Source organism: Ostrea edulis, chromosome 5 (assembly GCF_947568905.1).
Source record: "Ostrea edulis chromosome 5, xbOstEdul1.1, whole genome shotgun sequence".
In the NCBI taxonomy this organism is placed as follows: domain Eukaryota; kingdom Metazoa; phylum Mollusca; class Bivalvia; order Ostreida; family Ostreidae; genus Ostrea; species Ostrea edulis.
In genome coordinates, this window is record NC_079168.1 from 62,923,116 (window position 1) to 62,995,204 (window position 72,089).

At 35.1% G+C, this 72,089-nt stretch overlaps 1 protein-coding gene across 4 annotated transcripts; it reads right to left on the reverse strand.

Annotated features, from left to right (window-relative positions):
• Positions 1-11,633: 11,633 nt before the first annotated feature.
• Positions 11,634-44,711, reverse strand: LOC125652017 (probable G-protein coupled receptor 139). Of its 4 annotated transcripts, XM_048880890.2 has the most exons (3): positions 44,454-44,711; positions 32,308-32,375; positions 11,634-13,130 (listed from the first exon to the last, which is right to left on the reverse strand). In XM_048880890.2, exon 3 carries the CDS (start codon positions 13,128-13,130, stop codon positions 11,916-11,918), a length of 1,215 nt encoding a protein of 404 aa, XP_048736847.1. In that variant the 5' UTR covers positions 32,308-32,375; positions 44,454-44,711; the 3' UTR covers positions 11,634-11,915. The 4 variants fall into 4 exon arrangements, with proteins under 4 accessions (XP_048736847.1, XP_048736843.1, XP_048736844.1 ...); XM_048880886.2 differs by lacking the exons at positions 32,308-32,375; positions 44,454-44,711 and adding an exon at positions 25,341-25,445; XM_048880887.2 differs by lacking the exons at positions 32,308-32,375; positions 44,454-44,711 and adding an exon at positions 17,742-18,940.
• Between the last annotated feature and the right edge of the window lie 27,378 nt (positions 44,712-72,089).

A 72,089-nucleotide genomic window follows, 5' to 3' on the forward strand; every position in this document is an offset into this window, starting at 1 on the left:
TTGCTATGAACATTTGTGGGAAAAGAGTACCAATTCATTTCCCATAGACCTCAATGTTAACCTTTGGCCCTCTCACTAATTAACTATATCGATTTTAAACAAATGACCGCAAACATTTCAAAGTTCATTCCAAGTGTTGATAAAAAATGACAAAAAATATATAGGGTCCCGTGCCTTTTATAGGCCATATTTGTACGTTTTTACAACACATAGCAATCTGCAGTAAATTACACCCCTACCATGGTAATTTCATCAGTCATTTCTCGATTTTGTGCGATAATTTTTCATCCTGACAATTAATTTGAACCTCTATAATATTTCTTTCAATTCCAAATAATTTCACTCTTGATATTAGCCAATCACGCAACACCTAAACATTTATACCTCCGCTCAATCTTGGGTAAACTCCGTCCGGGTTACGCATACGGGGGTTTGGTACTCTCATTCCGTGTACACACCTCGTGTGCAATCTCTCACCAGAGGGCGTTACGCTACGCTCCACAACACCTCTGTTATCGTTTAATTTACAAGAATTTTGTAAAACAGAGCGTCTTTGAAAATAAAATAAATCTGCATCATTTTCATTAAAAAAAACCCATATATTTATGAGTTAAAAACACATTGGTAGGTATCGAAACGCTGTATTACGTTAGTGCAACCTTCATATTTATGGAACTATTTTGTCTTGTCAAATATATTATTTCACTTTCACTTCGTAACTATGGACTCTACATTAAAAAAAACTAGCGAGATTATAATGATGAAAATCTGACATTGCACAAAGAACAGAAACGTGCCTTTCTGTTGGAGTCAAAGACGTCATTTTGTCCGCGCGAGATGATGTGGTTAGCCGAACTATTTATCAGACGATAACAGAGGTGAAAGTGAAGCTTGCGTAGCGCGCCCTCTGGTGAGAGAATGACCTCGTGTGCACGGAAATTCATTTTGTGTCTTACCGTCCGTAAGAGTTCAACAAAGGGAAACAACTATTGGACAACTCGGAAATTTGCTTACTTGTCACAAGTGTTAATATTAGCGCAGTAAGTTTTTTATATATTTTGGCGCTGACCATAAACCTAGCGCACTTGCAATTGCGCCAAAATATGATTTCCACTAAAAGGACTACATCAAATGCACTTCTTTGATTCTCGTTTACACAGAGCACTCTATCGAAAATAAATCACGGGGTCAAACCATGGTTAGATCAAGTGCAGAGACCTTGGTTACGAGATTGGGATATTTGGGCAATTAACCTGCTGTGTATCATTGTCTTATATTGATATGTAGAGCAAATAATTTTCGCGTCATGAAAAAAAATTGTCGGAAAGTCGTAGAAAAGGTTGAACCATAAAGGCTTTTATACCATTATATATCTTAATTGGACGCCAACAGAGATTCTACAAGACCAAAGTGCATTTTTCAGATTTTTTTTTTTCTGAAATGTTTTTGTGAAGATCTCAGTTTCATAGTTCCCAAGCTTTCTTGTGCATTAGTAATACTTTTGGAAATGATGCGCAATATTTTCAAAGGTTTCATCACCTGAAAAATGGGATTTTTCTCCTTATCATGTACAGTTTGCACTCTGGTGCTCCCGGCTTCTGCAACATTTAGATATTAAAACTATAATATAGGCGATACAGTACTGGTAGTCGTTAACTCGAATCAATCACCTCTTAAGTGAACATTTTTGCTAATCAGACATGACGTTTACTAATGATGTACGGAAAATGAGGTCAAACTGAACAGGTGAATATATCACTTCCTGTACTGAGACGAGGCGACCCAGGGTCAAGAAGTTCAATTTCCAGAAGGAAAAGGAATTATTAACTAATCGGATTATGAGAGTAATCAGTGGGTATTGCACGGTGTTTAATTAATGATAAAATGACGCATATGATGATTTGATTTATTTTTGCGCTTGTCGATGAATAAAGATAATATAAACAAAAATACCTTTTGACATATACACATTTTTGTACTAAATCTAAATTTCAAATTAAAATGTAAACAAAGGAGAAGACGTAGTTCGCGTGAGATTTTGGAATCAAATGGAACAAAAAAGTTTTATTTTGGTCAGCAACGTTACAATACATAAACACATCAGTTATTGTCTTTGAGAAAAGAAGAAGCGGAAGTTTAAAAAAAAAAATTCCACACCTTGGAATTATTTTCCAAATGATTTTCAAAGGTTTCATTCATAAACAAAACTCGTAAATAAAGCAATGACGGATCGGAGTTCCGATAATAGAAACATTATCTTCATATCAATCTGATCGAAGGCGATACCTATGAATAATTAACTAACTATACTTAATCATCAACGACTCTTTACATGCCTTCGGTAAAGGATAGTACATTCATTCTCACCTTGAACCTGATTTGAAAATAATTGTGTTATATCTAATCTAATCACGAAATACAACTATTCATTGATCTCCGTGACTCACAAGTGTTAATCATGTTGGTGGATGTCATATTCATAAAGTTATCTAATTGAGATGGAAATTATACGGAATTTCCCTTTAATTTCCCAATACCAGTTGCAACAATACATTGCCCTTCCCTAGTCTACTAGACCAGAAAAAAGTTGCAGAGAACAGTCAATTTCATCTGTAACCATAGGTTTTCACGGAGTGGAATTAGAACACTTTTACCAACTCCTCATCAGTCTCGCTTCTGACATCTGTCTCAGTTCTTGAAATGGATTAAGTTCTATTTCTTTTGACATGTCATGAAATAACAAATTATACTGGGAAGACAGGGAACATGCGTATTATGAGTTAGATTTCGCGGGAATGGACTCTACAATTTAATTTAATTTTCTGAAGCTCTCGCTTCTCGTCAATCAATTCCGCAAAATTACAGCAACAAAAAAATATTTTTAAAGACTGTGGCTTTCTGAATCGGTGTTGCGTACAAATGAGACATACCATTTCAAATCTGGTACGTCGTGTATCATTTTAGGGTAAAACAAAATAATGGCAAAGGCTTTTACTGTTTATCCAGATAGTTTAGCATTTTTTTTTACCGTGAGATCTCTGGTCTCTTTATACGTTAGAATAAATTTTTGTGGGTGTTTGTTATGGTGCATGTACCTATCAAACATACGAGTACTTTAAAAAACAACATTAAAACGTTCGTGAAATAATAGCGAAAATTAAAGCCTCGGGAATATAAGGACGGAATACTGGTATACCTGCCGCACGTTGTTGACCAAAATAGAATACACTCAGTCCTTTTAGGAAACAAATGCATTAATCGTTTTAAAAATAGAATTGAATAGGTATATGGACGCTTAGAAATAGGGCTATCTGGATATTGGTTAGCCAGTCGAATGTATTGTCAGGATCCATAAAAGACCCACCTTCAAGACTTCCGGTTACCAGACAGGCAATTTGAATGACGGTACATTCATTGTCTCACATTTCCCCATCTCCTATGTGTGGCTGTATAAAGTAGTCAGGACGTCTATTGGGTATCGTTAATATTTCTAGGTGATTTTGTTTTATATATCATCATAACATCAGGTGTTCGATACCTGTCTTTAAATTCGTTGAAACCTAATCTGTTCCTATACAGAAAAGCAAATATTAAAACAGTTCAAAACACTAACAGCGATAAAAATAAATTCGGAGACTTCCATTGTACGAATAAACACTATATGTATCAGGCTTATTGTAAAGATTTGAAAGGATTCCCGTTGGATTCGATTAATGATGTAATTCATAATGATATTCACGTATGTTACTTATTATATTAGATGCGTGGATATCATTTTTCCCCACAAGAAATAGTCTTTATTGATGAGAAGATTTTTAGCAAATTTTTCAAAGCTAAATTCATTGCCCTACCATTTGATCCATGGAGAGGACCTCGTGCGTGGAACGGGGAGGGGACAGTGTTTGAACAGGTTGAATTAGACATATACATTAAATGGGAAGAGGCATGCTACATGTCCGTGTTACCCACATTGTAGCAGACTGTACCAGCGTGGTTTTTCAGAGGATTTTAAAAATAGATTTCGCTATTTATTCTCAAGTATCTTTTGAAGTTTACCGTTAGCTCGACCCTGTCATGGCCCTGGGATTATGATGTGAATTTTGAATACTTACAAATTAATTCCATAAAGGGCGACCTTGTGGTTCTTCTGAAGGTTCTTAAATGAATGTATATGATTCCCTGTACGTCCTAAATATCTCCTCACGTGGGACCATCCTGTAACACATTTTAAAAATTGTCTTACGGCTTAAGACCGAAAGTACTTCTTACAATTCATTCAATGTTGTACTTTTTTAAAGTGTAAATTCATGGCATATCTAAAGAACAGCAGACGATAAGTGAATAAAACCATATTTTCACAAATTGTACATGGAAATGAAAATATTTTAGACGTATTATAATACTGGCCGGTTTTTTTTTTAAATTGGCCCCTGACCCTTGGTAATTGATTGTACACTTTGGAATCTACACTGCATGAGGATGTTTGTATATTGTACTGGCATACTGTACCCTCTGGGTTTATTGTGAAGACGAGTTTGAGGAGAGTGTTTCTATGAATTTATACGTTCTACCTTTTAAAAATACCCTGCTGTTACCAACTCTGGATGTCATGGTTTGAAAAGGTGTTCGAGTAATACAATTTGTACTGTAGGTTCTTATATGAAGATTTTCAAAGATATTGTACTAGGTATATTTATATATGTATGTAAGACTTTAAGCCACTGTTGAGGCCACGGGGTCAACTCATGCGTTGTCCACGATACACGAGGATTCTGCACATCAGAATGACAAGTTGTACCCCTGTTGTTCTTAAGAACAATCGCAGTACAATCAAACAAAGTTACAGTGAACACACTCATAATGAATTCACACTTACAGTAAAACACAGTTACAGTGAACACAATTATAATTAATACATGCCTACAGTCAAACATAGTTACAGTGAACACATTTATAACGAATTCACACTTACAGTAAAACAAAGTTACAGTGAACACACTTATAACGAATTCACACTTACAGTAAAACAAAATTACAGTGAACACACTTATAATGAATTCACACTTACAGTAAAACACAGATACAGTGAACACACTTATAACGAATTCACACTTACAGTAAACCACAGTTACAGTGAACACGCTTATAATAAATTCACACCTACAGTAAAACACAGATACAGTGAACACACTTATAACGAATTCACACTTACAGTAAACCACAGTTACAGAGAACACTCTTATAATGAATTCACACTTACAGTAAAACAAACTTACAGTGAACACACTTATAACGAATTCACTCTTACAGTAAAACAAACTTACAGTGAACACGCTTATAATGAATTCACACTTACATTAAACCACAGTTACAATGAACACGCTTATAATGAATTCACGCTTACAGTAAAACAAAGTTACATTGAACACACTTATTAATGAATTCTCGCTTACAGTGATATAGTTTTAAAACATATGATGAACTTATTAGATATAATGAATTACATCTAGAACAAATCAAATCGTTCATCCCTAGTACTTCGCTGTTAGCGTGTTGTACTGTATAAGAGAGCTTCTTTTTATATTTCTGTGTGGTTTTTTTATTTAATTTCTTTTTTTAAAAATTCTATCCTATTTCCTTATCATCTCCCTCTAGAAGGGGGCATGATCCTTCACTCACACAAACGACATCAAAGGGAGCTTGAAGCCAAGATCAGTTAAAATTGTCTGTAGATCAAACTGTGCCCATAAAAATAACCAAATTTGCATTTTAAAAAAATAATATCAGAAAAAGTATTATATCGAAAAAGTGCGTGGGGTGGGCTGGGGACAGCCCCCTGCTGCTACGTATCTGGTAATTATTTGTGTGTACATTCGAGCAACTGCATAGCAAGTCGAGTTGTGGAAGGAAAGTTGATATACAAAATTTAATGAACAATAGATTGAATTACGAGAGGAAATAAGATTTCCACAGAAATATTATGTAAACGTTAGAGATACGGAATCGATATAATCATCATCTTCTGTTCGTTGACACTTACTATACGTGTTTTTGTCCACAGTGTGAAATATACGTGCAAGCGTTTGTTGCACATGTACTTTCTAGCATCTAAGTGTCATTGAAAATATTCAATAGAATTAATAATGAAGAATTGCTCATATGCTAAAGACATCCTGATCATGATCTAAAGAAGTCGAAGACTAATGATGACATGCTTTATTACATTATGATCATACAAGAAACACGTTATTTATATTATAATCATTGTCTTAAATCATTCTTTTTTGGTCATTATCCTTAATTCTTAGAGAGAGAAAATCCTTAACTGGCGCTTAATTCCGACTAGATATAGTAAATGCTATCTATTCCTTATAATGACGCTATGAATATGACCCTGTGGAGTCACAGCCAAAGCAAGAAAACTTATTGACGCAAGCGTCAAATTCGGCTGCAACTATTTGATAACTGAAAACTTGTTGAAGCCTTATGTCCCAACGGGGACGAAGAGGATAAGTAAGTATTTGATAACTACCAAAAACTATGTAAAGTGAAAAATTGAAGTAAATCTCATGAATACCATTAAGGAATACGGAATTGAGAGTAGGACAAATACGGACTCAGAGGGCACGTGTAATTGGGAAGACTCGGGTAACTCTAGAGTGATGCATGTACAGAGGCTAGACTCCTTGACTGTGAATAAAACAACTGATGTTCTAGTGTTGTTTTGAAAAATGGCATTCGATATGAAAATCGAATCAATGACAATTTATTTATATGTGGTGTTTCATTTTGTACCGAGCAGTATTTAATTCCTATTGCAAAAATATACATGTACATACAATACTAATATAAGGTAAATATCAACAAAATTAACCAAAAGTAGACCGTATTTAACCCCAAAATTAACTTTATTTACAATATATTGAAATCAAAACATGATTGCAAATATTAATATCAATTATTAAAAAGCAAAATAAGTTTATTAAACTTTAATTAATATTATTTTTTTTCATGCCAATTTTGCATTATATTCCAAAAACTTTTTAATTTCGCATGTCGAACTCAATATCATACTTCATTCTCCGTCAAGTTGAACACTTAATGATCCCACTAAAGTCAAGAGTAAACTTTTCCAACCCGTGTTCAACACTAGGCTCATGAAATACACGTTTTATTTACAACTCCAGCAACGCGCGTAAATCGAGTTGTTCAATTAAACGTGCCCTGAAAATACAAGAGCTGGGATCAAGCGCCTGGGAGTAAGCATCCCCTTTTAACTATCAAAACTTTGTAAAACAAACATTTAGAAATCATAATGTTTTATATTGAAGTGTTGTTGGGTTGTTTTTTCTGTTGTTGTTGTTGTTTTGGGAGTTGTTTGTTTGTTTTTGTTTTTTTGTTATTTGCATGAGTCCTTCTGACGTGCTAGGGATATTGCTCACATTTTAGATAATAACACTCTGCATTATATAATATTCCATTGTATTAAGTAGCTTTCTTTCTTATGAAATAAACATACTTAAAAGTACATGTAGAATGTACTTAGCTATGAAAATAGTTGGGTTTTTTCTTCAATTTTTAAAATAATCTGTGCATATAGAAAAAAGTTAATAAAACAAACAAAAAGAGAGTGAATACTGCAAACCCCGACTACGTGAAATAAAACCATAATGTTAAATTGTCTCGTTCAATGCGAAAATAAATAGTACGAGTTAACAAAATCCGTATACCGAAATTTATCAAAATAATTATTAGATATCTGCAAATAAGATAATTCATTTCAATAAAATGATCAAATAATGATGATGGCTTTGGATATATATGATTAAGATCATCGTTTTATAATGTAATCCCTCGGTAAATCACGATCATTTTTCTAAAACCATAGCATAAAATCGGCCGCTTCCTGACGGCCAATAAAAAAACCACATCACCTACAAAATAACCCGAGGTTCTTGAAAATCATTACCAGTGCCGGATTTAAGGGGGGTGTAGCCCCCCCCCCCCCTAAAATTTTCAAATTTAAGGTAAATCGTGGTATCTTGTTTAGTAAAATGTACTAAACAATAAAAGAAGCAATCATTTCTTCCACTCCCGGAGAAATAAATGACAAAATATTTTGATTTCTTGAATTACTTTACTAGGAGAAATTAATTTTTTTCCAAAAACTCTTAAAATTTGCGTCGTTTTCACATAGAAAATAGTACAGATGACTTAAATAGGAGACATGTCAAGCCTAATAAGATAAGTAAAATCCAGGAGCTTTCGGGGGATTTGCCCCCTGTGTCCCTACCAGGGCTTCGCCCTGGACCCACTAGGGACCTCAAGGCGACCCCCATTCTAATAAAGTGGCGCCCCCGTAACCGCAGTCCTGGATCCACCCCTCATCCACCCCTGATTACCTCATCCAAACACATTAAACTGGGCTATAGTGATTGCATGTAGGAAAGGGAAAATATTCAAATGTCAGAAAAGAAAGAAGTTTTTCCGATACGTTACATATCTAATTTTGAAAGACCAATACTAAAATGCGTTTGACATAAATTTATTGACCAAGGAATGTCTTTGAATACTCTCATTTCCTGACTCCAAATGTTTCTAAAATAATCTTTCCTCTACCGTAAGTACATGTTTATGCTACAACATATAAATTTATTTTAAAAATCTGCGTTTTATTTTCAATTCAATTCTATTCTCATATTGCACAAAACAACATAGAGAAGATATACACATATACACAATGTTAAACAAAGAATTCAGTTGATGCAATGCATGAAAGAGTGTACAGTTTATAATTTTTAACCTGGAAGGGTAACTCTCTTGTGAATTATATTTATGAATTTGGAAAGATTCACTCCGTACCTATGACGTACAACACAAACAATTATCGAACTCCAAGTGACTTTACATGAGTAAGGGACAGGTGCGTTGTTTGCTCTCCACCCACGGAAATGGCGTACGATAAACATCATTGTCCATCAAATCATTAATTTATCAGGGCAACATCGGGTTTCACAAGTACGGAGAGTTAAGTATGCCCGATCTAACTGGAAAATCTTCATTAAATACAATGTACATGTACATTTAATCAAGAGAAGGATACCGTTCATAAGAAAAGGTACGACATTATAAATGTACGACTTTTCCAGAAGTTTGGAACTATTGGTGAAAAGACATATGTTAGTACCATTTTCCTTTCTTATTGTTGCTACATATGTGTCTCTCAAAGTAGGTCAACGGAAGAAAACTGAATCATGCAACAAGCACTACAGAAAAAACGACAGATGATCAAATATACTTCATTTTCTGTAAGAAAAGGACGTAAAATGAGTTATAGATACACGCATTACCATATCTACTGTGTTTTGCAAACAAGAAATGAAGTTTGAAAATGAGATTGCGTATGAATTTTAGAAACATATTTCTGGACCAAATTAGATTCTTGTTACACATAGTTCTTTGACGTGTAGTTTTAGAGAAGAGGAATTTTGAATTGAAAAATGTGATGATGACATAAATGTACCTGGACCTACTGGTCAGGTGAGCTAAAAAGCAGATGTGCAAGTCAGAGCATTTTGTGAGCAATATGAATAATTATTTCCCACTTAGACTAAATTGTTTGTAAAGCAAAAAGGCGATGTCCTGCTGGGATTGATGATAGCTTAATCCTAATGAATAGAATATAGTTTCTGAAACCTTTATTGTGAGTTCAAATGAACAATGAGCGGACAAGCATATGTACCTGAGGTGTAATAAGTTCGCCTTTTGTTGTGCCTGTTCGATCTGTTTAGGTTGACCGATTCACCTACAACACTGTACAAACGACAAACAATGGCCCTGCATCGTACAATGATCGTTTTATCGTCTAAAACTTATTAACGTTCTGATCATTTTGTGCTCTCCTGCAAAACTCGTCACATAGATAATATAAGATAGTCTTGTTTTTCTTCTTCAGACGAATTCTCCCGAGAGTTGACGTTATAGCGTTACGAAATGTTATTCCCTCTAATGACCGAAGTTTCTCGTCCCCACACATCTATAATCATGCAACATATAAAACTGGTCACACCAAGTTTCCTCAGAGAATACCGCTCCAAGTCAATTTTCATTCGAATTAATGAAAACAATTTTCTGAGGACAATCTTTCAATTATACAACAGCGATGACTGTGAGACTCAGTGGTAGATGTCACTTATTTGAAATAAAAACAGTGGTAGATGTCACTTATTTGAAATAAGAAAGACATGCTTGAAATATATTAATCATATCCATACATGTATTCCGGGTAAAGAAGTTTTTAAAAATTCTTCATTACACGTCGAAAATGAAATCGATGGATTTATTTTGGCAAGTCATGATTGAAAAACCAAATCTAACAAAGGGAAGAATCCAAAACGTCGTAAAATTTCGGACCGATCAACACAAGCATCTAAACTTAAATCTTAAAATCCACAGGAACATTATATCCGAGATTAATGTAAATGATTGATAATGATCAAAGTGTGCAGAGGGGTCATGAATAGTTTCTATTAAGCTCAAGTAGACTACAGGATGATAGTTTTGTGAAATCTATAGTAAACACTATCTTGGCTGTTTCTGTCTATCTTCTGGGGACAATCAATAGACTTTTGAGTTTTTGACGACTTTTCATTTCCTTTGCTATAAGAGGCTTGCTTATAACCGTAAAAGACATGTCGGGTTTTATCAGGCGTTACAACAACACAGTACCGTAGGGCATCTTAAGAGGCTTTTGACTTCGGAATTTAGCGATCATCTAATCTAATATGTGCTTCATGAAACGACATGTTTTCTTAGAAATTTGCTCTAGGTATATACAATTAAAGATGTCTGCATATGGCTTTCATTAGTAGTCAACAACCATCTCATTGTCGCAGCCATCAAACGGAAAATATTTCCACATTGACGGTTATGTCCAGTGACGCGTTCCAGCCGGTTTCCTATCTGTGTAGATACCTAATGCAAGAGTCGTGTCGCGAATGCATTAACGGATACTTCTGTGGTCTCAAACGGCCTGTGCATGGTTTACAACCTGTCCAGCACCGTCATTTCTTCAAATTACGTTGTCGTAAGAACACGTTTACGATTTCTAATTTTAATGATAAATCTCACTGAAAGTCTTTGACTTCTGGATAATAAAAGAAACCATAACGATAGGCAAAAGTCATTCCCGATATATCACTCTGATCACTTTCAAATCTAGTATATACATACGTCATGTATATATGAGCTATTGTGTCAATTTACACCTCAAAGTAAGAATCTTTCCAATTTTCTCTCAAATTCAAAATCATACTAGAAAAAAGTTGTGCTTGTGAAATAGCATGTCCATGACAAGTTTTGTTGTGGAAAATTTGACCTGGTAATTTAACCTTTCATATGATCTTGACCTTAAACCTCACCAAGTAATCCACAGTCATGACCTAATTAAAGTCCCGGGCGGACAGATCAAAAGCAATATTCATCCGGGTTTTGACCTTGACCTTTTAGTTCAAGTGTGAATGATTAGGAGCAACAGACAGACCCGCTATAACGATAAACAACTCTGATCCTTCGTTGCGGAGGCATAAAACATCTGCGTGCATTCACTAAAATCAGAAAACTGTGAACAGCAATTTTGAATTTATTTCTTTATTGTAAATTCAAACGCATTCGATATTGCTTTGAACACAAATGCATTTCTAACAAATATCACGTTCATTAATTTCAAAGCATAAATTTGTGTCACTGCTGATACAAAATAACAAGACGTTTCATATAAATATTATTTACAAATTTAAATAAATACAGTGGTACAAACAACAAACAGATACTGTTTGGCCCACTCAGATTAATCTGCACACGCATATGCATGCATTCACGTCAGTATACCTCACATAATCAATATCACAATTACGTTACAGTTGCGTTTCCGAGGAGTTCAGAACTGGTTCACTCTCGGTAGAGTCAATGGGGTGACCATTGGCATTCCCATTACACATGCGCACTGTAAGTTCCCTTTTATGCTTAACACTTCCGGTTCGGACAGTTGAATATTCGGTCATTGAAGTATTAGTAAGTTTTACCTTCAATCCACCAATCAATGGCCGCATAAGTTTTTTGAACTCCTGTCTGAAAATTTTGCCAGTTAGCATGTAAATGTAGAAGTTCCCCGCATAATGAGTCAAACCTATTTCCTCGATTATCGTTTTTGCCCAGTAATACTGGAAATGGGCCTTCCATGCATCGGTAATTGTGGGCAAATCGTTTAACTGACCCGGAGGAAAGGTATAATATAAGGTCACAACGATTGTCACCGGAAGTGTTGTGAATATTTGGTAAAATGAAACGGCCAATAACATAACTGTCGTGGCAGAATTTCGATGAGTACGTGTATGTAACGTGCACTGTTCAAACTTTGAAAGTCTTCTTGCTTCCACAATTACATGAATATTGAAATACAGAATGGACAACGGCACTAACAGAAACACAAACGCCTCCACACACCATGTCCATATTGCCCAGAAGGATTGGGTTCCATTTTCAATCACCTTTCCTCGAAGAAGGCATGTTTTGTTCTCCGAGTCGTAAGACCAAAAGTAGCCTTGAATGCTGTTTATGCATAAACAACCAAATGTTGTACCGATGATCACTAATTTAGCTCTTGTCGTTGTGCACCAGGTCTCTCTTTTAAATGGGTGACAGATACTTATGTATCGCTCGACGGTAAAAGACAAGACAAGGAGAGGGGACAGATACTGAGACGTCAAAAATACGATGGGGTAAAATTCACAAACGAAAGGTAAATCCAGGCACTTCACTTCCCATTTCTCATTGAGTTCGTATATCACTTGCAGTGACAAAAACACTAGGTCCACAAGGGCCAGGGCAGCAAGGTAATATCCAGAGGAATTCCGCATGCGCCGCTGGAGCCATATAATCAGAGAGAAAATGTTTCCGGGAAACCCAATGACGTACGTGTATGGGGTAACGTATTTGTCAACAGCTACTGCTTCGGGACAAAACGTGCGGTACAAATTGTTATTGGTGTAGTTAAAGGATAAAGGGGTGGATTCAGTATAAAGAGGCGTGGTTAGGTTGCCGTCAGTAGACGCATTCAGTGACATTGTCATCTGCAAAAAAGAAAGAGAGAAAGAAATGAAGACAAATGCTTTGAAATTGATCACTTTTATACCAATAGCGAACTTATATTAGCATATATATTGTTCAACAAATTTTATCACTGCTGATAATACAGAAACTGTCTGAGAGGTTAGGATGAGATAAAATTCTACAAGACTTGGAATAAATTAAATTAACATCACTAATGGGTCGTGAACGAATACAATATATAGTTTAGAATAATACTGTCTTGGAATAGACGATTTGAAAATCAGATAAAGTAGGCCGAAGATAACAGCAACATCCTAGTAATCATAATATTCACATCCAAATTTAACATACAAAGTAACACTTCGTATAAATCCAAGCGTGCAATGCGTTGCACAATACTCGGATTTTGCACTTGTTAAGACCACACGTTGTGTTTACAATGGTATCAGCGCTTCGATTAGCTAGACATGAATTAACGTTTTGAAAGCGTTTTATTTATATTTCAATTCAAGTTCAAGAATTCTCGCTCTCTTCTAATAATATTTTGTAGTCTAAACAAATCGTTATCTACAGTTCAGAACCAAATTCTATAACAGTCAGAGGAACGTGCAAGTTTATTTATTGATTTCAAAATCTTTCCCCCAATTTTCCCTTTAGATGTTTTGTAAACTTTAAGGACTCGTCTCATATAATTTTTTTATTCAATGTAAATAACACTCCGTTAGTCTTGAATAATTCCAACGTAAATGCACATGCCACCGTTGGATATTGAACAATATGTTTGAATGGACAGGTCTAACTAATGAGGAGTCGTTATGTTATAAATAATTCATTTGCGTGATTATGGCTTGGTCATAGATACCTTACCATGTCCGTACCAGAAAACCGTCTGTGTTCAGGTATATACAATATAGATTAATGAAAAGTAAACAAAATTAGCCCATAAATTGTAAAGCACAAGCTTCCAGTCGTTCTATTTTTATTTTTTATTATATTTTTTTCACGAAAATTGTCGATCGTGTGTATAAATTTCTTTTTAACATAATTATTCCAAAAACATTGCCTGGAAACGTGGCAATGATATGCTCTCAGCCAGAATTCATTGATATTCAAACAGCTGAACTATAGGAGACGAGCCCGTCATTAATCCCAAGGAATCTTTTTGTCCAGAAACGACACTATTGGTCATGTTTCATTAATCATAAAAGCTATCAAATTCTTCAACTAACGAGCTACACCGCTGATTTTTACCAAATTGACTTGTAAATATTTGCTAATTAATGAAAAATAAAATCCCTGCAGAATGTATACTCCTTTTGAATTGGCGCTTCTGGCAGTTCGTTTTTATTACAATAAATGGCAATACGCAGTGTGGCTTTTATCACAACAAAATATTTCGTCTTTCTTAGATTTCAGACGAAAATTCCCCAATTACTGGCAAGTTTAACTACAAATATGAAGATATTAAAGTAAAACGATCTAACAGGCCATCAACGGACTTTGAACATTATTGATTAAGACAAAAAGAATATAAATTGATTAAACTGTCTCGGGGTTGCATAAGGCATTTAGCATGGGAAATGTACCACACGACGTTACAATGCTCGGGTTCGTGTTATTCGGATTTTACAACTTCTTGGTATGCGAGTACATTTCCCAGGTAATTGTCTGTCATTAGTAGCAGGTCTAGGGGGCTTCTTCCTCGGTTTTTTTCTTAGACTGATGAACAAACTTAGGAGATATCAATTAACTAAACAATATAAATAGCATATAGTATTACGCATGATCTTGCTTCGTGCGCCTAACCCAGTGAGTACACTTAAATACCCTTCATACTCCCAATACATGGTTGAAAGAAATTTCAAGTTTTGAAGACACTGTAGTACCTTTTCTTATAAATTTACTATAATGAATAGTATTTCATCATTAGATATCATTAGTTATGATCATCTGTATCTTTGTCTTCTACGTTAAATTTTTCGTGGTAAATTTGATTAAGTACTAACATCCTGAAGACTACATCAAATGTACCGTTCCGTTTTCGACTAGAATCCTTCAGTTCCCACACTAAACTGGTTCCATTTAAACCGTTCAGCGTTCCGTTCTCAGACCAAAGTGTTCCATTCACATCTAAATCCGTTCGTTCCCTCAGATCATTCTTTCCTGTATGGCCATTCGGAACTAAACTAGCTTAAGCTTTATCGAGTTTGTGTAAATCAACACTATCGCTTTTGATTCAGCACAGTTCCTTAAGGTTTTACAAGTGAAATTTAGTATACTGTAAACTTAGATCAACATACTTGGAGGAAAATGAGGAAAAGGTTTACATTTTGAACTGAAAATAATTTTGCTGATGAAAAGAACAAAACAATTCGTGTAGTAAGGATTTTTTCCGGATGAACCAAAAGGGTTTGGAAACGAGCGAAAATTTCAAATGATGTGTCTAGTTTAAGTGCGTTTAACGCATAGATTGATATAAATTTTACATTTGTTTTGGTGAAACTGTTGGAAAATTAAAATGGATTATCTACATTTCTTATAATCTTCAGCTGTTGTCGCCTTCAGGTACAGCTGTGAAGCGAGGAAGTATGAGTTGCTACAGCAACGGTGTACTCCTCTACGGACGCCCACCTTTGGTCTTCGCCTCAGGTGAACTTGGATACTTTGATACCTCTCCTTCTCTGCATTTACGCTCTAAGCTTCTTTTTCAAAGACTATTGGGAATGTAATGTTTATTTTCTTTTAAAAAACTATCTTGATAAATAGTCAATCGTCGTTTGCATGATACACGGATCCATTGAATATTAACTACTTTTTACTCGGGACTTTTTAGAAGAAAGAAGTTTGGGAAACATTTTTCAGAAATACGACGATATTTACAGAACAAGCAATAACGACTACAGGGAGGGGGACATAATAACTTCTTTTCGATTGTCTGTAACTGACTTAAAACACTTGTACACACAATCCAGCATTTGAAATAAAATAAAGCGTCAATCCCAATTAGTTCCATTCACTTCCACAGTTCTGCTACAGTATAATTGTACTTAAATGTTAGAAACTTTTTCATTTTAAGAAATACATGTATATGATACAAGGTCAATGAATGCTTTTGTAGAGTTTAACGAGCGAAATAGCATACTTACGAGCCATCAATTAAGGTTTCCAAGAAATATTACAATGTACATGTGCAAACTGAGCTTTTTTTTTTTTTTTATATCTATACAGTAACTGAACTGGACTTATCTAAAAATTATATCAAGAAACTACTGATATTCCTGGGTTTAATGGTGAAAACATTGTTACAATTGAACCTAATATACATATATAAACCGATTTGTATGAATTACCGTGCATAGGTATACGTATTTTCGTGTGATCTTTAAGTCAAATACACGTAAATGAATATGTCTTAATGTATTTTCATCCCCATACCCTCCTTTTTAAAATGGTAACATTTTCAAACAAGAAAATTTATTGATGCAGGCATCAAATTCGGCCGCTACTACTTGGTAACTATCAAACCTATGCAAGGTGAAAAATTGAAGAAAAGGAACTGTGATCAATCTCATAAATACCACAATGATAATGAACATAAAACCTGGCGGCCAATAATAAAATATTTGTTCAAACTTTAAAACTTTGATTTGGGCAAGAAATCTCTCTCTCTCTCTCTCTCTCTCTCTCTCTCTCTATCTCCTTTTCTCATGTAAAGAGTGCCCAAAAAATGGAGGCCAAACTATTCGTTCCCGTCTTGGCTCAAAGCTTTTCCTTTTTCGACCTAAAACGATCGTTCTCCATTTCATTCTCGGTAAGAAGTGTTCCGCTCTCTAAGAGATTCGAACCGTTCAGCATTCGTTCCCCAATATCAAAACTGTGCGTTCCCAAACCGTTCGGTGTTCGATAACCCGTACCACTGGTGTAGTAGTTCGCTTCAGGGTTTGTACTTTAACACATATTTTATCAAAATGAAAATCAAAATAGTTGCAAATAATCTTCAAACACGTTAATTTAAAAAAAAAATATTGACGTTTATAAGTCGATAAATGTGTAAGACATGTGATCAACATGCAGCTAAGCGTCAAAGTAAAAAAGAAATGAATAAATTTCTTCTAATATATGCAACACAGATGCAAATTAACACTTTTCCTTTATCATGACAATGCAATGAAACTGATTTTCGTATTTTAAGACTGACCTTCAAGAAAATGAAGAAGTTTTTCAAACGAACTATTTTGGAGAAAACTGTTATTTAATATTTTCATAATGAAAAACAAACTGTGTGTAAACATATAAATAAAGATATGGGTTGTTGTACAACCATCATTGGATAGAGATAATAAATTTGTAGAATCCTTCTGTTCATATTTTTCTTGATGATGCTTTTACCTAAGATCATGTTACCGAGATTAAGGAACTTTTGAACGTCATTATATGCCCGAGGCATGGAATGGACTCTTGTCGATTAGTTACAGGTTAAATTTACCTTCCTTAATACACCTGACAATCAACACAGTCGAAATGCTAATTAAGATACGCGATACCATTTTTGCTGTGGAAAATTTAAAAAGAATATTTATAAAGATTACAATTAAAACATCATTTAACTTTCTTACAATGAAACGACTTACTGTTTAGCGATCAATTTTTCACTCAGGTAAAAAGGGCTCCAGATATTATCAATCGGCAAATAATCACTTTGATCCACGAACAATCGAAGATTGAACTAACTAACATAGTCATACTGGTTTAATTTCCCGAACTTCTGCAGGCCAGACGAGTTTTGTGATAATATACTGGAGCTGCTGGCACTCTCATACGATTTCCTATTGTTCTAGTGGCTTATGATAACCGATCTCATTTACCGCAACGTATAGTCATAGACCCATAGCGAACTAATGGAGCGGGAAGCACCGCATGCGACTCAATATGATTAGCGGCTCCTAATCATTCCAACGAGGCCACCAAAAGTTACAACACCTTCTAGTTAAGAGTTCCCTTCACTCGCAAATGAACATAATAATTTCCCATCGTGATTAGAATCAGTGTGTTGAGAGTTTTATCCGGAGCTCTTTATGTCCAACATCCCAATGCAAATAATGAGGAACCGTTCTCCAAGCAAAACACGGACAAAAGTATCACAACCGATTATAGAAGACGTCTAACATGTTGGCGGTAAATTCCGGACGAGCGGTAGAACCGTCTGGCAGACAACAGCCGACGTCTTAATCTATTATTTTGGCTGACCATCTGACGGCCGTTCCCTATCACCATTGATGGCATGATAAGACGTTCCTCGTTGTTTTCTGTTTTCTATTCAACTAGCGTATCTACCTGATACCTTCGTTGTATTACTCGCCTCCGTTAAAAAAGAAACTTACTTGTATCAAAATATTATTTAGTACTTACGTGTTAACGTACGGCTAAACCCTAATCCATCCTTACATATGAATTTCAACTTATCAGTCGTGATAATCAGATTTTTGTGTGTTCAGGAAAAACTTATACAATAAAGTGAGCCTTCCTCCAATGTTAAGATACGAGAATTGATCACAGCAATACTTCGTCACAACGATGGCATAACGTACTTGAATGGACGCGCGTCAATGGAAATCGAGCAAGTATATGCATATGAGTTAAGATTCACAGATTAATAACATGGCTGGATACTTCCCTGCCCTGTTCATAAATCACATCTATTCTTTTATTTCTGAATAATGGACACTATTGTGTTCTCCTTATAAAGAGATAACGTGCATATTAGACATCACCGAATCAAATGTTGGTTGGAAATTCGAGCATCCCTCTCCTCTCTGACTTAAATGGGCCTAAATCACCCCTTTAGTGTAGACATAATTATAGACGTACGATTTCAGTGTGGGTTCTTCCCACTGACTGATTTTCTGAGGTTACGCCCATTGCCTGAGAATGACCGACACGAAGACATACAGATTTGTACATGGCGAGTTCTTCGTTACAGTATTAGGTGGGGATGATACACAGAGTAAAATTGTTTTACATAAAAAGCTACCACTCACATTTATAACGGAATTTTCATTAGCCACATGAGTACAAAGATATTTCTGTGTTCTGGACACTACTTTTCATTTTTTTTAAAAAGTCATGTTTGATAAGTTAATGATATCACGTGATTTACAATTTTGATCCAACAGATATTTTTTTACAGAACTGATAGTGACAAAGATATGAAATGGACAATACAAGTCCGTTTCATTTCGCGGATTTTATGCATTTACGAACAAGACGCAGATTTCTAAACCTTGTGATTAATTGATAAATTTGTCAATATTCCATGACAGGGTTTTAAACCAACTGGACATTATGTGAAGAACAATCGGTTAAACGAATCAATTAATAGTCCGAGATGAACAATACCCACACTAATAATATGTCTGTTGATTTCGTAGTTATTGTCCGGTGTAGAGAACTGATAGGCATTACTCTAGCACAGTATTGTAACCAATCTCCACTTCCAGATGATGAAACATCGAAGCAAGCCAAATCGATAGGAAAGCTTATAAATCTGGACAAATTTATTGCGTTCCTGCTTGAAAAGGCGGTTTAACGTGACCTGCAGTTTTTGGACCAATCAGTTGGGGGCACGAACTTTTCAAGGAACCCGGAACTCCGGTTCTCTCATGGCTTCAGATCGAGATCTTTTTTATACAATACGATATTAAATTCTGTTTCATTTCCCTATCACTACAAACAGGGTTAAGTAGGTCTGACATCTTTTTCTATCACTGATAGCGCCATCTAGCCCGGCAGTGGTCCATTTCTTCCCCGTGGTTTATAGAGCTGATAAATCTGATACGCGACAAGTATCGAAGTGAACTTCATACACTTGAATTGATAAATTGACCAAAATATGTTGGCATATACATGTATACGACTTTTCATGCCTTTATTCCTGCACGCACCTGCTTAAGGTATCACAATTTAACTTCTAATGATATTTGTTCAGTTTGTATAGGGGATTCATCAGATACACATAGAATCTAATCAGATCTTACAGTTTTTTATATTAACATCAAGATTTCCAGCATCTAATTCACAAAGCAATATGAGATATAAATCGACATATTCCCTGTCCTTTAATTTCTCAGCGAGAGGGCAAGTTAGTACACTTGCTGTTTACATCATACATAGGTATGTAACATTTCCTAATTACTTAATAATACACCGTACTGAAGAAAGAAACAACTATAAACATATTAAAAACAAATGGGCGACACGAGGGATCAACCACAAATATGTTTTGCAATTCCACAGGTTTTCTGTTATTGTAAGCAGCTGATCGTACGAAGATGTTTATTTCCTTATAGATAAGTATTTACATTGTACATGTATACACATCAGCGGCTGGTTTAGTTCTGGACGTACACATGTTCTGATGTTTTTCGGGTCTCGAAAACACGTCATGATTTTGTTGTCCAGGGTGTACAAACTTATTTCAGTGAATATATATCCTTTTCATTGACCTCATTAAACAAAAATGCAGTAGGAAACAGTCTTCTTGGCCAGGAAGGAAATTTCGAAGTGGTTTTATATTCTCCGTGTAAAAAAAAATCATAAGGAGTTTTTTTTTGGAGAATAGAGTTAAAATGAAAGCAATAACAATTTTTATGACATCATTCTTGCATTATCATTGCGTTTATTTTTCAAGAATGACATGAATTATGAATTATCGCAAACATATAATATATATATATATATATATATATATATATATATATATATATATATATATGAATGATGTAACAGTAAAACATGTCCCTTAATTATGAGTTGCTAGTCAATAACTTACTGGTCAGTCAACTGGTGTAGATAATTTGTCGAGCTCATCGTCCTGAGGGAAATGAGTGAAATAATCCATTTGACTACTTTCGGAGTCCACCACGTCATTTTAAGAAGATGCCAAAAATGGTTAAATCATGATAAGAAAATGCAATTATTTAATGCAGTCGACGTTAATCTCTTAAGAAGTGGCGGCTATCATTCTATAGAATGGGGAACGCTCATTTGTGGCCAAAGTCTTGTCAACGTCTCATAAAACTGACAATTTGTGTATTCATTAAGGCCCTTTCCTATTCTTTTTACAAAATTAAAAGAATCGTTTTTAACCACTAGCGTCAATTAAAAAACCACACGTAAAACGAAATAAACTGAGTTGATTTTTATGAACTTCATCAGGGCATTTCTACAAACAGGAATTCAAATACAGTAAGTTATTTTTATTTAGTCAAAAAGATCTCTATGAAAATTATAGCCATCTTTTTAAAACAAGATATTAAAATGATTAGAATGTATATCGAAAAGAAAGAAAACAGGAAGTAATATCCTTAACAAATCAAACTAGTGAATCTTCTTTATTTGGAGGTAAAAAAATATATGCAGCAAGTATGGCGCCGAATAAATCTGGTTCAAATCGGTAAGACTTATTTCAGCTTTCTTTGATATACTGGTTCTTCTTTTAACCAATGATTCTGTCTTTGACTCACATAGATATTATGCTAATTAATTCAAAGGTTTAAAATTAAATGAAATAAGTAAATGCTTCAGACTTTGACACATTTGAAACCTGCCATGAAATTTGTCTGCAGGTGGCAATATGTTTAAAGAAAAAATTGTCAGAATAAAGGTAACGCGTGCTTTTATTTCTTAATACCATTACTCTATTATACGTACAACGACATTACCTCTGCACAATCATGCTGAATTGTCACCTTTAATAACATATATTTATAAAATTAGAATATCAATTATAATAAGGATACTTTACGCTAATCAGTCTGTTAAAGAATTTTTTCCAGAAAATAATCATTGATAAATGATTAAATACCTAGTGTTGTTTTTTTGAGAGAGAAAGAAATACAAGTTGAACCCGATCAACTGAACCATTTCTAGAAATGGTGTGTAAAATCTCATGAAAGCATGAAATATCAATCTCTATTAAATATTTCTAGAATTAAGTAGTATACTTAAAATGTGTCCCATCTTCGGAAACCCACTTACCTCCTGTGGAACATACGGGGAATCCATCGCTAGAATCCTAATCCGCGTCTATTAACTGACAATATTACAAAGTCTTTATGCGGCAATCAACCATTTAAAAAAAACCCATAAAAAACCATATGTTTTTATAAGATCTTGTACCGCGTAATCATTTGATTTTGATGAGTGGCCATATATAGGATGCACAGAAGTGCAGTCAATGCAAATGTTTTGATAAAAAAAAAATCATCAATGTGATTTTGATGATCTGTTACAGAACCAGACATATTTCTTGGTTGAAGGCAATTGTTTTTAACGAATTCATTTTGAGTGATTTTAATTGATTATGGCTATGTCGTATAAAGGCATATATATTTAGGAATTCAGCGAACAATTCGCCCTTGTGTCCCATTGGAGGCAAGAGATGCGAAACCCAATATAGAAATCTAGTTATCATTCTACTGATATCGTTCTCTGGACCATAAACAGGCTGTGTTTTACTGATATCGTTCTCAGGACCATAAACAGGCTGTGTTTTACTGATATCGTTCTCAGGACCATAACAGGCTGTGTTTTACTGATATCGTTCTCAGGACCATAAACAGGCTGTGTTTTACTGATATCGTTCTCAGGACCATAAACAGGCTGTGTTTTACTGATATCGTTCTCAGGACCATAAACAGGCTGTGTTTTACTGATATCGTTCTCAGGACCATAAACAGGCTGTGTTTTACTGATATCGTTCTCAGGACCATAAACAGGCTGTGTTTTACTGATATCGTTCTCAGGACCATAACAGGCTGTGTTTTACTGATATCGTTCTCAGGACCATAAACAGGCTGTGTTTTACTGATATCGTTCTCAGGACCATAACAGGCTGTGTTTTACTGATATCGTTCTCAGGACCATAAACAGGCTGTGTTTTACTGATATCGTTCTCAGGACCATAAACAGGCTGTGTTTTACTGATACCGTTCTCAGGACCATAAACAGGCTGTGTTTTACTGATATCGTTCTCAGGACCATAAACAGTCTGTGTTTTAATTAAGGAGTTATAGCACACCTACATGAAAATTGTATGAAAACTAAAGGATATGTGCAATTATGCTGTTACGTTGAAAATTCTATGTTTCGCCTTATGTACCAAAAATTTGTAATTTTTAGTGTAAAATCGTAAAGAAAAAACTGAAAACTCAAGCTGCACTGGAACACTCAATCTAGATTGCCTGTGCAATGTGTTCACATTTTGAGCTAACCAGGCAGGTGAACAATTTATAAAGGGGAAGAATATATATTTCTGATTTATTTTTAGCATCTGTTGCATACGTCCCTGTGTAATAAATGTGCTGATGTTATTCATCCTTGATTAATCACTTATATAGGAAAAACTATCACAGTGGGGAAATGGGTTCGGTAACGCCCAATATTGACCTAAATGTCAAAAAGTAATTTTCCTCATTTCAAAGACTGCGATTTGGTATTTCGTTTCATGCAATGCTTGGTTTTTTTTTTATAAAATGTTCATGACGCTGCAACTTGGACGCACTTGAAACATAAACCCTGAAATAGTCACAAACAATTCATTTGTACTTATGATCTAAATCTTAAAATATTCACAATCAAAATATAGACATGAACTATACGGAATTCATATTATGTCCATTTTGGTCCAGTTGCTTACCTAACAATATTGAGCAACGCAACGCGGGTCAACATTGCATTGTTACCCGAGCATCGCATCGCAACTAGGCAACAGCGAACCCGATGCATTTTATATTGGTGTTCGGCACGTAAGCATTCGCGCTCACTCATATTTTTATACATACACACACACAATCGCGTTACTACATCTACATTCCGTCAAACTTCAAAGAAATATGTATCTACAGTAGATACAGTTTATAGTGGAAAAATTCAAGAATTAGGAAATTTCTTTCATATATATTTATATATCCAATTAAAGTGAAATTTTTTGTGCTTTAAGTTAAAAAATTTCTTCACTTAGGGCAGTTATATTCATTTAAGAGTTCATTGCCATTTCCATGCTTTATATATATATATATATGTTTCAAATTTATAGTGAAAATATAGTACATACTTTCTTTAATTACTGACCCCCATTCTTCTTTACGAGCGGATAAAGTTCATCCTAAAATTGAATTATGATTTACCATTCTTTTTACTGAGTTTTTAACGGTATGCTGTATTCTAAACCAGCAAATAAGGTACAACGCTCTGACTGGATGACCATTGTTTTTATCTGCCGTAAAAGGGCAGTGACTGTTTACCTTTGTTGCAATTCCATGGAACATCATACGAAAATAAGGTTGCAATCTCATATTTCTATCATCACAAACATTCATTTTTTCCCAAGCGTTACAGATTAATCTGTTTCGTATCTTTATGGATTTATCAATACTGCTGCACTTTTTGTCAAACGACAAGCAAATGCAAAACGGTATTGGACGTGGAGAGAGGGCAACATGTTTGCAATTATGTAAAACGGGTGAAAAATAATAATAAAAGATTTTAAATTAATGAGAAAATTAATCAATTTTCAAGGATGTTAACGCTTAAGCGATGTATAAATGTCTTAGAATTACCATAAACTATCGTGTTACAAGAGCTGTTTGACGTCTTGATCTGCTCGTGCCTCACAGAATGAGTGGCAGGTTTTGTCCGACAAATTATTTTTGAGATCATGGTAGCATTGAGGTGTTAGAAATGCCAAACATGTACATAAATTCTTTTAAAACTTTAAACTTGATTGGAGCAATGTACAGTTTTCTTGTTGTTGTTGTTTTTCAATCCTAATTTTAAATATTGCAGACATGTAATCTGCGTAAAAACAAAAGTGGATACAGAATGATATAGATACATAATAGCTGATAAGTTATAAGATATTCATTCACGACACAGTTTGGAGATGAACTTTTACATATTTATATATTTCAAAAAGAAGAAAATTCACGAATCCAGCATAAAGGTCAACGTTATGCATGTTCTGTACAGCTGATAAGTATGAACTTGACCACGAGGGTAATTTATATTAACGAATTTTTAGTGGGTTTTTTTTTTTACTTTAATATTTCTATGTTCATGTTCAGCTCTCATAATAACTCGTGTTGCTACATACTAAGAAACTTGAATACTTTTGGATTAAGATTGAAATCCTTATATATATATACCAATTACATCCTCCTATATTTACATACCTTCAATGAATCCAATAAGCCCATGGTTTTTTAACAAATGAAACCATTCCAACTGAAAATACACCGCTGAATTGAACGGCTAGTGATAACCAATTAAAATAGAATAAAGATTCAACTGCTTATCATTCATATTTAATAGTTTAATTATATGCCGTTAATTTTCGTTCGTCCCTTTTCCACGTTTCGCTCGCCCAATCAAAGAAGTTATTACATGGAATGTCGGCAAGAGCTTTATCTCGTCTTATTTTCCTCAGGTAATTGCAGTTATTTATATTCAGTCATACCGTATTATGAATTCTAATTTTAGTTCGCTAATTTTCACATAAGTGTCAGAAATTGAATGTGATGTATAGTGCGGTTGGAAACTTGAAGGAATTACTAACAAGTTTTAAGAGAAGCAAAAATTATTGATTTCAACTGTAGCAGAATAAATTTGTATGTATCATATTGTTATATTGCTACATATAAATTATAATATGCCGTTGAATTTTGCATCGTCCCTTGTCATGCCCCCATAAAGTAAAATCTTAATAAAATTTGTAGCATATTTACATTAGTTGTTAAATATCCTTTAAAGTACAAAATAACTGTTTTCAGGTGTCACCATACATCTGGGCAATGATTTATGAGGCGCTAATGCTTTTTAATCGTATCACATTTCAATCTTGATCTGACAGCTCTGCCAAAGAAAACTCATGTTCAAACAAAATATTCGATAGATTTGAAATCGAAGATGAATATCATTTAATATCACTATGTCCAGTTCACTACAAAATATGCACAATTTATAAGTTATTATTGATACAAACCATCAATCTTTAAACCTATAGAAGCGTCCACAATTTATAAAAATTGTAACCTTGGTAAATACATTTCTAGGGCTTTTGAACTTATCAGTTCGACATACTATTAATTGTCATTTTCCATTTTACTTATTTCTTCACTACTTCCATTTTTTCATATTTCTCCAGAATCAGGCCACCTGTCTGTTGCTGTTGTTTTTCCTTTTTCATCATGATATATGTTACATTTCGCAATAACATAAAAGACTTGAGCGATAGAGAAATTAAATTGATTAGAATGATTCCTAAAAATAACCTCAAAGTTTATATGTACAAACACATTCTGGATGCCAAAGTTGAAAGCCATTTAATGCCTCTTTTGACTTAAAATCTCCTACACTTTCTCCCACAGGATTAGTGCAACAATTGCAATTTCTTCTTTTTTATTTCCAACAGACGCACTTTGCATCAGCTGAGGCACTAATGATACAATAACACATTTCTCTTATTACCAAACCTAATGTATGGGAATGTCGTTACTTAGTTATCTTTGATGTATATAATACGAGATATATTTAGCATGCTGACTTCTCATGTGATGAATGGTTGTGGATCAAGCAGGGAAAATGAAAACTGGAGGTGTGAACACCCATAAAACTGTTTCCTTCGTTCCAGTGACAACGGTGTCGCAAATGTGAACAATGGGGATTCGATTTAGCATTGTCCTTCTCAACACGAACAAAACTTCACAGTTTATAAAAAGAATGCTTTCAGTCTTAAGAGTACATTGACATAGTTATTATTGACTCGTCTTGTATTGATTACATGATGAGCACCAAAGACGTAGAGTAATGAACGTGCTATGAGGCTGCTTTGAGCAGAGTTAAAATTGTTACTGAGCATGCGCCGCTTTGGAAGAAGTAACCAGATACATGTTTTGATCATATATCCGCTTGCTTGTGCCAGTTGGTGTTTGCTTACATTAAGTGCAAAGAGCATTAATAGATCGTAAAGTGCACTCGAATATTTCAATACTAGTTTTAAATATTACGAGGGATAAATAACATATTATCATCTAATTTACATGGAGTTTTTTATAAGCACATTCCAAAATTATCTTCTTTAATCTTTGAATATCGTGAAATGAATTTAAAATTTATGTAAAAGGCGCCCAATCCGGATGATATCAAAATTTTTAAAATAAATGGATGAATATTTGATACACATGTTAACATTAATTGGTTTTGATGGCACCTTTGAACACTTTCTGAAATAGAAAGGTACATAGCAGTACAAAGCCACTCTGAGACAGACTGGGTAAAAAATCCTAACCGTGCTTGTCAATCTTTCAACACACCGAGAATTAAATTATTAAAAAAAAACTACAAACAGAACAAATCTTCTGTGCATTCCATAGCTTTGATTAACCCCTTGTTGTGTCTGTTTCAAAATCCTAGACAGATGACACCACATTCTCGTCAAGGCTTCATTCCCGTAAGGATGATTTAAAATTGGTCGCTTCCTGCTTGATGAAGAGCTTTGCATACCAATTATATATTTATATTTCGCCAAATGTGTTTGATAAATGTCTGTAGCTATAAAGGGTTAAATACTTCGGTGTTTTATTACAAATCAAGACATTTTACAAGTTTACTCACAGCATCAAAGATAGAAATGGATACTTCCTGAAATTAATCGTCATTCCATGAGTGCTCTGTTTTCCCCCATCGACTATAAATAGCTTCCTTGACGTTTCCTTAAGGCATACATACCTGGTATATCTAGCAAGAATTGTCCATACCCTCAAAGTTATTTGAAAATTAATTCTTTCAGGTCGAGGTAGATCAGGGGTAGAGTGTTCGCTTCGTAACCGGGAGGTCGTGAGTTCGAGCCCCGTTCAGCCATGGCCGCGTCAAGACGTAAACATAGGTAGCTCCTTCACTACGACCCTGAGCGCTAAGCACATGTACTTCACCTATACAGCTGGTGAAGTATCATTGCGAGTGAAATATTCTCGACGAGAAGTACATGTACAACAACCACAGCACACCAATCATCGTCCATACTCTCTGTCGGTCAGCGACATCTCTTCGGGATCAATCATTTCAATTTGGCAACTTACAGTGGAGGACATGTACAGCAATAATTTGAAATAGAAAACTCTCAAATTTACTTCGTTTAGTCAAAACTGCAGTTTTAGTTGAAAGAACTTTGAAAAAAAATTAAAACTCCTGGGCTCGAACCCGCGATCTACAGTTCAGCAGTTGACACGCTAACCTACTTAGCTACTCAGCTAGGCAATAAAATCTAAAAGGATTAGACAAATATTGCTGATATTTATATTTTCATTCATGTTGAGATGGAAGTCGGCCAATAGGACGATGTAGAGCATCTCCTTAAGTATGTAACCGTCATAAATTTGACGACAAAAATAGAATTTACACGTAAATATTGAAAATGAAATACAACATTGAATGTACAAAGCTATTTAAATGCTAAAACATATAATATCTAAATCTTCGAGACTAATCAAAAGTACATACGTATACATCAATATAGGTTCCACTAAAACAGGACGAGCGCATCTATAACATGAAAGGTTTATATAGCGAACAGTGATTTTATAACTCTTATAAGATATACAAAATTTAAGAGTTGGGCAAACACGGACCCCTAAACACACCAAAGTTGTAATTAGGTGTCTACGAGGAGTAAGCATCCCCTGTCGACCGGTCACACCCGCCATGAGCCCTACATCTTGATCAGGCAAACGGAGTAATTCGTAGTCAAAATCGGTGTGTAAAGAACTGTCTAACAATTGGTATGCCACACGTCAGACAGCAATTGACCCAAGTCACTTATGAACATGTATCACGACCGCATGTTCTCTTGCATAACTATTTTCGTAAATTCCACATGAGCATAAAGGAAATTTAACAATATTTCGTTGATACAAATCACAGTTACACCATCATTTAATTTTGTATTTTGGATATATATAGTGTTGATGTATAATGATATTTGCTTGCTGAAGGACTGGTCGCGGTAGCTCAGTGGTAGAGCGTACGTTTCTTAAGGTCGTGAGTTCGAGCCCCGTTCGCGCCATGGCCGTGATTGTAGTGATCACTCCTTCACCAAAGGCTCGGTATTCATAGGAATGAGTTCGGATATAAACTTAAAAACGGAGGTTCCATGTCTTGGCAGACGTTAGCACATTAAAGATCCCTCAGCGCTAAGCATAGGTCTAAATTTGTATACTTCACCCACAACTGATGAAGTCTCCATATGAATGAAATATTCTCGATGGGACGTAAAACAAACAACCAAACTGAGGGACTACCAAGGAACAAAATTTTTCGAAAACAATCTCTATATGTAACACTATGCAGGAGTCGCCATATTTGTCTGTTTTGACAGCTGTCTGATATTTGTGATGTTACAAGAACTCTATAATAAAGCCTGAATTTGTAATAGACTTCAACCACCTGACACCATGTGGTTTTATATAAATATATGAATGTTGTTTTAGAAATCAATGTTTTTAAACCTTAATTTAGATTACACCATCATTTAAACTTTTGACAACCGCCTTTGAATACAAACGTTGAAATATCAACGGTTGCGGTTGCAACATTTCACGATTCAAGCGTTATTGCCGAACGGAAATCGCAACACCACCAGTGATTATATGAATGGTATAACTGCTTATGAAATTTTATCAGTATAAGCAGCGACACTTCGTGGATTTTATTTTACTAGTACACAGCGTCGAGAGGCCAAAGCTACACATGTAACAGCGTTTTACCATAGCTCTGGTGTACATACAGACTTTTAAATTTGGCTTGGCAGACAGACAACATTGCCTATAACATGTGTCAATTTCCTTAACTCTTTCATCTGAACCATTATGACAGTAAGCAGATACGACAATACAAAGAAACACCAGTGATTCTCAAAGACACGTTCTATGTTAATGCATCCTTTACTGACGGTTTACTTTCAGGAAATAGGCTTCAGTCTTAAGTTCAAAGTAATATTGTGAATGACGACCTCCATAAAACACACTGTCTTGGATTGACAGAATGTGTGTTATCATAGACGGTACTAGTATTGTACTCTGATTTTTCAGTTGATTAGTATATATATTCTTTATTCAATAGAAGTCCCTGTGCAAAACAAAGCACAAGATTGGCATCCCCAAATAAACCAAAACGTCCCCTAGGTAATATCTTCATTTTGGTGTCATAGAGAACTTAAAAGAGCCCACATTAATACGTGTTACTGAATGGCGCTTTTAGTGTGCACTTCTTAATGGCTGGTAGGAAAATGCTTTCATGTTGTTTTTTATGGTTATGTAGTCGTTAAAGAGGTTATTTATATCCGTCAATGCCCTAACTTAAGATTAAGGTAATCTTATACTTAGGATTCTCTGATATATCTAAAGTTATGCTGGGGGTTTTTCCTACAAATGTTTCCAATCAATGGACGAATTTCCTCTTCATCTGCATCAAACCGTGTATCAGTGTACTTATTGTACTTATATGTTTTTGGCCGACACAATCCACTCTCTGTATAGAAGATTGATGACCCGTATTTCTCTTTGGTATGAACTTGATATCCTTGGCAGGACCGTAATTAGCATCTCAAAGTGTCTCTATCCAATTCGCGCACTGTATTCATTTCTGATTGATATTATAGCAGGCGAATTCGAGCGTATATATATATGTTCACGATTAATTCCAACTTCAGAGCAAAATATTACATACGCTACATGTTTATATTAAATACACCAAATATTTCCGAATAAATATTACCCTAGCAACTTGCTTCATGATAACACAATATCTGTAACAATTATTACCCTGGCAACTGGAAGAATTGTTTACTCAGTTATTTGGGGAAAATTCAATGTATGTGTATATAAACATTATGATAGAAAAAATATTTTTCTTCTTTAAAACCTACACCTTGCTCCTTTTAACCCTTGGCCTTATTCTTGCATTATCGGTTATCGGGTCGACGTCTTGCTTATAATTTCTCTAACTGAAAACATTTCCTTAAGTAAAAAAATCTTTACCATTTACCACTGTTTTACAATAATTTGTTCCGAAAACATTACTTTGGGGCGATAACTGAAATTGAGAAAAATAATTTACAGCGTATAATGACATGCAATTTCTTCGCCAGGAGGGCGAACACTCAAGATTTTATTTACTTTGCTTTGTACTTTGGAAACCGTTGGCATCTATCTGTACTTTAACGTTTATTTAAAAAACGCATCCTTCTTCCGAAAATCGAAAACTCCATTATCAACCAAAATATTCTGAACACATTTTTCATAGATGTTTAGATTTTATGAATATGGGTTTACTTAATTAAGCTATTTTATGCGGATCATGACTTTATGTTGCAGTACATTTGTATATTTTTAAGAGACACTTGAGAGTAATATGCACCTCGCATATAAATACTCATTATAAATCTTTGACAGGTGACAATTACAAATTTTAGTTCTGGTGTCAAAATTAGCACGAATTCTTAGGCGCAGTTCATTTCTCCCAGCCTGTTGTTAAAGCTGAAATAATTTGGGCTGAATATGAGTAACCACTACTTTTAATTTTCTTTTAATGAAACATATTTGCAGCCAGCGTACCAGAATGTCCTGAGTCTTTTGTACGTGTAGGCTGATCATGTATTATTGCGATGATAATGGAGGTCGACCGTTCAATGAATAAATGAAGATCAAATTGTTAATTAATCTAAACATCTACATCGTATTACGACATAACCACAAAACCTGAAAAAGGTTTTTATAGCACAGTAGAAATATTTATGTCCAATATGTCAAAACAGACAGATCTCAGATTGTAGTGACTACATTCCAATCACCCTTCGTCATATATAAAAAACAAAGGATGGATTGTCTAATGGCCGCAGTCTCCCGTGTCCTCCACTGGAAACATGCAGAAACCTTTCAGATTACATATTCCAAAACGCCAATCATTTCTGTAGATTTGCTTTCAAACTGCCATTTAACGAAGTTTCTATGTACTTTTAGAGACATACGGTGGATTTTACTACTTAATAGGGAATAATGCTAGATGGAATGAAACTATTTCTGTTTAAAATGGTATTGCAATGTGATCATACTAATGGCTGGACTTCAAAATCAACATAGATCTTACCTTGAACCCGAGGTTTTCCCCGATTGATCGAATTAATACTGGAAAAATTCACAATCACGGTTATTCATCTGCAAAGACACACAAGGAAACAATAAAAGTTAAGCCATTTATGGACACCAGAGGTCACTCTCATAATTATGTCCTTGACTTACACAAAACAATCTCGATTCCTGGAATTAGGTTAAATGTACACGCAGATAAAAAGTTTCCATGGTTTTCACTATGTAGTGGACTTTCACTGATGCGAAAATATACAAGAACTGTCTTCAACTTTCAGGTCAGGAATTTGTTATTGAAATGATTTTATAAACTCTTTGAAGCAGAAACACCTAGATTTTTTCGACAGATTAGAAACATCTTTCGGAATTACTCATGCATATGCAGAGTGGTCGAAAGCAAGATTATAATTAGTAGGCGAATAACGTATTGTTCTGTCTGATTAAAGACAGTTTTACAAACAGGTTTTTTAACATTTCAAAAGAGGCGATGACAGGTAACAAATTTAGATTTTGTTCGGAATCTTAAATGCAATTGCAATCCGAAATCGTCATCCATGAACGTCCGAACAACACATTCAGTTAATAAAGAGTTTGAGCTTAATTCGTAATTTACCTGCAAACGGGCTTCCGATTTTGAACGTTTTTGCTAATACTAGATCTTAGATGTGTCTCTGGTTCAGTTAGAATGTACCAGTCTCGTCCCTACGTAGTTTAGGACACAGCTTTCGTTTCGGATACGAATCCTTTGAAGTTGATATTTTAGGCACCGCATTACCATATTATTTCAGATTTTGATACTTATCACAATAAATACCTTGAAAAAACATGCTCCCACGGATGGATCAGGCAAGTCTCTGTGACCCGGATTCGATTTCGAATTTTTTTTTTAGTAAATGTTCCTTGAAGTTTACCATTAGCAAACTACTTTGTACGCAAAATAGATAACTGAAAACCTATCAATTCCCTTCTACACTCAAAGACTTTACCCCTGTTTAGAAATCTATGCACAATATGTTGGAGAAAAAAACCACGTCAAAATCTACATAAAATTTTATTTACATGTCTTACAGAATAAAACATCAAATTTATCTTCTCCACTCACCTCTATTCGCACATAACAAAAACAGTTTCCTGTGCATGGAATGAGACGGTTTTAAACTTTTAATAGTTTGGACACCATTACCTACAGAGTTTGTATTAAATGTCCACGAAACGATATACGACCAAAACAGAATTAAAGAAAACAACAATGAGAAGTCGTGTTTGTGTTCAGATTAAGAATGGAATGAAGGTTTTTCTGATTTATTTAGAATCTGGGGGACTGACCTATCTGTTTCACGAACGTACCAACACCCACATCGACCATTAGCGGATTCACATCAAGACCCCATGACGTGACTATCTCGCTAAAAACGATAAACATGGTCCACTAAGGTCATTCAATTAAAACCGAAATTAGACTTTAACTGAATTTCTCTCGCCAATGCATAAACGATTTGATAAGATGTTGAGTAAATGTTCTCGTGTCGCAAGTTTGTCAAGTTCGCTGGTAAACTGGAGTTTGACCAAACACTTTTCTTGCGTTTAATGTATAGATTCATTTCTCTACTTTGCGTTCACCCTTGAAATTAATGACATAATGCATGTGCATCACTGCTTCTGTAGACTACGATAACTATGATTAAGTGCAGTGTAAAACGTTTTTTGTTGTTGTTTTTTAGGGGTTTTTTTTGTGTTCTATAAAACATCAGGACCTGTTATACTACAGACTTTAAGTTTTTAATTAACTTACATTTACTCCAAAGAGATTTTTTCTTTTTATCTTCAGTTTTTTGCATGACATCCTTTTATCAACTAATGACAAATTAGGAGGACCACGTTTTATTACACGAAACAAAAAATCTCTGCATATAATACAAATATAGTCAGTCCAAGTGAAGGTTAATATATGGGTGCAAAGGCTAAAGCTAATCCTATATGAACCTAATAACTGAACAAATGCAAATATTGAAACGTGAATCCAGCTTTGATTAACTTTATTAGATATATTTGACTTTGTAGAGTGGCTAAAAGCATAGCTGTTATCTGGCAGGACAAACCAATTATGCGTATCAACTTAAATGATAAAGCAAATAAGGTTTGATGTTTTAAAGGAGAAATACTGATAAAAATAAGTCTATGTAGCCAACGATCTTAAACAATAGTGTAATACGTTCGATTTATCATTGTTTTTTAAAGGCTTGTAAATGAAACAACAACTAAATAGATATACAGTGAAAATTGTCTAATCTGACACCTGTGCAATCCGTATCACTGGGCATTCTGACCCTTATTTTCATTCTCAATCTAATACTTTCATTGTTTTTACACACTGTGTATTCCGACAAAAATTGTCTCACAGTGCATGTGGATTAGAGAGGTTTCACTGTGCTTACGTATGTGTACAAGGATATTTATCTATTGAATGTCTGAGTAATATTTTGGGTAATTTGCTCATTCATATAGTGCAATCAAAATAATTATATTTTGCAAAACTTTTGCGTCAATTATCTGTAAGAAGTTGAAAATATTGATGATTTTTTTTTTTTTTGACAAGTTATCTTCAAAAAATAAACCGTGGCTCTCAGTCTTTCGATTGGTTTACTTCACCGCGGAACAGGAAGAGCTCTTTATATAGTGAAAGATCTTAGAGTTGCAACAAAGCGCATAAATTACATTCCAGCAGTTATTGCAAGTTACGAAAGATTTAAACCAGCATATAACATCTGAAGACGTTTTTCTGCACAGTATCCCTAAACAGATGACGCTTCAAAAGAGACCAATAAACATTTGCTACAGCAATCAAGAGGGTTTGTTTACAAAGACTGAAAACTAAGCAGGGGATATATTGGTGCATTCCTGTAGATTTAGACCCCATTTACACTTTTAGAATTCTAACCGATTTATATTTCAATCGATCTATCAAAACGAAGAAGAAAAACCACTTTACGTTTACATTTGCAGCGACCAGCAATAATTTTGATAATGAAACCAAAACTAGGAAGTTCCCTCCGTATAAGCAATTGTTCGAAATACAAACCAATTATTTATATTTCTAGATTTATTCTGGGTGCAGCAGAAGTACCGTATATTCAAGGAGGACCACGCCTTGCCTCCATCATATAGTATGTCGTCTATACCAATGCACATGCGATAAATAGTAAATGTGCTTAATATATGGCTGTCATACGTGTTCATCTTCATTTTTTAAAAGAAATATTGATCACAATCGATCTTGACAGTTGCCCAGGAGGAAAGATCGGGTTAAGAGATTCTCTATATGAGGTTTTACCCTCTGTACTGAAGATCGATCTCGATAAATTTTTAGACCGACCTTTTTAAAACCGATTAAAATCTTTTAGTCATGTATTGTCAAACTCAGTTAAAGACAAAACATAGAAAACTAAGTACAAAAAATATATGCATAAATTCATTTTGACATTAATATACACTCTGTAATGTGGTATAAATATGATACGGTCATCACGTGCCCCGAATATACAGCCACATGCCGTGACGTTGGTTAATTAATGAAAGCGTAAATCGACAAAACCCATAGGATTGTGACTATTAATACCTAAATTATTGTTGAGCGAATATACCTATCATAATACAATACGGACGACAGTGGTGTCACTGAATACGTCAAAATAAGACATTTGCAACGGTATATACATGGATTATTCGCCCTTTAATTCTACATAAAAATGAGATTACCCACCCCCACCCCCTACCCTCGCCAAATACAACAGGGAGTCGACACTGCTGCGACGCAGCTCTTCCTGTTATAGAATCGGTCAAAACCTGGCTCCATTATGTACGGAGTATAGGCAACAAATTTCAAAATAATAAAGATTTTTATTGAGAAAATGTAAAGATAAAATGAATATTTGACTACTTTCTTCCCGTTGTTCAAATAGCAGGAATCGTTGTACAGATGATTTATGATACCATGCATTAATAGACATGTTTACACACTGTTGTATGTATCATTAACTAAAATGGATGTATTAAAAAAAAGTAATCAAATTTTCGGAAAATTACGGGTACCTGTAAAGTGCGAAACGAAAACGAAACGAAATCTACCGAAACAAAACGAAACCCACCGAAACGAAACGAAACATATTGTATTAAAAAAATTACACCAACATGACGTCAGCATCTTGTAACGCGACAGTGGCCCAGTCTCAGCAGTGTTCCCAAACTCAACTTTCTTTTCAATTTTTTCTTCTCAAGAACCACAAAGATACGACAAGTATAAATACATCGCAAGGATCCTTTTGTAGTGTCATTTCGTGATTGTTCAGTCAGATTTCATTCCTGAACGTTTGATAAGGATATTATAACCTAAAGAATGAAAATTGTTTACAACGAATTTCGAAATTTTCAATAACAATGACCTATATTCACATCTAATTATGAATACCAATAGGAAATAAGACTTATAGGCATAGTTACAAGTCTGATTAATTCTAGAAAAAGTAATCTAAATTCATCAGTAATTTCTTTCAAGTGACCTTGACATTTCAACAGTAACCTTCAGAACCAAGTGGAACCACGTCGTTTTACGTTGTACCACTGCAGAAAATCTGATAAGATTTGAATGAACAATTGACGATATAACGACCAGTGATAAATCCTATGAAGAATATAAAATTATGAGAAGGGTAAACACAGACCCCTTGACATTGGCCCGATAGAGATGTAGGGCTCACGGCGTGTGATACCGGTCGACAAGGATTGATTTCTCTTCCTAGGCACCTGACCCCACCTTTGTGTGTCCAGGGGTCCGTGTTTGTTTTAGTCTTTTATATATATATATATATATATATATATATATATATATATATATATATATATATATATATATATAATTCAATAAAAAAATCAGGAAAATATACAGTTCCAAAATATATATTCACTAGCGCTTTCTGGATTTTAACATCCATCCTCAGGTGAATACAAATTTTAAATAATGAATACAAAGTTGTTTATCTTAGAGACGTCTATTGTGACGTCATGACGTCATGATAGTCTTTGCGAGGAGGGAATACAAACTTCCACCAGAGTTCGTTTGCTCACTATTCGTAGGCACTGTGACGTAATTTGGCCTCGACGGGGAGTTTGGGAGGGAATACATACAAATTAACGATCCCAGTACAAGAAATACCCCATGCAGCGAACACTTTGACAACTGTGCTAGAGGCAACTACAGCGTATTTCCATTTTATAAACTTAAAACAGAATCAACATCCATGAGACTTGCTAAAGAAAATTATTTCATTAAACTGTTTTCTCCTAAACTAAACAAACTTTAATCAATTCTGATTGTTAAACCTCTTAATTCATCAACTTTTATCATGTTAATGTTCATGCTTATTTTGTCCAAGTCACCTTTCCCGAATTTTTTGTATTATGACGTCATGTATGTATTCCCTCCTCGCAAAGACTATCATGACGTCATGACGTCACAATAGACGTCTCTAAGATAAACAACTTTGTATTCATTATTTAAAATTTGTATTCACCTGAGGATGGATGTTAAAATCCAGAAAGCGCTAGTGAATATATATTTTGGAACTGTATATTTTCCTGATTTTTTATTGAATTATTTTGACTGTGTGATATCAACTCTTTCTATTTGGATTATATATATATATATATATATATATATATATATATATATATATATATATATATATATATATATATATATCTTTATATATATTAAAAGAAATAGAATAAACAGTACACAAAGTTAAAAATTTAACGCAAGCGTTTTCATTTTATAATCCTCAGGCGTTACATTTTAAAATAGTTTTGAAATGGTTTGACGTCATAAAGGCGTCTTTATATATATATATATATATATATATATATATAGTCGTTCGTGAGGTCATGAGTTCGAACCCCGCTCGTACCATTACCGCGTCAAACCTAAGACGTAAACATATGTATTTATTGCTCTTTCGCCAAACGTTCAACATTTATAAGTGAGAATCACGGGTCTTTCAGATATGACCTTAAAAACGAAGGTCCCGTGCCGCGACAGGCATTGGCACACTAAAGAACCCTCACTGTTACGGCCCTGAGCACGTACAGCTAGTGACGTCTCAATATGAGTGAACATTTTCAACGGGTCGTAAAACAAACAATCAATCAATCATTGTTACAGGTGGGTGTGCGTGTACCGCGATAACTCGTTTTCTATTCATGGTAAGGTTTGTTTAACCTATTATCCAGACATCAACTTATCCTTCAGTCGTAATCGAATTCTGGTCGGGTTCGTGATACATATTCTCAATACCGCAAGTTTATTACAAACATTAATTATGGTGATGATTTGAGGTCCATCACACCCAGCAGCTGCCTAACTATGCAAGGCGGAGTTTTCAATGTATTAACATGTTCATGTTGGACGGTCATTAAATATAGATGTGATCGTTTCTAAGTTGTTGATGTTTTGTCTTATCTCGAAAACAAACGACACTACAATGTCACTGTCATTCGTCCGTCTGTCACACCAATATCAGCAGTATTGTCGTACATTTATATCGCCCCTTACATAATCAACACAATGACCCTAAAGCGCTTTAATTGTAAAAACAAACTAAAACAAAGAACAATGAATGAATAAAAAAAAAAAGACATGGAATAATACTAAACTAAGGTCAATATAGTAACCAAGAGTGGACAATGCTATGAAAGATTATCTAAGACATGCTAAAAGATGGTGAGATGAGAATAGAGCTTTGAAACTGCATAGTCTGGATCTGTTGTAGGGATAGTCTGGTTTTGTTATACAAAATAGGAATATAGTCTGGTTCTGTTTTACAAGATAGGGATAGTCTGATGTTTTACAAGATAGGGATATAGTCTGGTTCTGTTTTACAAGATAGGGATAGTCTGGTTCTGTTATAGAATATTAGAATGGTCTGATTCTGTTATAGGAATAGTCTGGATCTGTCGTAGGAATAGTCTGGTTCTGTTTTACAAGATAGGGATAGACTGATTCTGTTATACAAGATAGGGATAGTCTGATTCTGTTATACAAGATAGGGATAGTCTGATTCTGTTTTACAAGATAGGGATAGTCTGGCTCTGTTTTACAAGATAGGGATAGACTGATTCTGTTATACAAGATAGGAATAGTCTGGTTCTGTTATAGAATATTAGAATGGTCTGATTCTATTATAGGAATAGTCTGATTCTGTTATACAAGATAGGGATAGTCTGATTATGTTATACAAGATAGGGATAGTCTGGTTCTGTTTTACAAGATAGGGATATAGTCTGGTTCTGTTTTACAAGATAGGAATAGTCTGGTTCTGTTATAGAATATTAGAATGGTCTGATTCTGTTATAGGAATTGTCTGGATCTGTCGTAGGAATAGTCTGGTTCTGTTTTACAAGATAGGGATAGACTGATTCTGTTTTACAAGATAGGGATAGTCTGGTTTTGTTATACAACATAGGGATAGTCTGATTATGTTTTACAAGATAGGGATATAGTCTGGTTCTGTTTTACAAGATAGGAATAGTCTGGTTCTGTTATAGAATATTAGAGTGGTCTGATTCTGTTATAGGAATTGTCTGGATCTGTCGTAGGAATAGTCTGGTTCTGTTATACAAGATAGGAATAGTCTGGTTCTGTTTTACAAGATAGGGATATAGTCTGGTTCTGTTATACAAGATAGGGATAGTCTGGTTCTGTTATACAAGATAGGGATAGTCTGGTTCTGTTTTACAAGATAGGGATAGACTGATTCTGTTTTACAAGATAGGGATATACTGATTCTGTTATACAAGATAGGAATTGTCTGGATCTGTCGTAGGAATAGTCTGGTTCTGTTATACAAGATAGGGATAGTCTGGTTCTGTTTTACAAGATAGGGATAGACTGATTCTGTTTTACAAGATAGGGATAGACTGATTCTGTTATACAAGATAGGAATAGTCTGGTTCTGTTATAGAATATTAGAATGGTCTGATTCTATTATAGGAATAGTCTGATTCTGTTATACAAGATAGGGATAGTCTGATTATGTTATACAAGATAGGGATATAGTCTGGTTCTGTTTTACAAGATAGGAATAGTCTGGTTCTGTTATAGAATATTAGAGTGGTCTGATTCTATTATAGGGATAGTCTGATTATGTTATACAAGATAAGGATATAGTCTGGTTCTGTTTTACAAGACAGGGATAGTCTGGTTCTGTTTTACAAGATAGGGATAGTCTGATTCTGTTATACAAGATAGGGATAGTCTGATTATGTTATACAAGATAGGGATATAGTCTGGTTCTGTTATAGAATATTAGAGTGGTCTGATTCTATTATAGGGATAGTCTGGTTCTGTTTTACAAGATAGGAATAGTCTGATTCTGTTATACAAGATAGGGATAGTCTGATTCTGTTATACAAGATAGGGATATAGTCTGGTTCTGTTTTACAAGATAGGAATAGTCTGGTTCTGTTATACAAGATAGGGATAGTCTGGTTCTGTTATGCAATGTAGTAATAGTCTGGTTCCTATATACAAGATATGAATAGTCTGGTTTTGTTATACAAAATAGGGATAGTCTGATTCTGTTGTAGGAATAGTCTGGTTCTGTTGTAGAAATAGCTGGTAACCATTCACACTGATTCGCTGTTAGAATATAACACCAGTTCCCCCAAGACGTCGAGGATATTTAAAGGTCTCACGTGCTATACCGTTTGTAACAAATACCCACTTGAGTCACTTTCCAGAACACGTGGTAATCCGAATTGTCATAAAAAATATTATCTAAATGTGATACATCAGCAGTCCCTTATTCAGCCTAAATACCTTCTGCTCAGTGCTGAGTTAGTAACTCAGAATATTTGCTAATAGGGCTCTCGGACCTTATGTGTTTTGTTGTAACTCCCGACCAGAATATTCCCTTCGGTCCACAATTTCGGGAAGAATTGGTGTCTTTGATTCCAACCCTCGAGCCCGGTATCATAAATAAATCGAACTTAACCAACGGTGATATTCAAATCCGCAGTGATTGTTCAAATAAGTGCTAGAACCTGTTTCTTTTCTAACTCCTTAATGATTTCCTTTCCCGCTATGAACAACTCTTCGACTTAATGTTTCTGGGTTCTTAAAAACAATGTCAAATTACATAAACTACTTTTTTAAATTACTGTTTACCATCTGTTAGTGATGTTTATTACCCCTCTCTATGATATTTGATATGCTGGCAATTAATTCTAGACATTAATTTCCCCCTGATTATCGCTACTCTGTATGTTTGGCTGGGATTTATGACGGACAGCATTCACCTTGTTCTTTGGTACTAGTGTTTAGATAGCACTGAACACTTAATGAGATAAATCGACTGTATTGCATCGAAGATTAAGACCAATTAGAATGCAGTTTGGACTTTGGTATTTATCTAGACGTGCCACATAAGTCAGAGATTTATGGTCACTCCACACGTGTTCTTTTGCTTTACGTCTTCCGGTGCAGGGCGCTGTCAGGGGAGATCACCGTTTTAAATCCAGTAACCAGTCGCATCATAATCCATCCTCATTTGCAATTTTGTTAATTAACAGAGCTAAATATATCCGACACACGATTTTTTATTTACTCACTCTGTTTCTAAAACAAGAAACTTTATCTGCAGAAAATTGCATTTGTATGAATCTTCCTAGCATTACTCGCCCACTATGCATTTTCTATTCAGATGTGTAAATTATCCCCCAATGTGTTAATCACATTTTCTTCCGTCTGTTTCCTTATAATAAACATTGCATATTTTAAAACTCTACAGTCTCGTTTGTTATATTCTCCCTGAAATGTTTGGGTAATAGCATGCGGGATTTTAAAAAATAAAATGCGCTTTACGTCAGAGAAGATGGAACAACCATCAAAGATCGATCATGAGTTCGAGGTTGGAATGAGAGATTCAGTTTGAAATAGAAACCAGTTTAATGGTATAGTTCCTACCATTTGTCTTCATATTTGTTAAGAGATTAGTACGGATATAGCAATGAATTCTTAAATAAACATAACTGCCCTAAGTGAAAAAATATTTAATATAAAGCACAGAAAATTTCACTTTATCTTATTTGGATATCCACAGCCTCCCCCACCCGGGGTTGAACTCATGACCTGCTGAATCAAATCTCCTAGCAGCATGCAACCAGCACACTCGACCATATAGGCAAGTCATTATATATATATATATATATATATATATATATATATATATATATATATATATATGCGAGTGATGAAGAATAAGGTCAGGTGACTGAAACCAAATAGGGACCTGTCTGTATAATATCTATGTTTAACTTTATAATTACGAAAAGTTTATATTTGAATTTCAGATTTGATATGAGCTATTATTACATGCTCATTTCACTTCATAAAGACTGTCAATTTCGTCCTCAATTTCCAATCTAACATTTTCGTCATGACTTTCACTATTTGATAAGACCTATTTAGATGTAACAAAGTGCTTCATCCTTTGTTGAAAACACGCAAATTGTGACATGCCTGTACTATTCTGAGGGTACCTTTTCTATTAATTTTTTTGCATTACTAATATTGAACTTTTGATTGATGAACGAACATGTGATGAGTAACTGTCTAATGATGACATCATGTTATAAGTGTAAAAGAACCTGTCTTGAAAGAGTCTAATTGTGTTACTTGTATTATTAGTTCATTAAAATTAAAAAAAAAAAATATATTGTTTTCAAATAAATTTAATTTGATTGCGAACCTCATCTTTATGAAACGCCAGGCTCTAATCAAATTTCGGTATTCACCACCTTTACACGGAAATCAACTCCGACTTTCGTCAATTTAGGATTGAAATAAGATCTGGTAAGCAGAAATGAAAAATGAATTCCTTTTCCTTCCAATATCTGAAATGAGAATTATTTGATCCTTGCTATTGAACGTTTCATATTGACTTGATTGACTGGTTATGTCTTTTCCGTTCTGTTGATAAATGGTATCAGATGTTGAAGTCGGCATTCTGCATAAAAAGCATCTGCATTCTGAACAGATTCTTAAATAAGCTGGTAAAAACTTCTCAATTTTCTTTCATAGAATGCATTATAACTTTCAATTATCATTTGGAATCCAGCCATCTGTGCTATATAAAACACAAGGACAATCCTTAAATTAATACAAGCTCCCCCACCCAGAACTACACATTAGATTGCCGATTCTGATTAATTGATTCCAGGAATGTGTTCACATATATCATATAAATATAATTACATTTCCAATGTTTTTGCCTTTGATATTTTCACAAATTGTAATGATAACCATTTCCTCATGAATGCGCTGCAAGTTTGAACAATGCGCGTATGAATCTTTGTAAATATAAGACGTTTATTTTAATGAATGGAAATTCCAACAGAAATGAAAGTAGAAGGTGAATATAGAAAAATAAACTTCATTTTTGAAAATACATGCCGGTATGAACTGCAACGCTTCACGCCAGCATACTTTTCATGAAGTGCTAACATGCTTCATGAAGTATGCCGACTTGAAGCTCACAATTCACATCCTCATGTATTTTCAAAAACGAAATTTATTCCTTAAAGGTATCTTCCTTGTCCTCTGATCATATCTACATTTATACTTTATCTAGAGTCTTTTCTTATGGTTGTACGTTTCTGAAATATCAAAAGAAAAAAATTGCCAATGAAATAACTTTAAAATTACTTCAACACTAATCTTCGAGACGCCATGTCGTTTCAGCACAGGCCATTTATATTATTCTTTTTTAGTACCTTGACAATCGTTGACACACCGATATTTTTTTTTACCATTAAGGATTTGAAAATATGTCAATTTCAGGGGATTCCTCAGCATCAGACAGGGTTGTCACCATTCCCATGCAATAAAAATAACTGAAAATCTAAATGCGAGTGACATTTACTTTTTTCTGAAGGAAGAGACGACGGTCGCGGGCATATGTCGAGTAGACTAATCGCTGTACCGAAAAAGATCCAACTTAGGATGACAGGAAGCATTTAAAATAAACTAACTCTCTCCTGAGATTTCTTCTAGTGCCATTAATTACAGATTTTGAGGCTATATAACGCCGTACTCACCGATAAAGGCGCAGTATACCTCCAGATCCTATAAGTCATTCTGAATGATATCTGGTCATTGTAATCGGATTGACTGTCATTTGACTTGCGTTAATTATTTTCCGTGTTATACAACACAATTCAATCCTAAACCAAATTCCGCACGACAAAGTCAAATAACGCATGCGTATTTGCAGCTCCTTGGCAACCTTATATTACAAGGAAAAATTTCGTTGCAGTACGAAATTGCTTTCGATAAAACGGAATTTATCTGATAGAATAAATAATCTTTACAATCCCGACGAATATATCTAGTTGCACATTTATAACTTTCCCCGTGTTTCTTTTTATGGTGTTTTGTCTAATGCATGATTATTCGTTGTTCGGTAACGATTGTTTACATATTGAGGAAAATATACGAAGATCAAAAGTAAATGTGCGGTTCAATATTTCACCTCCTTCTCAAGTTGGCCGACTAAAGGATAAAGTGATTTATGCAGAAAACGAACAATTAAACTTTTTATATACCCATCGACAAGTGCTTGTCATTGCCATTGAAAAATATCCGAATCTAAAAATAGTAACTTTAAGCACATGCATTTTCATTTTTTAAATATGAAATAATCCAATATAAACTGACATTGTGATGTCAGTTTTTGTTAACTAATTTAATCTCATTATCACAATATCATTTAGTAATTGTGTAATTCTGCAGCAAAATTAAAGATAACATACTTAGTGCAACCCGTACCATTAAACGCACGTACAGGTGACAGTATTGACGGATTTAAATTTTACTTTCATTAATTCTAATTCAAATAAAAGATTGTTCAAGGGTCGATCCTGTCGTAACGGTCATACATTATCAGTCAGGTTTAGCAAATGGTTATTGTCACAGGCACCGTCAGCAATTCATCCAAAGCGGTCAACTGCACAACTACATAATACACAGAGTATAAAATAGCCGATTGCTTTTACTTGAAATCTTACCTGTAATTACGCTACGAGCGCTCGAATTCTTCTACCCGTAAGTAGCTACAAGCGCTCGAATCAACCTATCTGTAATTAAGCTACGAGGACTCGAAACCTACACGTACGTACGCTACGAGAGCTCAAATTCTTCTACAAGTAAAGTACACTACCAGCGCTCGAACACTTCTATCTGTAAGTACGCTACAAGCGCTCAAATCTACCTACCCCTACCTGTAATTACGTTACAAGCGCTCGAATCCCTCTGCCCTTCAGTACGCTCCGAGTGCTCGAGTCATCCGACCTGTAATTGCGTTACAAGCGCTTGAATCATCCTTCTTGTAATTACGGTAAGAGCGTTTAAATCATCTAACCAGTAATTGCGCTACCACTCAAATCCTCCTACTTGTAATTACGATACGAGCGCTCTTATCCTTCTACATATTACATAGTGTTCCACCCATGGTCCATGCATGTTTGCAAAAGAATGTTCCGTTTTACTTCCTGTGCCCATATTGCTGGAACATGTAGATGTTAGTTCATATATCAGTCGTATAAGTTGATGCAACAAAATGCGTAGGTTTATTAATAATAAATGAATATGTTAGTTTCCAGTTTGGATATCTCAATAGTAAAATGGGATAAATCTAAAGGCCATCAAAGAATTCCAGAAAAAAGCATGGGATTTACTATTCTTGTTTCGAAACAATGGGCATATAGTACAAAGGTGTCTGGATGACGCTGATTGATATATTCTGCACGAGGAAACAATGCGAAATACTCATCGAACAATTATTTATAAACGACTTCAAATAAGACCATTAAAAAGTTAAACATATGGCTTTACCGATAGGTAGTAAAGGTGCAAAAAATATATATATCATGGCATGTCATTAATTGGATAAGAAGGCATTCAATGGCAAATCAAGGTTTATATGTATCAATAATTATCTCTTAATCATCATCTTCCGATAACTATTTATAGACTCGATCTGCTGGAAGGACTATTAATCATACAACTTAATCGCAACAAGGCTCGTGATGCATTGATGGACATCATTTAAAAAGTAAATCTGCTGACAGAAATTCCTTTCTTCTCGTCTTCCAGAGGGCTGCTGCTGCGTTTTGTGGAAGTCTGATCTATGTTAGATGTTGCATCGTAAATTAGACTTCCAGACAAAGACTACTGTCATCCCGATGTTCCCCAGACCGGATATCCCTTTGTATGTAGACTGATTTACTTCAATAAGATTAGCTTTCTGTACACAACAGCTCCTTATAGATGAAAACTTATCCTGTAATCACTCAGTCCTTAAGGTGGGTACCACAACTCCCAACAAAATATTGATCCACATGTTGTTGTTTTTGTTGTTGGTTTTTTTTTTGGTTTTTTTTTTTTTTTTAAATTTAATTTTTCAATTTTCACTAAAAGTGTCTACAGCCGAAGTCCACATTACTCTTTTTCATACAAACCAGATTTTGAAATTTTGAATGAAAAATATAACGAACAATGATCAATCTCATAACTCCTATAAAGAATATAAAATTACGAGTAGAGCAAACACAGATCCCTGGATATACCAGGGCTGGGATCAGGTGCTTAGGAGGAGTAAGTATCCCCTGTTGACCGGTCCCACGCCGTGATACTTCAGAGAGATATATTATATATATACACATGGTGTCTATCTTTACAATTGCTGTTTGTAGTGTTTTGATTGCCGTTATAAACGGTCAACTTTTTATTTCCAAGATACACAAGAGCAAATTATTCTATTGTTTTGAAATTTTAAAAAACCCCAGAGCAAATAATGGTTATAATGATTTGAAAACAATGATACAAAGTATAAGTTAATTACAAATTAGAATTGCATGAGCTTTCTACATACATATACCTATCATCGATTTAGCAGCAGCTGTTTCGCAGCATAAGTTAAACAAGACACATGTATATTAGAAGAACTATGTCCCCGTGTGTGACCGCGTTCTTGGCATATTTTACCCTGGTAAAAGGGTCTGGTTAACGTTTTTTAATTCTAAAAAATTCGTTTGTATGTTAAACATTAGAAATATAACTCATCTAAAGTTGACAACCAAAATTTGGACCTTCTTAGTGCAAGGATAAGAGCAATATTTAAGCCTTAACTCTGTGATATGTAAAGACGACTCAAGCCTTGTTTATGTTTACAAACAAACTAGTGGAATGTTCATTTTGTAATTCAAAGCATCCTAAGTTTGTGCAGACACAAATTTAACTTTTAACATATTTTACCTTAAGAATAATGTGATAAATATATACCATAAACTTAGATCGATAATCATACATTTTCAAAACTTTGTAAACAATAACATAATTCAATCTTTGTTTACACAACAAATAATAAACTCTCTATGAGCTTCTGGCATAATGAAAAGGGTAAGATAACAAATAATGTATAACTTTATTTTTGTGAACCCTTTTAAAAACACTAGACAGTAGATGTTTATCATTAAAATTGGGAGGGGGGGGGTCATGGATCAGTATTGAAGCTGTTCTTTACACACTGATTTTGACAATCGATTATCCCGTTTACCCGTTTACCCGATCGAGATATAGGGCTCACAGCGGGTGTGGCCGGTCAACAGGGGATGCTTACTCCTTCTAAGCACCTGATCCCACCTCTGGTATATCCAAGGGTCTGTGTTTGCCCTATTCTTAATTTTGTATTCTTTATAGGAGTTGTGCGATTGATCACTGTTCGTTATCTTGACCTTTTCCCTTTGATGATCAACCTTGGCCTAGAATGAAGCATCTCCCGTGTGAAGTATAAGGTCAAAGACAAAGAAACAGACAGACAGAAGGACAAATTAAAACAATACCCCCACCTAATATTTGATTTCGGAGTCATCCATATCAGATAATTGTCTAGCTACTAAATGATAAGTTTATATATCTTCAAGAAAACCATAAAAAGAAGGTGTGTGATATTGAGTGTTGTAAAAGGCATTGCAAACAAGGAATTGAGTGCTCTTGAATACCACTACTAGCGTGAAATAGCTACATACAAAGCCATGCATATGTTACCTGTATATTTATGGTATTGTGACACTTTTACAGAAAAGAGATTAAAACGACCCATCTGTTTGTTTTCTTGAAACTGCGTGGGATGACATGAATACTTATATTGTGCCTTGAAATCTGGCGTGGTACCTACAAGTTTGTATTGCACCTTGATTATTTTGTAGCGTACATTGAAATCTTGTGTGGTGCCTTGTCGTATATGATACTATTGAGTCGTGTATGGTACCTTGAAGTCTACTATAGTACCATAAACTCTTGCGTGGTAAAGTGTTACGTAGTACCTTCCAATCTTGTATGGTACCTTAAGTACCTTGAAGTATTACATAGTACTTTGAAATTTTGTGTGGTGCCTTGATGTATTGTGTGGTACCTTGAAGTCTCGTGCGGGGCGTTGAAGTCTTGTGTGGTGCCTTGAAGTCTCGCGTGGTACCTTAAAGTCTCGTGTGATACCTTGAAGTCTCGTGCGATACCTTGTGTGGTGCCTTAAGGTGGTGTATGGTACTGTGGAGTCGTGTATGGTACATCGAAGTCTTGCATATATAGTACCCTGAAGTCAAGCTTTGTACCTTGAAAATTAGTGTTGTAACTTGAAATTTAGTGTGGAAACTTATAATTTAGTGTGGTAACTTATAATTTAGTGTGATATCTTGAAGTCGTGTATGGTACTTAGAAGTCTAGTTTTCTGTGGTGCCATGGAGACGGTATGAGAACCAACTACATACAGTGTACATAATTTGTAGTAATAAAAGGGATTGAAGGTTGTACGTTCTGTATTAATCACAGCATGACGTCATCCACATACAGGACCACAGAGAACTCAGGTGGGGACTAGTGTTATTCATCTTAACACGGTCAATTCATTCACAGTGATCACAGAAACCAAGAGACAAATTGTAGTCATCTGAAGATTTAACAGAAATTAAGAAACAAAAATCTGTCAGATTAGATATATCATTGAATAGACTTGCACCATGCCGTACGGGGGTCAAACAGGTGCTACCTGCAACTAAAATAAACACATGTAAAGACATGTTACGAGGGACGTTTTATGAAATAGATTATTTGGTTACATATTTCTTCACACTTTAAATGGGCGAGTCCAAATCAACCTTACCACCAACGACCATCACGTCTGCTGCAAAATACTGCAAATGTACCACTCGCGACAGTTATGCAACTTCAAAAAATATGAAATTGACAGTAAAGCTTCATTTAATTAAATGGTTTCAAAGCCTTTTGCATAATTTTAAATATGTTTTACATCTATAACACATTTTTATGTCTATAGCCCTGTTACTTTTAAGCACTAATTTGCAGAAAGAAAAAGGACTTGCCCATATCCTTTCAAAACATAATTGTTTTGAAAAAAACAAAAATAATTTTCAAAAAGTCTTTCGAGGAATGGTGTTTCAATTTTTTAATACACCTTTCGGAGTAAAAAATATAACCATAGCATGCACGTATGCTTTCAGATGTAAAAAGTGAAGGATCGCTCAATCACGGGGAGATGAAAGTGATTAACCGTACATATCAATAATGTGATATAATGGTATTAAAAACCTATTAAAAGGTGTCTTAAAACAAAGTAGTCAACCAACGTCAATAGATGGGAACGAACGAGGTTAAACAGCACTGATATTCAATCATACCTGTGTCAAATTGATTTTTCTTATCTTGTGAACACGGATAAACTTACAGTGTAGATTACCGAGACTCACAGAAGAGAGAGAGAAGGGGGGGGGGGGGGGGGCTAGCATTGCTATTCTGCAGATTACAGTACAAGTTTAAGTATTTAATGTGTATTTAATAATTATCTCTCAAATGATTGCCAAGCAAATTAAAAACAAATTCTAAATCAAAAGGACTTTGGTGACTAAAATGATTTATGTGCGTCGAATTTGCATACACAATGTAAAATAATTGGAAACAAATTATCTAGGTGTAATTGATTTCTGTTGAATAGGGTCCGACAGGAGCGGATCCAGATATTTTTCGAATGGAGTTTATCACCTTAAGACTTTTTCCACCAAATACACCCCTTATAACGACCCAAAAATAACATTGTCTGTACATATCCCGTAAGCTCCCCACTACATCGAATGACGATTTTCCTTACTTAAAATGATCTATGTATGTAATATTTATCTATCAGTAGTGTTAGCAGAATCGTTTTTAGTTTTCAAAACAAGACAAAATTTCAATAAACATTGTATAGAATATGATAAATCATTAATACGAGTGCTTTCGTAAAGTTCACGTTTTTTGTCTTGCGCAAGTCTCTATATTTCTTCATTTATTGTAAAGTGGTCAGTCACTACTAAAAACGATTCCCCATCTTTATTGACAGTAAATATAAAGTTTACTTTCCAAGATCACAAAAGTTCACATTTTTCTCAGCTTCTCCTGATGACAGTCCAGTTCCTCTAAGGTTCGTTGACATCAGACAAAGAAATCACAGAATCGTCGTCCTTGTGGTGATAATGAAATCATCATCATTACTACAAGAAGTTCTACATTGGACATATCATATCTATGCATGATAAAGTGTATCGCTATGGCTTCTCGTATCTAAAACAGAAAAAGTGTATTCCAACTGAATTATATTTATTTTTTAATGTGAACGTAAAACTAAATGAAATATTGAATAAAATAGTACTAAAATCATTTGTAGATCACCTGCTGCAATCCTTTGCTCAATGACTATAATAGGAAATCAACGAAAACGATTGGGTTGTGTCCCAATTTTTCTTAAATATCACCACAGAAAATAAAAATGGGTTTAACGTAAAAACATTATTAAATCTCAGATAAATGGCAAATGATCTACTTCATGAATATAAAAAGAATATGTTTATGTATTCTGAAACAACTGCTGTCAAATTATTGAAGACTTTATATAAACATGGGCAAAAAAGATTGATTTTAAAATTCCTGCGTCATGATTTATACAAGGTGGTTCTTGGGGATAAAGTGTATTGACATACAAATGTTTCATGCAAGATTGATCCGTGGTGTTGATTTTAAATTATAGAAATCGGTCGCATTATTTTTCTCACCTAAGGTTCTGTAGAAGTTATTAGCTTATAAACTCGTTATGAAAATAGCTAAAATAACCATAATCTGTTATAATTAATACTTAATCGTTTTTGTTTACTTCATTATTTTTTCTCTACTTTCAATAAAAAATACTTTGGAATGTCTTTTTTTTTTTTTTAAAAAAACATTCACAAGGATCTTGTTCAACAAGAATAACACGTCTTTTTGTTTGGGATTTCTAATGTGATTGGTATTTGCCGGAATATCGTGACACTTTTCTTGATACAGAAAATTCTTGGCTCACACAGTCCAATGAGATGTTTATCAGTCCGATTCGTTATTCAGCGACCTTCCATGGCCTCCGATACAGATATATCTTGAGCTATATAAAATCATGTAAAATTTCTCAAAACTTATTTATTTTTTGAAATAGATTGGAGACGGAAGATTGGTTGACAATTTCATTTGAAAAGACGGGGCTGTTCCTCATGCCTCTCGTAAAAAAATTCACAGCAAGAAAAATAAATTAATTTATCTGCGCTATGCGTTTGATAGCTTGACACCGAAGTCCAATTGCCAATGAGATCTTGAATGACACATCTGAGAGATCATTGGTATACATGTAATGTTTTAATGTACACCGAAGAATCGTTTTGGGGGTTGCAAGAGGTTCTTATCAATAACATTGGTCATAAAAAGACATTTTAAGAACAAGTAAATATAGACATTCAGTGCATGTAAACCATCAACAGTACCTGGTAAGTCAAATTCATGTGTTGCCGAATTGTTATTTGTAACACGGAGATATCTATTGTGCATCTGTTTGATTGGCTGTTGCTTTATATCCTATTTGCATATAAAGACGTCACAAGTGTAGAGGAAGTGCTGTTTTAGACCTCAGCTTAGCGCTCAAGGCTGTAGTAGTGAGGAATCTATAACGTGCTAACGTTTACTGTGACCTCTATTAACTTTTTAACGACCCGTGACTTTCACTTCTAATGCAGGGTGCTTGTAGAAGAAAGAGTCTTAGGTTTGACGCGGCTTCGGGATCGAGAATCGAACTCAGGCCTCACGGATGCGAATCGAACGCCCGAACCAATAGGGTACTCTTATCGATTATATAAATAAACAAAGTAAATAGTTTATAAAAGTGACATGTGTACGTAAATAGTTAATATATCAACAATAATCCTTTTCATGAATGTCGATTCGATATATCCCTGTGAGCTCGAAATAAAAGACACCACAGAGTCCTCTACATCTATTTCGCACTTATATATTTTATTGAAATTAACGGTAAACTGACAACTCGACTGTATGACAAACCGGCATCTTCACAAGGCAAGGGTTATTGATTCGTTACCTCGTATTAACCCTTGACATCAGTGACTATATAAAAGATGGGCTCATGAGACCATTACGCAATCCACTATAAATAAGACATCCAATGAAATCACTGCATCTTGTGATGGTGTACATGGATACAAATTACGCAATCTCATACTGCTGTATTGATAAACATGCGCAATTGTAATATTCACACCACTAATTACGTTTATTGATAGCAGATCAAGTTTGAAAACCTTTTTGCTTAAGACAATATTGCTTAAACGATTGAAATAGCCATACCTAGGTATCCATACAGGTGTTCTCTCGCTTCGCGTTGTTAAAAATAGAACCGCATTCTCATTAGTTCCCACTCTTTTGTGGAAACAATCAGAACGAGCCCAACCTTTTGATAGTCACTGATGTCAAGGGTTAGTGCTTGGTAACGAATCAATAACCGTTGACATGTGAAGATGGACAAACGGGATAATTTCAGCTTCTCCATCGTCGACTTCTCATATTTATGTAGCAATATTCCATTATCACCTGCATATAATGTTCATATCTCTCAACTGATTCGACATGCAGGGGCTTGTTCTGTGTATAATCAGAGTTTAAATCGCGGCAGGCTACTGGGAATCACGTTGATGTTACAGGGGTTTGAACACAATTCAATTTACTTTTTATCAAAGTTTGGATGGGACTACAGAATACCAAAAAAAGACAAACATGTGAAATACTTGTTATGTGGACATTCTTAATTAAATATACAATAGAATTGAGTACAATTGGAATTTATGATTTAGTTATAAAATATTGCAACCATTGAAATGTTTTGCCGAGAAATAAATGTTCTTTAAAAGATGGGTAAAAAGAGCCATGGTTGCCAACGGAATTCATTCGCGTCAATAATGGCTGAAGTTGTATCGTATTTCTAATTTTATTTCAGGCTTCTATGACGTAAATTAGAGCTTACTGTCAACCGTTTTAAAAAATAGCACACGAGTGGGAACTCACGACCTTTTATAGAATTGCGGAGGTCTTTGGAACAGAAATTTGATGTTTCTTATGATTTATAGGAGTGCATTATGGTTACTGTTAGCTGGGACCGTAGAAGATTAGGCATGTCAACGCCATTATTTTTAACACCGGAAAATATCAATTATGTAGTAACGATTTATTGAAAGACTAATGAGTCACCCATATTCATCAAGCTGTTAAGCAAGGATATTCGCTATGTGTTCACTTATTTTATGATAAGAATACAAAAATGTTGATTTAGCTGAAGCAGTTTGGCTTATTTTTAACAGGAGAAAATACCAAATATAAGGTAATAAAAATGAAGTGATAGGAGGATCCGTTTTACGTACACATATAAAAATAAAAATCAAAGTTTGTCGTCAAAGTTAAAATTTCTAATTATGTTTTATGCTAAAAATTGTGCTTTACAAATAAAGCAAATCAAGCCTGAACAAAAAGAAAGTATAAAAAGTACAAGAGTATATAAAAATAACTTATTCATCAAGTAATCCCCCAAAATAGAAAATAGAAAATGAAATAAAAATTATTGTTCAACAGCCAATAATGTTCGGATTGTTTCCCCTTGTAAATTTAAACAGATATACACGCATATGTGGAAAGTTTGCTGAAGAGATATATTTTATTACATTTTGAAAACTTCATTAATTTCTCTGGGTACACTGTAGCATATATTCCTTTGCAAAAACTAACAGTTAAGGCCTTATATAGAACAATTTAAGATTTCATCAACAGATAGCCATTTCACAAATTATCGGTACTAAAGGACGAAGGTGAAGTCATTTCAATAAATTTATACATGATTTATCACTACCAGTGCTCTTTCCGAACTTACTTGAACTAATTATCTATTTTGGAACACTTAATAAATAAATTGCCAACATTTCATATGCTCTTTTAGAATTTAAATACTGTTTTGTTAACATTTTACCAAGTTTGCAAAATGTATCTTTTGTAAGACGCAATGTTAATGTATTTAAATAAATTCAGTTGAAGTTTCGCCTTTGCTTTGTTGTTTAAGGAAAATTTAAAAAATCGAAAGACACTTAAAAAATTCAGTCATTGAAACAAAACAGAAGCAAATAATGACTTTTTGTTCTGGAAATAGCATTGCAGAACTTTGTTGGACAGAACACCATTGTATGCATTTGGCCAGGTGGTCTCTAATGCGTTCAAAATCACATGAAAGTTCTAATTTTAATATTATCATATTTTACTCCTTCCAAAAATTGACAGAGCTGACGTCAGAGTTGTATATTTATAGTTATAGATGGGGAAAACAATATTCATTAGGAAATATAACACAATACCAAAAACCGATGAAAATGTCTGTTCCCGCTGATTACATTTTGTATTCCATTTTATCTCCATTCTCAAGTGTCTGCATGGATAGGGCTGGCCTAATATCAGACAATTTCCAAACTTGACATTTTTTATTTCTGTATCCGGAAGCATGTAGACGATAATTGGTGATTTAATCAGTCTGCATGCAAGGTATTAATGAGTTGTTCAAACTGCATGACAAGAATTAGATTTCATACCTTTACGTGAGGATTGATTGGAAAGTACGAGAATTAGATTTCATACCTTTACGTGAGGATTGATTGGAAAGTACGATTTTCGGCATTTATTACATGTATTTCTTTAATCTATTAAGCTAAAAATCACATACGGTTCATGAAATTCAGATATTTCAAGCATGGGATTCTACCTAATGATAATACATTCTTGTTTTATTGATAAATTTTTTTCCTTTTGGACAGGTGAAGAAACTTTATATGAACTGTAGATTCCATGTATCAGATGTAGAAAGAGTAGGGCGTGAGTCGTAAAATGAACAAATTAATACATATCTATATATCTCGGTTAAAACAACCAAATCCAGTGTTACAGGACTTTTGGTATTCAACGTTGGTCATCATATTACCTGCCTGGTCTCTCGAGTTTCCGTCTTCAAAATGGATGAAACAAACATGTGCGTGACCTCCTTCACTGGAGTGTAACACCAGAAGAGTTTTTCTCTTTTCTTATAACGTAGAAAATCTATGCACGAATGGTCCAAACTGGACAACATATACATTTATAATATTCCGAAACATGCGCGTACATATTCAAAATTTTCCGAAAACAAGTTTCATCAAGAGTTCAGATTCCTTTGTTTCAAATTGAGGAAGTAATCTTTTTTTATATCAGATTTGTAAAATGAGTAGCTTAATCAATTTAGAAATGGGACCAGCACCCGCAGATAAATAACAGTAGCAATACATTTCATATAGGAAAATAAATCGGTAATGGGATTATAAATTGTCATTTAAGAACGCATCTCCATACAATTTAGTTCGGGGTTGTTAAAATTACTTTAAGCTCTACAGCTCATCAGTTTGCATGTACTGATACTAACGTAACACACTCACAGGAACACAGTGTAAGTTATTCGTAATAATAGCACATATTGTAGTCACATATTCAATGTATTTCTCTATTTCGACAGTGGATGCTTACTCCTCCTAGGCAACTGGCCCACCTCTGGTGTGTCCAGGGGTCCGTGTTTGCCCAACTATCTATTTTGTATTGCTTATAGGAGTTATGAGATTGATCACTGTTCGTTATCTTCACCTTTCATACTATTGAAAGGTTACACATTTGAATGAATAGATTCTTACAACAAAAATGGAAAAAGGAAATATTCATATTTAGTGATCATTCAAACAATTACTTTCTTAAACACCACTCTGAATCTACGCACAAGTACTGCATACACTCTGAAGATGATGTTAAAGATGCTGGAGTTCCTCATTGACAATATCTTCATAGTCTTTAGGGGTCAGGTCTTCAAACAGTCTATTGAAATTCTCATGGGCACGAATTGTGCTTTGTTAGCTGACCTGTTTTTATATTCTTGTGAGGCAGAATTACTTCAAACGTTTCCATATGAGAAGAAAAAATATCTAGCTGTGGCCTTCGACTCGACATTTAGATGTATCGACGACGTTTCATCTAATAATACATTAATGAATTTCATTCATACGTCAATTCGATATATCCCAGTGAACTCAAAATAAAATACACCATTGAATCTTCCACATTTGCTTCATACTTAGATATTTAATTGAATATAGATGTTAACGGCAAACTCATAACTCAATTTTATGACAAACGGGATTACTTTCAGCTTCTCCATCGTCAACTTCCAATATCTATGTAGCAATATTTCATTATCACCTGCACATGGTGTTTATGTCTTTCAACTGATTCGATATACAAGAGCTTGTTCTGCGTATGATCAATTTTCAAATCAAGGCAGGCTACTGAAAAACAAGTTAATGTTAAAAAGGTTTGAACAGTCTCGTTTAAAGTCAGCATTTCGCAAATCTTATGATCGTTATAATGATCTAGTATGCCAATACAACCTGTCATTGCGTCAAATGCTGTCAACCGAGTGTTAGACCGTTCTTGGCACACTGATTTTGAATACGGATTACTCCATTTACCTGATCAAGATATAGGACTCACGGCGGATGTGACCGGTTGACAGGGGATGCTTACACCTTCTAGAACCTGATCCTGCCTCTGGTATATGCAGGGGTCCATTTATCTCATAGTAATTGTTCGTGTCGTTTGGTCATTTTGGTGTGTATGTGCGAGTGTGTCTGTGTTGGGGGATGTATGTGTGCGCGTGTACGTGCATGCGTGTGTTGGGAGTTTTCACTTGTCGAGATATAACTCTTATCACATCAAGACCACTTGAATATATCACTAGTTGTGTGAATTCGCAAAACACTTTAATGAATGAATAGCAAGAAATGTTTGTAAAACATACAAGCCCCTGTGGTGCAAAAATGAAAAGGGTTATACACATACATCATTTAATTGATAGTAGTGCCAAACCAATTCAAGATATTGAGCGGACAATATTCCTATGTCCAGAGTGGATTAACCATGTGACCTAAAATCAATTAGGTTCATCTACTCTTTAAAATATACCATTATACCAAGTTTTATGTCTGTCAAGCAAAGGGTTCTCAAGACAGAGTGCATACTAACTTCCTGTGTCCAGTATTACCCTTGAACTTTGTCCATGTGACCTCAAAATCAATAGGGGTAATCTACTTTTTAAAATGTACCAGTGTACCAAGTTTGTTATCTGTCAAGCAAAGAGTTCTCAAGATATTGAATGGTCAGTATATTCCTGTTTAGTTTGACCTTTGACCATGTGACCTCAAAATCGATAGGGGTCAACAACTCCTCACAATGTACCAAGTTTGATGTCTGTCAATGAAAGGGTTCTCAATATGTTGTCAGTATCTTCTTATGTCCACAATGGATTGACCTTTAACCGGAGAATCAATAGGGGTCCTCTTCTACTCATAACAAACCCACATATGAATATAATTACGATCAAGTGAATGGTTCTCAAGATATTGAGCGGGTAACATACTGACAAACAAGTTGATGGCGCAGGGGTTTCAACAGTCTCGTTTAAAGTAAGAATTTCGCAAATTCTATGGTCATTATAACAATCTACTTTGCCAATGCAACCTATCATTGGGTCAAAGCTGTCTGACGTGTTTCATACCGATTGTTAGGCCGTTCTTGACACACTGATTTTGACTACGGATGGCTCCGTTTACCTGATTAAAATATAGGGCTCAGGTGGGTGTGACGGGTCGACAGGGGATGCTTACTCCTCTTAGGCCCCTAATCCTACCTCTGGTGCGTCCAGGGGTCCGTGTTTGCCCAACTCTCTATTTTGTATTGCTTATAGGCGTTATGAGATTGATCACTGTTCGTTATCTTCACCTTTCATATAGTTGGTTGGTTATATGCTCTTTAACATCCCACTGGAGAGTTTTTCACTCATATGGAGACTTTCATTAATAAATATAAAGTAATAAATGAAATAAATTGAATCCGAAATAATTCAGTACAAATTGACAACTATTGATAATGTTTATAACAATTTTGTGTTATTATACTCGAAGGCTTTTAATATTAACAATAAGATCAATCCCCAATAAAATACTAAATGCATTAATTCTGGAAATATTTTTAAATATACATGTACATTCACATCAATCCCCCAGAAATGAAACCTTTAATCCCCAGAAACGGATATACAGTTTGAAAATCCGTATCAGAACACACCGCGCTCTTGTGCGGCCTGTAATAGGTGGCAGGGTACAGTTTCTTTGGCTCTGAAACATGTGTTTAGGGGGTATACATGAAAATCAGATTATGACAGACTAATGAAAAATCATATTTCCCTTTTATGTCAATACTTGTATTTCATATTGGTGTAGTTAATAAATTATGATCCTAAATTACATGTAATCTATACATACTGGTGCACAAAACATGCTCTGAGCAAGTGCCGCTTTTTTGCTTTGATTTTCTCTCATTTGGGCTAACCCGCACCACCCCCACACCATCACAGTACCAAGCGTGGGGATTTAGACACTGCACAATCAAGAACCCTGTCTGCCCTTCTTTAAAATCTACCTTTCATATGGGACCATCCACCTTTCCCCTCAGCTACAGACCTTTTGCTGGACCATGCATGTTTTCACCGGAATTTCTTCAGCAACTGACCACGTGTCTTAGTTTCGTATTTGCACATATCTATATGCTAGGAATCATGGTGACACCTACATGTTGTATATCAACATTTTTATTAAGCACTCAGCTACATTTGACATGTATCCTAAAATTATTGTATACATTTTTACACATGTAATATCACTTCAAATATGGTGTATTTCCAATTTTTTTAAAACGTTAACCGGGCCTGTAGTGCGAAACTGTCCCCTGTTACCATAAGCTTTTATAGATAAGTGGAACGCTGGCCAATTCAGCATATACGACCATATAACTTGTATGCTATTTAAAATATACAGATGCTTACAAAAGCAAATGCAGATTGTGGAGAATCGTTACGTTCGAGTGGAACAAAAACTATTTGAATCCACACGGCAGCAAGAAATTTTTGATATCAAAAGATTTCTCAATTCCGGAAATGAACTTGTGACTTTTTATGTCGGTTCCATTGATTATCGTTCCTGTTGGCCAACGGGAAGAAATCGCAGGAAACTAAAGCTGTGTCTTATTTGCAAACACGGGCATCTTTCTCCAGAAAGCCGTAATATTTTCAATAGAAGCAATTAAAATGGGTTATAAATCAATGCTTTAAACAAGTATTATCTGTCTTGATGACAGATTAAAACCAGCTAAGGATTAAAGGATACGAGTCTGATTCCAACGCCACGTCCATTTTGGAGACATGCAGCGGAAGGCTCCATATTGATTGTGGCTTATATACGTGTAAAAGCATGTTTTCTTTGAACAGAAAATCAAATGTAATCAATCGAGGACAATGCCCTACATATCGAATGTCTTTAAGCGATTGTCCTTAATGGTTTTTTTCTTTCAAGATAATCTTATGGAAACATTAGTTTAAAGTTTCATTAGATTAAATGACTAGGCTTGCAGCTTTTAACAGTGCCAAAAATATGGAGAAAAAGAACTTCATCTTGGCCAGTATTTAATCTACAAATGAATTATGTATGTATTTTTAAGAATTCAGTTAGAGCTGAAATATTCGTTTGATCGACGTGACAACTTCCTTATTGCAACAGAATGGAATGAAGAAAAATGGCATTTCCTCACATTTCTACAATCTGCAGAGTATGTGATAAGTTTTTCTATAAATCATATCTGCCATTGTTGAAGCCATTAGTTATGAGGTGGTTATTGCTGGGTGGTCTTGATAATCATTGATCGACAATTGGTTATAGCTACCACTGATCGCAGACTCTCAAGGACGCAACTACTCGCAAATCCAGATAAAAAAAAATACGTGCTAACAATACATTATTACTTACAAGGCTAACTTTCAGAAGAACCCTTATTTTGATAAATGACCACACATGAAACAAAGAAAACTCGCCCCATTTATTAGTGTCATCCTCAATCATGAACGCTTACATCGTACAGATTTACATAACTCCACGTTTTGAATTGATTTTTGTTTTGTTTCTCTGTGCAAACTGCTGTAAAACATCACAAAATATTAAAAACGAGTGCAAAAAGTACAAAAAGAACTTTGGAGAAAAACAATCTTACCTCGCCAAGTCCAGACGGCATTACCTTAAGCGTACACAGGGTACCGACTTGTTGGAATCATCAAACTGCAACTTCCTCCAGGAAATATATTCGTCGTGGGCAATACTAAAGACGTTAGTCTGAAGGAGAAAAAATGTTCTGACTGTTATATGTCGCTGTGCTCGGCATGAATGCTAATTCTGTAACCATAGATATGTCACTGTGCTCGACATGAATACTAGCCCTGTAACCCGTGATATGTCGCTGTGCTCGACATGAATACTAGCCCTGTAACCCCTATGTCGCTGTGCTAGACATGAATGCTAGCTCTTTGGACCCTATGTCGCTGTGCTAGACATGAATGCTAGCTCTGTTTATCGCTGTGCTCGACATGAATACTAGTTCTGTAACCGATGACATGTCGCTGTGCTCGACATGAATACTAGTTCTGTAACCGATGACATGTCACTGTGCTCGACATGAATACTAGTTCTGTAACCGATGATATGTAAAGCAATTGAAATTCTTGTTCATTTTCAGTAGTAGTATGTACACATAAATGTTACGCCCGGTATTCACACTCGGTTAAGTTAACCCGGATTACCTTCACTCAAATATTTAACCCTCATAGCGTTCACACTTAAATTTTCAAAACGGTTATTTAAGTCACAATGGTTTGACATGGGTTAACTTAACCCACATCGAGGAGCTAGCAAATATTAATATACATGTATATTTAATTATTTTAATGTTGTCCTGTCCATGCGGAGTTGTTTTTAAAAATAACCTGTCATATGTGTATTTTAGTCAAAAGTCAAACTTCCATATGTTTCACAGTAACAGGTACAACTTAACGTACAACTTAACTCACTTGGCGTTCACACTTAACTTGATCCGGGTTCAGGAAACCCCAAAACGGCTTAACATAACCTACTTAAATTAACCTAGTGTGAATGCGAGTTAATTGGTAACCTGATAAAACTGATATTCAAGATCAAAACCAATCAAAGTCTGAAAATTTAAGAGCTGCAAACATCTGGGAACTTTCAACCAATACCCACATCCTCGCGTCCGAGAGAAACAAACTCGTCCCTCACCCAAGTCTTCACTTTGTGATACGACCCAGTATTGTGGAAACTGTGCTCATATGTAGTAGTATCAGGGACAGCGGGCTTTTGTCAATACTCATCAGTTGTGTGTGAATTACTGTGGGCACTCAAACTAAAAAATGTAGTGATGAAAACAATTATGTCCTTCTTTAAAGTCATCATCCTTAGAGTTATATCAACAGCATTCACCAATTTCTCTGTAGTTCACGTGTGAATTCACTCAAAGTTTTCTAAATATAATCACCCATACATCTCGATGCTCAAGCAGATGTTTTACGCGTAAAATTATTCGAAAGACTATAATTACCCATCATAAAAATAAGTACAAGAGCAATCAAAGAGGCAGGATCTGAGGTAAAGAAACATGAAGACAAATCGTTCTTGTAATGTTTCGTGACAGCCAGGAGCCTTCAGATGAGGAAGAAGGGATTATAATTATATCCCGTTAGAGATAATGTATGGCCACGCATCATCTGATATACTTTTATTTGTTCTTTTACAAATGAAAAAGGAACGAGTAATTGTAAAATTTGTTTGAAAGGGTAAGACCACACACCACACGAAATCAGTTTTCAAAACCGATTTGCTTTATGAAACCAGAATCCTTTGACTTTCAGTTTACTGAATAGGCTCCTTGTTTCTCGTCTTTCAAACCTTCAAACAAATAACATCAATCAATGAAGATGACATTCAAAGAGAAAAATATAGGGAAAGTATTTCGTCTTTGTTTATTCAAAACTGCAAGTGACAGATGTAACCTATTTTGAGACATTTTCATGTACTTCATGCTTAGGGCACTCGCTTCACAACCGGGAGACCTAAGATCGATACCCGGCGCCGCGTCAAATCCAGAAGACGTTTAACATAGGGTAGTGGCTGCTCCTTTGCCAAGCGCCAGGCATTTGGAATAAAAGTCATAGGAGGTCTCCTATCATGGTAGACGTTAGCACGATAATGAAACCCCTCTGCTACGTCCCTGGGCGCCGTGCATAGGTGTAGGTCTAAATTTGTGGTACTTCGCTTAAAGCTGTTGATTGTATATTGTTTAACGTCCCTCTCAAGAATTTTTCACTCATATGGAGACGTCACCATTGCCGTATATTTTGATAACCATAAAGGCTAGGGTATTTATAAGAGCTATATTTTTTCCTCTTTCTCGATTTAAGTTTGAGGACCAAAACCGTTACCATAACAACCAAATACGTCAACTTTTCTCTTCGAAAATGAAACTTCCATAATCTTTTCTTTCATAATCCAAGGAGAGATCGCTACATCCAAAAATGTGTTTAACTGCAAAATTTGAATTTGATGGGTTTTTCCCCATCGTATATTGGTAGCGAACAATCTCTTCATCACGTTGTCAAACGTTGTATATGCTGCATCTCTCAATTTGTCGACACACTTTTAGAAGTGGCCATTAATTTTGGTCGAATCTTTTACAACATCAAAGAAAGATTAATATTACACGGTTTAACAATAATAAACAATTGTAAACAATCTCAAGGGAATACACAAATAAAATGAGAAGATTTTAGCACATTGAACGGAGCAAGTGATATTGAAAAGTCTCTTAATCGTCTTCATGTTGTAAATATGTTTCTGTGGGAAGACGTTCTATATCCCTGACGTATTCTGATCCAACATTGCTTGTCTAAAAAGCGTAGATTTGTAAAAATGCTTTCAAGCCTTGATAAACTGTGCCTTTTAATTCCCCGTTGACCCAGTACGAGTAGTTTAAGAGGGGTCAGTCGTTAGATGTAGAAATCAAAAGAGAAAACCTGACATTAATTCATTGTTATGTAACGTATAGCACAGCTTCTGTTTATTTATAAGAATGGTTGCAGAAAGGCGATGCTTTGTTTTTAAGGTTTTTATTTCTTTCGATAAATAATCGTATGATCTCTGATCGAAGCTGCATTTGATTCTTTGCGTTCAGCCATTATAGTAAATGAATGTTAACGTTTAGGTATGCAGTGCATAAAAACCATATTTTACTTCTGATCAATGGTGATGCATATCACTACAACATGTACGTCCTTGGTACATGTATCAGTTTGAAGGTCATGCATGGAAAAAGATTTATCAACAAATTTTCAAAATTATCACAGTATATCAAAAACCATTGATTAAAAGGATCAGAAGTAAGTTCTTCTCCTTATAACCTAATAACTTACAATTGTCATTGAAAAACAAATGCATTATGATCATCAGCTACGTCTTTTAGCTTCAAGAATATAAGAAAAAATACAATTATTCAATTCGGTAGATAAGACATCATCACCCTAAAGTAGAAGATGTGCATCAATAATAATCAAATTGCTAAAACTTGTGCTTGATGTCCGTGGAAGAACACATTATTTATGGGAATAGCACAGTCGAATTATACAAAAATATTTCGGTAAAAAGTTTGTGCAAAGTCATCACTTATTACATTTTACAAAGAAATGTGAAAGTCACTACACAAAAATAGATCTTTTTTGTTACACTGTATAACCATTACGGTTTATCAAATTCATAGGACTCTTCCATTTTAGCATTTACACTGTCTACTATCTAAATGTCATTTCAGTTTTAGGTTTCCAAGCGGCCCAAATTTCCTGACTTGTTCTGATAGAACGCCATAGACAGCGTCTTTTGTCGTGATCACAATACTCTAGCCAATCAATTTGTTAGGGGATTGATTACTGTGCAATTTACGTCATTTCAAGAGATTTATACGATGCAATCAAACGTTGGCAAATCAGAACCGTAAAATTGACTTCATCTTGCGATGACCTGGTTTATAGTATTCTTCCGTTGTGATAAAGAAATATACCATTCTAGAACTTGTCGGATTATTACATGCAATTTTATTATTGCAGGTTAAGGCCGCTCGATATGGTTTAATTACGACTGCATTCATTACCTCTGTCACGAAATGCAATTGCACAGATTAGATCTCTCAATGTGCAATAACTAGAAGACTAATCCGGGATACTAAATCTGTAAGAATTGTTATAATGCATTCTGATGTGTGAATTCCAGCAGTTCAGTCCCTGTTATAAACAAGCACAAGTACAAGCAAAAGTTAATACAACGGAGATTTTTATTCCGGATATCGCAGGGCGTCATTCAGACAGCTACTAATCCCCGGGATTGTGTCTGAGAATATGAAATATGTATTACTCTATTGATCGCTAAATGTTGTTTTTCAGAGATAGTCTATGTGATCAGTTGTTTCGGGGAGATTAGTCACACCAGAATTGGAATACTGGAATTGAATTTTGGGAGAATCGGACAGTATGAATTGCCCATAGACTATGAAATACTTATTGGCATGTTTCTGCAGGTTCAAAAGGAAAAAACCCAGAAAGTAAAAGATATTGCGAAAATGACATGTATGTTTGTGTGAAGAGATTTTCCAGGTTATTATAACGTATATCGTTTAATCATACCTGATTCCTGTTTTGTTTTGTTTTTTGGTTTTTTTTTTGATAAATCAGGTATGATTTAAAACGAGTAAATCAAATATATATCGACTTACTTAGACCAGTGTAATGGTCATTAAAATGTATTGTAAAAATTGATAAATTAGTCATTATTTAAACAAATACTACATCGTGACTGAAATTAAAGTTGTCACTTCGCCCGAATTAGGTCCAAATATTGTATGCTGTTGAGTTAGATTTACGGAGTTCAAGAAGGTACTACCTTAATGATCAACATTTCACAGGGACAAAAAGGGCAAGTGACAACACTATAATATTTCCTGCATCAGGCTTGGCTATTTTTAAAGTAGAGCAAAACCATTGGTATGCAATAGATTCAAATAAAAAAAACGCAAAACGGGGATTCAAAAATGGAATAAAACTTTGACTGAATGCACTTTTGAAATGATTTTAAAATTCTTGCCATGTTCTGTCAAATACCGTTGTGTGTGTTCTCTCTCTCTCTCTCTCTCTCTCTCTCAGAATAGCACACAATTGTATATCCAAAAGAAAGTTCCTACACATTTTAAAGAAGTTAGAAATATATTTTGAGAGTATGATCTTTTCATTCATATATTTTTAAATTGCACCATTTAAATCAAGATAAAATTGACAGTCAAATAAATCTATAACGCAGACTCTCAAAATGTTTTTAAACTTGGAAAATCTTTACGGACATGAATTCTGGAACGAGCATTTATTTTACGTGAAAGAAATATTTAAACACAAGCATGTTGGTGCCAGTATTACAGGTTCTCTAGCCCGCGGGATCTCGTCTTTTCACGTTTGCCGTGATTGTCATAGATGCTATTGCTAAACGCCAATCTTGGAACGACCCGCGACAATATTATTCTTCATTTGATATATTAATGTAGTATGAGGATTTTCATATGATAACGATAATAATAATAATACCAATCAAAGTATTTTGCAATCATCGTTTTATGATGATAAAAATATGATGCTGAAAAAGATGTCTACATAACATGTATGTACATTCTTTGTTTGGGTTGGTTTTTATATCAGTTTTTGTACAAGGAAAGCGCTAAATCATTAGCTGATGTCCTAATTAATAAATTCTTTGAATGAGGAAATACACAGACTGCATTACTGGAAAGAAGTGTGTTAAGTATTCTAAATGGTATGAATTGCACCAAGATAGGAAATCCATAATGCCCCAAACTGGCGCTTTTTAAACCACAGGCCCACTGAAAGGAGAGGGTGCGTGACACTGAATCATCGGTTGTTTATTTCTAATCGACAAAAATACATAATAGTTGTTAATACAACCAGAAATACAAGAACATAAATTATTCGCGGCCTTATCCAGATCCATCAGTTCTTCAGCTGTGTGACCCGAAGACCAAAACGATAAAGCTGTAGGCGTTTTGTGCAATGTAAAGGTTTGTTTAAAAGTTAAGGTTCGTGGTCAAAGAAAGGAAGAAATTCATTTTACAAAAGAACTTATGACCAAAAATACTTTAGTGATTTATTTAATGCTGCACTTATTAAATTGCTAATTATGCTAGATCTAAAGAAATAAAAAAAAAAATATAAGTATGTGTAACCAATTTTTACACAGTAAAGTAAATATTTTTACCAGCTGAAAATACTGATTTTAGTCGTAAGACCTATTGTCCAATGACCCCAAATTATATTACAATATAAAACTCCTGTTCTTTCGCAAGCGCCAAGGAGGTCGCCACAGATAGGTTTAATTCAGAAGCCTGCCATACAGGGTTAAGTTAATCCAGAATTATTTGTCTGCAATAATTGACCGAAATCGCATCCATATGTAAATATAGTTCATTAAAAGGTAAAGACCCAACATATGTGTTCGAAACAAGATGGTTATCTCTCCGAATATACAACGTACATTACACGTGGTGTGTTTTATAAAAACATTTATAATTTGTAAAATGTGCGTACGTAGTATAGCTGGGTATACAATATGAAATAAAACAAGATTTTATGATCATTTTAGATACTTTACTTAAAAATCAAATGCTCCTTGTATAAAAACTAACAAAAAATTACAGAGATTGACAAAAGCAGTCAAGATGAGGAAATATCTATTGCTCCTCCTGTGGGGGAAACCCAAGTTTCTTCCCGCCAAAGATTCCCATCATCCAGTTCCAGACCACCATTCTTCGTCCCGAAGCAAACTCAATTAGAGCCGGAGAAGGATGAGGCAATGTTTGGAAGGTGTATGTAGAGATCAGGTATTGCTGGCACTTTCAAGACTCTGATTGAGGAAGTTACAACTACTATGACTGCGACGAAAGTTATGGTACAGAACCTGAAGGGTAATATAAGCTAGAAACACCAGGACAACGTCACTGCCCAGGCCCATCTCAACTGGAAGATCCCGCTCATCACAGGGCTGGTCCTAGAACAATGAGAAGAGTTATAAGACAAAGTCTGACCGTTAGTTCCTCTATAACTAGGCTCAGGAGAGGGGTAAGTCCAGATACTGCATCCTCTGAAGAGGAAGATGACAGGGGCAATACTTCTACATCCAGGACCTCTTCATTGTAGATCGAAGCTACAGTAAAACATTTGGAGCCAAGTTACCTCCCTGTACAGTTACTGAGCAGTGGAAGGTTTGGTACAACCGATTCGAGTCAGTCGCTTAAATTAAAGACTATACTTTTTGACATCATAGACAGTTGCGTCTTCAACAAAATGGAAAACGCAAATATTCCTATCTAGTGACCAGTCATCCAAATAATTACTTTGTTAAACGCCACTCTGATTCCACGCACAAGTACTCTGAAGTTGAAATACAAAATATGCTGGAGTTCCTCGTTGACAATATCTTCGTGGTCTTTGGTGATCAGATCTTCTAACAGTCTGTTGGAATTCCCAAGGGCACGAATTGTGCTCCTTTGTTTGCTGACCTGTTTTTATATTCCTATGAAGCAGAATTTAAAAACTTCTACCTGAGAAGAAAAAATCTCTTGTGGTGGCCTTCAATTCGACATTTAGATATATCGACCGGTCAACAGGGGATGCTTACTCCTCCTAGGCACCTGATCCCACCTCTGGTGTTTCCAGGGGTCCGTGTTTGCCCATCTATTTGTATTGCTTATAGGAGTCATGAGATTGATCACTGTTCGTTATCTTCACCTTGCATCGACGATGTATTATCTATTAACAATAATAATTTTCATTCATATGTCGATTCAATATATCTCAGTGAACTCGAAATAAAATACACCACAGAGTCGTCCACTACTGCTTCATAATTAGATATTTTATTGAAAGTAGATATTAACGGCAAACTAACAACTCAACTTTATGACAAACAGGATGATTTCAACTTCTCCATCGTCAACTTCCCAAATTTGTGTAGCAATATTCCATTATCACCTGTATATGGTGTTTACATCTCTCAACTGATTCGAAACGCAAGAGCTTGTTCTGCGTATGGTAAGTTCTTAAATCGAAGCAGGCTACTGACAAACAAGTTGATGGTGCAGGTGTTCCTACAGTCTCGTTTAAAATCAGCATTTCGCAAATTCTATGGTCGTTATAACGATCCAGTTTGCCAATACAACCTATTATTGGGTCAAATGTTGTCTGACGTGTTCCATGTCGATTGTTAGGCCGTTCTTGGCACACTGATTTTGACTACGGATAACTCCGTATATCTGATCAAGATATAGGGTTCACGGCGGGTGTGACCGGTCGACAGGGGATGCTTACTCCTCTTAGACACCTGATCCCACCTCTGGTATAACCAGGGATCCGTGTTTCCCCATCTCTCTGTTTTGTATTGCTTATAGGAGCTATAAGATTGATCACTGTTCGTTATCTTTCGGAAGCTTGAATCGATGAGATGATCATGAGAAGCCACAACAATTACTGCAGGTAAGGCTGCAGAATTTGTTTATGGTCAGCTTAAACCCAGTGATTTCCAAGTATCCAATTCTCATCCAAGAAATGAAAGAAAGGTTTGATGTTATTGAGACAACAAAAACTTACGTGACCCAGTTCAGTAGACGGAACCAAAACTACAGAGAATCAGCTGAAGAATATGCAGCAGAGTTAAAGCACCAATATGATAGGGCATATCCAAAGGACCCCAAACTAGACAAGTGGATGTGCTGAGGATAATTCTAACAACAATGCCAGGATACACGTAGAGCTGAACAAGGGGCCAAACACCATAGAGGAAGCTATTAACCATGTAGTGCTGCTCAGAATACAAACATTGGTGATCATGATCTCAAAATACAAACATTGGTGATCATGATGTGGAAAGCTCAGAATACAAACATTGGGGATCATCATGTGGAAAGCTCAGAATACCAACATTGGGGATCATCATGTGGAAAGCTCAGAATACCAACATTGGACATCATCATGTGGAAAGCCGTGAGTGATATCAGAGAACCGGGCAAGTAAAGTCAATAAACAACAAGAAAATTACCCTGATGTGAGACAGAAGGGAAAGAAGGAAGGGTTGAGCAAGAGGAAAAGAGAACTGCGAGATTCAATAATACAGAGCAACTGTACAAAGCAGAAATGGTATGCTTAATTAAGCAAGACTTGGAGAGGTTACTCAAAGGCATGTTGGTTGATTTGAAGGATCAACTCCATGATTCAAGTACGAAGGGTAAACCCTCAGGTAAGTCCACTTGGAGTGAGATCAAGGGGAAGATTCTTTGCTATACTTGTCAGCAACCTAGCCATATGAGAATAAATTGTTCACAGCGAATGGACAGAGTAACGGATGAACGACAGAGAGGATTTATGTCAAAAAGACCGGAAAATCAAGTACCTTTGAATATCAATGCAAGGGAGTTTACTCCGAATGGGGCACAACAATTAAACTGCACAAGACCGGCTCAATAGGCCATGAGCAGACCCCACGTAATGAAGAGGGCCTACAGGAATCTAAATTGACAAGTAGAAATTGTAATAATTATGATGCTTATTCCAACCTCATCCTGAGGACTCATGGACCCAAGGGGCATAATGTTATGGAAGTCATTATGGCAAAGAGGGAGGATGAAGTGGGTTAAGATGAGGAAGTCGTAGATCAGGCTAAGGAGAGCTCTTGTTTTAGAGGTTCAGGTCAAGTTGAGATTAAGGACTCAGGGACTCAAGATCATCCCATATGGCATAATGCAATGAAGGCATTATGACAGAAAATGGGGATGAAGTGGGTCAAGGAGAAGGGGTCCAACATCTGGAACTAGACGTTTTACCTGACAGAGTCATAGGGCCAGAGAGCCGCGTCTAAGTTGAGATACTTCCTATCAAAAGGCAACAGCCAAGGACTGAAGGAATTTATCTAAGGGGTGTTTTAGAGAATCTAAAGAATTTTTTAAAAATAGATACTGAAGCAATGAAGTCAGTGATCTCCAAGAGAGTCTAGGACAAGATACCGGCACTGCAGATATTAGGATTAATCAAGAATCTTCAACTGACCTCTACTAATGGAGACCCTTTGTCAATATTGGAAAGTCTCTTATAGGATTAAACATTCTTTTTGAAGAATTTATCGATGTGTAAACTCCGGACATTTTACTCACAAACTGAATAAAAGTGCGAAGCACTTTTATGTTAAGTTTGGGAGTAAAATGTCCGGAGTTTACATATCGATAAATTCTTCAAAAAGAATGTTTGATTCTTATAATTCCAATTCATTTACTTTATTAACAATTGCAAAAATTTGAATAGTTTCCCCGCACTATGTTATTTGTTTTCAGGCGTGTATGAATACATCGCGTTTTCGGATTTATTGATGTATAAACTCTTGTTCAGCTTTATTTTTGTCCAATCAAAACAATTGTAATAAATAACATTGGAATTATTTAATATTAAACTTTATAATGTTGAATTGTGTTTTGAGTTTATAGTTGCAGATATTCAGGATGACGGGTTGCTTGGAATCGATCTCCTTGTGCATCACGATATAGGAGAAGCAGCAATCAATTTCAATGCAAGTAGAATAGAACTAGAACATGAAACACTGTCATGTATTCAAATAGTCACCTTCATCAATGCGGAAAGTTCTGTTAGCTGATGATCACAGCATTCCACCACTCAGTGAGAAGATAATATATGTCTATGTACAGCGGGATGAGACGGGAAGCAATTCACCCCAATATCTTTTAGAACCATGTCTATATTTCTTGGAGAAAAATTCACAAATAATGCCTCGCTGCCTAGTAGACACTAAAGAGTTACTACTAAGGTAAGAATAATGAATCCCTTTAACAAGACCGTCCAAATTTACCAAGACACATGGATTGGCAGAGCCGAAGAAGTAGAAGGGGAGATAATCCCAATTCCAGAGTCTTTGGTCCCCACACCTGAATCGACCCTGCGTCAAGTAAATACCAATAAGACTTCCAGCATCATTCCAGAACATATACAAGACCTGTTTATCAATGCAGCTAAAGACAAGAACCCAGAAGAAATACAGCTTATCAAGAGTGTTTTATTGAAATTTTCTCTAGGTCAGATTCTGATTTAGGTTTAACTAACATTGTTAAATTCATCTTTCATCATAGATACGGGAGACACAAAACCAATCAGGCAA

Coding starts and splice junctions, on each gene's coding strand:
- LOC125652017 (XM_048880886.2), bottom strand. CDS start 25,364: ATGGGCTTATTGGATTCATTGAAG. Junction 13,131..25,340: donor GCTTATTGGATTCATTGAAG/GTATGTAAATAT, acceptor TCTTTTTTGCAG/ATGACAATGTCACTGAATGC.